General features: G+C 34.2%; 1 protein-coding gene across 5 annotated transcripts; it reads left to right on the top strand.

Annotated features, from left to right (window-relative positions):
• Positions 1 to 17,895: 17,895 nt before the first annotated feature.
• LOC149926502 (uncharacterized) lies at positions 17,896 to 50,507 on the top strand. 5 transcript variants are annotated; one of them, XM_090158984.1, is made up of 6 exons: positions 17,896 to 18,339; positions 19,257 to 19,390; positions 27,984 to 28,409; positions 38,859 to 38,977; positions 46,285 to 46,733; positions 48,787 to 50,507. In XM_090158984.1, exons 2-6 carry the CDS (start codon positions 19,301 to 19,303, stop codon positions 49,740 to 49,742), a joined length of 2,040 nt encoding a protein of 679 aa, XP_090015110.1. In that variant the 5' UTR covers positions 17,896 to 18,339; positions 19,257 to 19,300; the 3' UTR covers positions 49,743 to 50,507. The 5 variants fall into 5 exon arrangements, with proteins under 5 accessions (XP_090015110.1, XP_090015111.1, XP_090015114.1 ...); XM_090158985.1 differs by lacking the exon at positions 17,896 to 18,339 and adding an exon at positions 19,173 to 19,192; XM_090158988.1 differs by lacking the exons at positions 17,896 to 18,339; positions 19,257 to 19,390 and adding an exon at positions 20,597 to 20,604.
• The last annotated feature ends 21,582 nt before the right edge of the window (positions 50,508 to 72,089 follow it).

The following is a 72,089-nucleotide window of genomic DNA, read 5'->3' as shown; positions in this document are numbered from 1 at the left end:
TTATAATACTTTGAATCGGGAATGGTCTGAAATGGATTTTTAATATGGTTGTAATACTTTGAATCGAGAATGGTCTGAAATGGATTTTTAATATGGTTGTAATACTTTGAATCGAGAATGGTATGGAATGGATTTTCAATCTGGTTGTAATACTTTGAATCGGGAATGGTCTGGAATGGATTTTCAATATGGTTGTAATACTTTGAATCGGGAATGGTCTGAAATGGATTTTAGATCTGGTTGTAATACTTTGAATCGAGAATGGTCTGGAATAGATTTTCAATCTGGTTGTAATACTTTGAATCGGGAATGGGTGAGGATCAGATTGCTATCTTATTTTGGGTTAGGGAATGGATGGGAAAGGGAATATTGAGTTCGGAATGGTCTGGAATGGATTTTAGATCTGGTTGTAATACTTTGAATCGGGAATGGTCTGAAATGGATTTTTAATATGGTTGTAATACTTTGAATCGAGAATGGTCTGAAATGGATTTTTAATATGGTTGTAATACTTTGAATCGAGAATGGTCTGAAATGGATTTTCATTCTGGTTGTAATACTTTGAATCGGGAATGGGCGGGGATCACATTGCTATCTTATTTTGGGTTAGGGAATGGATGGGAAAGGGAATATTGAGTTCGGAATGGTCTGGAATGGATTTTAGATCTGGTTGTAATACTTTGAATCGAGGATGGTCTGAAATGGATTTTTAATATGGTTGTAATACTTTGAATCGAGAATGGTCTGAAACGGATTTTCATTCTGGTTGTAATACTTTGAATCGGGAATGGGCGGGGATCACATTGCTATCTTATTTTGGGTTAGGGAATGGATGGGAAAGGAAATATTGAGCTCGGAATGGTCTGGAATGGATTTTAGATCTGGTTGTAATACTTTGAATCGAGAATGGTCTGAAATGGATTTTTAATATGGTTGTAATACTTTGAATCGAGAATGGTCTGAAATGGATTTTTAATACGGTTGTAATACTTTGAATCGAGAATGGTATGGAATGGATTTTCAATCTGGTTGTAATACTTTGAATCGAGAATGGTCTGAAATGGATTTTTAATATGGTTGTAATACTTTGAATCGAGAATGGGCGGGGATCACATTGCTATCTTATTTTGGGTTAGGGAATGGATGGGAAAGGGAATATTGAGTTCGGAATGGTCTGGAATGGATTTTAGATCTGGTTGTAATACTTTGAATCGAGAATGGTCTGAAATGGATTTTTAATATGGTTGTAATACTTTGAATCGAGAATGGTCTGAAATGGATTTTTAATACGGTTGTAATACTTTGAATCGAGAATGGTATGGAATGGATTTTCAATCTGGTTGTAATACTTTGAATCGGGAATGGGCGGGGATCACATTGCTATCTTATTTTGGGTTAGGGAATGGATGGGAAAGGGAATATTGAGTTCGGAATGGTCTGGAATGGAATTTAGATCTGGTTGTAATACTTTGAATCGAGAATGGTCTGAAATGGATTTTTAATATGGTTGTAATACTTTGAATCGGGAATGGGCGGGGATCACATTGCTATCTTATGTTGGGTTAGGGAATGGATGGGAAAGGGAATATTGAGTTCGGAATGGTCTGGAATGGATTTTAGATCTGGTTATAATACTTTGAATCGAGGATGGTCTGAAATGGATTTTTAATATGGTTGTAATACTTTGAATCGAGAATGGTCTGAAACGGATTTTCATTCTGGTTGTAATACTTTGAATCGGGAATGGGCGGGGATCACATTGCTATCTTATTTTGGGTTAGGGAATGGATGGGAAAGGAAATATTGAGTTCGGAATGGTCTGGAATGGATTTTAGATCTGGTTGTAATACTTTGAATCGAGAATGGTCTGAAATGGATTTTTAATATGGTTGTAATACTTTGAATCGAGAATGGTCTGAAATGGATTTTTAATACGGTTGTAATACTTTGAATCGAGAATGGTATGGAATGGATTTTCAATCTGGTTGTAATACTTTGAATCGGGAATGGGCGGGGATCACATTGCTATCTTATTTTGGGTTAGGGAATGGATGGGAAAGGGAATATTGAGTTCGGAATGGTCTGGAATGGAATTTAGATCTGGTTGTAATACTTTGAATCGAGAATGGTCTGAAATGGATTTTTAATATGGTTGTAATACTTTGAATCGAGAATGGTCTGAAATGGATTTTTAATACGGTTGTAATATTTTGAATCGAGAATGGTATGGAATGGATTTTCAATCTGGTTGTAATACTTTGAATCGGGAATGGGCGGGGATCACATTGCTATCTTATTTTGGGTTAGGGAATGGATGGGAAAGGGAATATTGAGTTCGGAATGGTCTGGAATGGATTTTAGATCTGGTTGTAATACTTTGAATCGGGAATGGTCTGAAATGGATTTTTAATATGGTTGTAATACTTTGAATCGAGAATGGTCTGAAATGGATTTTTAATATGGTTGTAATACTTTGAATCGAGAATGGTATGGAATGGATTTTCAATCTGGTTGTAATACTTTGAATCGGGAATGGTCTGGAATGGATTTTCAATATGGTTGTAATACTTTGAATCGGGAATGGTCTGAAATGGATTTTAGATCTGGTTGTAATACTTTGAATCGAGAATGGTCTGGAATAGATTTTCAATCTGGTTGTAATACTTTGAATCGGGAATGGGTGAGGATCAGATTGCTATCTTATTTTGGGTTAGGGAATGGATGGGAAAGGGAATATTGAGTTCGGAATGGTCTGGAATGGATTTTAGATCTGGTTGTAATACTTTGAATCGAGGATGGTCTGAAATGGATTTTTAATTTGGTTGTAATACTTTGAATCGAGAATGGTCTGAAACGGATTTTCATTCTGGTTGTAATACTTTGAATCGGGAATGGGCGGGGATCACATTGCTATCTTATTTTGGGTTAGGGAATGGATGGGAAAGGAAATATTGAGTTCGGAATGGTCTGGAATGGATTTTAGATCTGGTTGTAATACTTTGAATCGAGAATGGTCTGAAATGGATTTTTAATATGGTTGTAATACTTTGAATCGAGAATGGTCTGAAATGGATTTTTAATACGGTTGTAATATTTTGAATCGAGAATGGTATGGAATGGATTTTCAATCTGGTTGTAATACTTTGAATCGGGAATGGGCGGGGATCACATTGCTATCTTATTTTGGGTTAGGGAATGGATGGGAAAGGGAATATTGAGTTCGGAATGGTCTGGAATGGATTTTAGATCTGGTTGTAATACTTTGAATCGAGAATGGTCTGAAATTGATTTTTAATATGGTTGTAATACTTTGAATCGAGAATGGTATGGAATGGATTTTCATCCTGGTTGTAATACTTTGAATCGGGAATGGGCGGGGATCACATTGCTATCTTATTTTGGGTTAGGGAATGGATGGGAAAGGGAATATTGAGTTCGGAATGGTCTGGAATGGATTTTAGATCTGGTTGTAATACTTTGAATCGAGAATGGTCTGAAATGGATTTTTAATATGGTTGTAATACTTTGAATCGAGAATGGTCTGAAATGGATTTTTAATATGGTTGTAATACTTTGAATCGAGAATGGTATGGAATGGATTTTCAATCTGGTTGTAATACTTTGAATCGGGAATGGTCTGGAATGGATTTTCAATATGGTTGTAATACTTTGAATCGGGAATGGTCTGAAATGGATTTTAGATCTGGTTGTAATACTTTGAATCGAGAATGGTCTGGAATAGATTTTCAATCTGGTTGTAATACTTTGAATCGGGAATGGGTGAGGATCAGATTGCTATCTTATTTTGGGTTAGGGAATGGATGGGAAAGGGAATATTGAGTTCGGAATGGTCTGGAATGGATTTTAGATCTGGTTGTAATACTTTGAATCGGGAATGGTCTGAAATGGATTTTTAATATGGTTGTAATACTTTGAATCGAGAATGGTCTGAAATGGATTTTTAATATGGTTGTAATACTTTGAAGCGAGAATGGTATGGAATGGATTTTCAATCTGGTTGTAATACTTTGAATCGGGAATGGGCGGGGATCACATTGCTATCTTATTTTGGGTTAGGGAATGGATGAGAAAGGGAATATTGAGTTCGGAATGGTCTGGAATGGATTTTAGATCTGGTTGTAATACTTTGAATCGGGAATGGTCTGAAATTGATTTTTAATATGGTTGTAATACTTTGAATCGAGAATGGTCTGAAATGGATTTTTAATATGGTTGTAATACTTTGAATCGAGAATGGTATGGAATGGATTTTCAATCTGGTTGTAATACTTTGAATCAAGAATGGTCTGAAATGGATTTTTAATATGGTTGTAATACTTTGAATCGAGAATGGTCTGAAATGGATTTTTAATATGGTTGTAATACTTTGAATCGGGAAAGGGCGGGGATCACATTGCTATCTTATTTTGGGTTAGGGAATGGATGGGAAAGGGAATATTGAGTTCGGAATGGTCTGGAATGGATTTTAGATCTGGTTGTAATACTTTGAATCGAGAATGGTCTGAAATGGATTTTTAATATGGTTGTAATACTTTGAATCGAGAATGGTCTGAAATGGATTTTTAATATGGTTGTAATACTTTGAATCGAGAATGGTATGGAATGGATTTTCATTCTGGTTGTAATACTTTGAATCGGGAATGGGCGGGGATCACATTGCTATCTTATTTTCGGTTAGGGAATGGATTGAAAAGGGAATATCGAGTTCGGGAATGGTTGAGAATGGATTTGCCATATGGTCGCGATACTTTGAATAGGGAATGGATGGAAATGATAAACATTTGTCGAATGGTTTGGGAATTATAAACATTTGTCGAATGGTTTGGGAATGATTGGAAACCAGATAGTTGATCGGAAATGGGATGGGAATAGAGATTGTTTCAACCGGAATGGAATGGTAATATAAATTGTTCAATGGGTTGGTAACGGCAACGTTTTAACTGTTTAGCTTTCTAATGTTTACTAACGTGGTCGAAAAGTAATGTATCGGTTTAATAGAGCGTTCTATAAAATCGGTGTGGTGTGCTTTCCCCCATTTGAGTTCGGAGGAGGTGAAGATTTGGCCGGTTTTTTGTGTGAGAGAAAACTATTTATCTGGCAAACCCATAAGTAATTGAGAGCAGTCGATTTTTATGAGTAGCGTAGTTGCGGGCCTAGGCTTCTCTAATTTCCTGCTTTCCGCGCCGTTTTTCTTATTTTAAATGATTTTTGCAATAAATGTATGATGGCAAATAAGCTAAATACTAGTCCCAAATCCACGGGTTTAAAAAGAATCTTAGATCATGAAAATATTCTTCACCCCAAACATACTTCAACACCTAGGGTCCCTCCTAGAACTCCGAAAAGGTACGTCTCTAAAATATTCATATAAAGACCGGACATAAGCCGAATTCTCTTAAACCAAAGAATAACAAATGTTGTTGGTCCTGCTGAACTAGCTCTATAGTCTGTATGAAACGTTTGGCCGGTTTTGGACCGATTTTATACAATTGGTTGTACTTTATTTCCGTGTTTATGCGTTTAATTTTTTATGATAAGTTAAGTTAGAAGAAACCACCTATATGGACAGTGCGAAGGATGAAAAATACGCGAAAAAGTAGATTAGTCCATAATTAATTATGGACTAATCTAATTTTTTACGATATTTGGAAGAAATTTAGTAATATATTTTGGCAAAGAATGTATTTAAGTTAACAGAGATTACGCAATTATAACCTATGTTTTCATGATCTTCGAGAAGATATTCCACGCCTACACACACAGAGAGAGGCAAGATTACGCTAGGAATGGCAGAGGGGCGTGGTTTATTTCCGGGGATTACGAAGATGGTCACATATTCTGTTACCTTGATTCGATTCATGAATTAGAGTATTATAACGAATTTGGTACCGAACGGAGTGACACATCCTCGTGTTAACCAGCATGAAGCTAGAATACATTTGGTGATCTTGACAAGCGTTTCACTTCCCTTCTTAATCTAACCATCCTCATCTAAAGAAGAAAAAAAAGTCGTGAGGGGGGAATTCTGGGAATTGGGAGAGAGAGAGGGGTACGAGATCAACGAAAGATTTGGAATATAATATTCACGCTGTAGTCGCGGGCCCGCGCGGGGGGACCCTCAAATAACGACTAGGCTAACAAGGGGGTCTCGCGTGACGCCGACCGATTGGCGCCTATTAGCCCAAAGATCTTGCTTTTCTTTTTCACTATTAGGATTTTTGGCCGGCGACAGTTTCAAAACACGACGTTGTCTTTAGACTGGAAAAGATTTGGTCAGCGGTCACTAGATAGTCGCGTCTAAGACGAGGAGAAGGTACAGTTTGTTACGACGTCCGGTGACAATGGCCATAGCGTGTCCCAAATGTAAACACCGTTCTTGGCTTGTCGTCTCGCTTTACTTCCAGCTAGATAAGTCTTTTTCAAAACACGATGGTTATTTTCGTATCGGTTTTATGACTATTCTGAGGAGATACATCTGGTTTTACTTAAATTTGCAGTAAAAAAACGGACGGATACGGGTTCGGTGGAAGGCCAAACCAGGACAAGGGTGTGTTGCGAAGGGAAGTAGCGACTTGACCTACACTGACGGTTGATAACGTTGTTTGATTTTTGAACAATACCTTCCACTTATTCTGGGATCAAGTGTATCATTTTTGAAAAAGTTTCGCGTAAGTGCGACAGTTCTCTATCATTTAAGAATCTTAAATGATAGGCAACTGTGACACTTATGTGAAACTTAATCTTAAATTAAGATTGATCAAATATTTTTGATGAACTTCAGTCCCCTATCGTTTTAGACTGACCACACATTTTTGATGCACTTAAGTCATCAGGCAAAATCATAAAATTTTACACTTAATTAACAAAATTATATACTAAATATGCAATACAATTTTACACTTAATTTACAAAATTATACACCAATTATGCAATACAATTTTACACGTATTCTAGAAAATTATACACTTATGCAGTACAATTTTACACTTATTCTACAAAATTATAAATTTATGCCACAAAATTATAAATTTATGCCAAAAAACTATAAATTTATGCCACAAAATTATAAATTTATGCCAAAAAACTATAAATTTATGCCACAAAATCATAACACTGACGACGGTCGATAACATTTTTTGATTTTTGAATAATACCTTCCACTTATTCTGGGATCAAGTGTATCGTTTTTGCAAAAGTTTCGCGTAAGTGTGACAGTTTAAGAATCTTAAATGATAGGCAACTGTGACACTTATGTGAAACTTAATCTTAAATTAAGATTGAACTAATATTTTTGATCCCCTATCTTTTTAGACTGACCACGCATTTTTGGTGGACTTAGGTCATCAGGCCAAACTTGCTCATTGTCTCTTAGTCAATTACACTTAAGTCACAAAATTAAACACTTACTTATGCTACAAAATTAAACACTTATGCAATACAATTTTACACTTATTCTACAAAACTATACACTAATTATGCAATACAATTTTACACGTATTCTACAAAATTATACACTTATGCTACAAAATTATAAACTTATGCTACAAAATTATAAATTTATGCCACAAAATTATACACTTATGACACAAAATATTACACTTATGACACAAAATTAAACACTTAATTTGGGTTATACACTTATGTCACAAAGTTAATTAAACACTTAATTTGGGTTATACACTTATGTCACAAAGTTAATTAAACACTTAATTTGGGTTATACACCTATGTCACAAAGTTAATTAAACACTTAATTTGGGTTATACACTTATGTCACAAAGTTAATTAAACGCTTAATTTGGGTTATACACTTAGGTCACAAAGTTAATTAAACACTTAATTTGGGTTATACACTTATGTCACAAAGTTAATTAAACACTTAATTTGGGTTATACACCTATGTCACAAAGTTAATTAAACACCTAATTTAGGTTATACACTTATGTCACAAAGTTAATTAAACACTTAATTTGGGTTATACACCTATGTCACAAAGTTAATTAAACACTTAATTTGGGTTATACACTTATGTCACAAAGTTAATTAAACACTTAATTTGGGTTATACACCTATGTCACAAAGTTAATTAAACACCTAATTTGGGTTATACACTTATGTCACAAAGTTAATTAAACACTTAATTTGGGTTATACACTTATGTCACAAAGTTAATTAAACACTTAATTCGGGTATAGACTTATGCAAACCAAATTAAAAATTTATGCAAACTAAAGTAAACCCTTATTTTGGGTTAAAATGGATTGTTTTCTCTATGAAAAAAACAAACGTTTACGCCAAGGAAATCCTAGCTCACTCAATCACATTCCAATTAGACTACAAAATGAAAAAAAACTAGCAGCCTATTGAAAATCAAGACCGTGACAACCAAATTAAGACCATCTTCGTCGCGTACGAGTCCTCAAATTCCCAGAACTAAGTTGAGGAAAGGATACTAGGAAACAGGCCATGGTACAACAATATCGGATGACCTTCGCAATGAGGGGTGTCTCAACTTCCTCCGTAACCTTTTAGTCTTGCCAGCGTCTCTCGGCTTAAATATATATTATCGCGCATTCCAGGTCCAGGAGAATCCCCCCGAGGAAAGCCGAGAGCCCACGGTGTGGGGGTGGACGAAAGAGAGGTCGGGTTGCAGCGCGTGGCGCCGGAGTGCCGCGGTTCGCCATCGCCTCCAAGACGGCCCGATCCAAGCTGGGACGTCTTGCCAACGAGCGCAGAAAGAGCAATCTTTGGGCGAAGACGTCGGAGAGTTCACGAGTCAAATAACTAGCGAGCCATTTTGCACGTGAGAAGCCCGCGGATTACCACGAAAAAAAAGACTTCACTGACGTCTCCCCTCACGCGGCGATAGAGGTCAGTGACGAGGTCACTCAGTACCGGGCTTATGCGAGTAATAGTCCTTGTACAAACAAGGAAATCAATTATGTTGGATGAGATCTCTCTACCGCAACCCAGCCCTGGTTCGTTTGGTGAAGACGTAAGCTGTAAAGACTTGATGGTGAAATGGTCGCGCGGGACAATGTCTACGTAGATATGTCCCGTTTATTAAGTGATAGTAATGGTATCCGTGACGTCTGTCGGATCAAAAATCTACGAATAGAGTAGTTTCAGTTCGTAGCTTTGGCTATGGCCGCCATTTTGTGCGGGATTTTTTCTCTATGGGAAAAAGCATAGGTGACGTCGTGTCACGTGATACTGAAATCACTGTATAGATATTGCGGTATAAACTTAATCGTTGTGGTTTTATCATAACTATCCACACTTACTTTTTATGCAAATGATATTTATCTATAATAAAATAATGAATGAATGAATGAATGAATATTTATTTGCTTCTTTTACAAAAGTCTCTTTTATAACAGGGAGGAATCTAATTTAAAATAGGATTCACAAGCAGTGATAAAGATAAAAATAATAAGTTATACACTAATATACTTCTCGATATAAACGATAAACTAACACAAGCGTAGTTAAAACCGAAGAATGTATAGCTATTTACAAATTACACAATTTTAAATTACATATATTTACAAATACGCGTGTCAAGGTAGAAGATCTTATCACAGGCGTAACGCCATTAGCGGTCGACTATTAAAAACCCGACCTCCTACCAGATGCCGCCAACAGTCTGAAACGTAGAAATTATAAATTAACTAAAAATCGCGATTTTGTTTGTGTTTAAACCGATTTTTTTATTAGAATTTTTGTTAGTTTCTGGTTTCTTATATAAAACGAGAAAGGGAGAAGATCCTTTCACAGGGGTAGCGCCATTAGAGGTCGATTTTTAGGAACCCAACGTCCTACCAGATGGCACCAATAATATAGAAAGTTTAAATTAACGAAAAACCGTGTAAAATATTATTTTTTAGTGTTTATCGAAATTTTCAGGATTCGAATTTCGGCTTAAAGCTTTTTACATATAACACCGTTTGAAGAAGTATTAAATGTGGTTTTTATTCAATAAAAAAATGTAATTGACCGCCATCTATAGTATGAATAAAACCATTAAAGTCGGACCTATAAGGGCTTCACTCCTAAGTGTGTGTTTTCCCTGCGAGCAGTTTATGAATCACGAATTCACATTTAACCCTTGTCATTCGATCTTAACATTATCAGAAAATCGACGACATTACGTAAGCTGAAAGCGGATATAAATATCAAATATTACGAAATCGAGTCACGGCAACGGGCGAGATTCCAGGCACACTTGGGGTCCTACGACATACACAGTCTGGCCCAACGGGTACGAGTCGATTTTTGCTTTTGGGGCCCTGCAGTCACCCCCCGTGGCGGCCAGGACAAGCTCATTTATCATTGTCCTCCACTTCACGATATTAAAAAATATACCTATTTCCTCCTTGTAACTAAAGTCCCCTTTTTACCATTTATTCCAGTTGACCTCGCAACTCTCGTTCCTGTTTCTGGCACCAGGGGGTGACGCGCTGATACCAGCCCAAAATATCTACCCCCCCCCATTAACATTGCTTCTCTCTCAGCTTTCATTTGATTTTTACCTGTTAAAATATAGGCGTATCATTGTTTATAAGGGGACGTATAAAATTGATTTGAAATTGAACATTAAAAGTTTAAGAAACTAGGCTAAACGTCGCTCCCGCTGATTCGTACCAAATCTCATTTTTCGAAGCGGGTGCTGTAGAAATAATATTGAAATCTGGTATAAATATCTTTATATTTTTACCTTATTGGAGGGGGATGTCCGTCTGCTAAAATATTATGGACCCGATTTTTTATTTGTTTCTCGTGACATTTACCTTGAGCTAATTATCAGGAAGTATTTCAATATAGCCATAAGTTAATAAATAAAACGCTTGAGTGTACCATAAGTTTATAAATATAACGCCCATCCACGCATTGTAACCGACCACCTGAATTAATGGCTTTAAAATTCGCTTGATGACTTAGGCCTAAGGTGGTGCCTTGGGTATTAGCCTATCTGATAATTTAACGCATGATTTTGCCAAAAGGTTTTAAATATAACGCATGAGTGTACCATAAGTTTATAAATATAACGCATGCTTTTGCTATAAGTTAATAAATATAAATCATGAGTGTACCATAAGTTTATAAATATAACGCATGAGTTTTCCATAAGTTTATGACTAACGCTTGAGTTTTCCGTAAGTTTATGACTAACGCTTGAGTTTTCCATAAGTTTATAACTATAACGCATGAGTGTACCATAAGTTTATAAACATAACGCATGAGTGTGCCATAAGTTTATAAATATAACGCATGAGTTTACCATAAGTTCATAAATTTAAAGCATGGGTGTGCCATAAGGCACTATGACGACGTTACAAAGAGCACATAGACTTAGTCAGATGTCCATAAAAAATGTGTGGTCATTCTTCAGATACGTTAATAATTTAATATAATACATAAATCATTCTTGAAATGCTCAGATATATTAAAAACTTAATCTAATATTATTTAAATCCTCAGGTTAATTCATTAACATTAAATGCCTCTCAGTAAACATTTAACAATATAGGGAACTGATACACTTATGTGGACCGAAATTATAAACTTATGATACAACTGTGTTTTAAATAGTTCATATTTATGGAAAAATTTAACTTTATTTAGGTAAATAACGCGGTATATTCGTCTCAAATTAAGTAATAACTGTGCTCCTAAAAATTCGTAGAAGTTATATAGGATAAAAAGCATAAAATTATCGGGTAAATTATAAATATTTGTAGGAGTTTTATAGCATTAAAATATTTGTTTTATTAAATATTTATCAGTTGGTTTTGAACCAATTTGCTTAATATATAGGATTATAATGAAAATTTAACAATTTATTGGATGTATCATTTCATAATTTTAGGAAAATCACGTAATAATACATCTAATCCTGTTTCACGTTCGATCACCGACGATCAAAGACTAGGCACCCACTGGCTCTCTGTTTCGTATCCGTCCTGCCTTCCACAAGGCATTGTCTCCGTTACGAAACAAAGGCTTGTGGAAGCTAGGACGGAGACGTTACGAGGAGCAGTGAGCGCTTGGCCTTACACGGCGTGAACTTTTACCTCCAATATTTCGAGTGTCAGATCAAATTTTAAAAATTTTGACTTCACTTAAATCCGTTAGTTTTAGTTACATTCCAAGTTGCATTCGAATTAGTTAATTTTTACTACGTCTAAAGTTTAATATTTATGTTGGATCACCTAATTTCAAATTTCAGCCATCAGATTTATCAAAAGCAGACTATTTTTGCCAATTTTAATATACTTCCAAGTAGGTTATGTTCCAAAAAAAGTATCCCACTTTTGGTTAGGTTCCAGTATAGTTGTAAGTTGAAAGATTTTCCGTATTTTTCGGAAAAAAGAAAAAAATAAGTTTTCATTCCATGATTAGCCTAATATTGTTCGCAAATTTAAATATCGCGGCATTTTCGCCTGATTTTTCGAATCCAAAAGTAAAATTTTACCTCTAGACTAGTATAGAATAAAAACTCTTAAAAAGTAATATATTTATGTAATATGTTTCCGCAATTCGGAAAATTTTCGGGAAAATTAACAACTCTAGGTTCTTGAAAAATACAAATTAAAGTTAATATTTAATTAAAAACCGTTACAAAGTCCTCGTGTACAGGGCATCCAATGAAATTTGGAAACATTTTAATTTTGGGGAGTTTCAAATTAGCAAAGTGACGCCGTAATTCGAAATTAATTTTGAAATATAACGAAATGAGGAGGGTGGGAACTTTCTAAAATTAGGAAACGAGAGGGTGGGGTTCTAATTAGGGCAGATCTAAACGTTAAGATATTTAATTCGCTCCCCGAAATTATACTCGTAATTCGGAGGAGGCTGCTAGCTTAATAATTAAAATTCTCCTAGTCTCAGTTAAAATTCCGGAACAAGTACCGACCCCATATTTTCTCCCAAATGAATATTCCCTGGAACCGACGGGGTACAACAGCGACTTGGAAAATTTTCAAAACGCTAATACTACTGGGAGATATTAAGGCTTACGAAAATATTATCCCAAAACTAATTACGGGCCAGGAAGGGGGGATGCGGGGGGTCGAAACGGAATTGAATTATATTCGTACATCACCGTGATAACTAGGCCTACGTAGTATCCAAATTATAAGCATTTTCGTCGAGAAGGGAAGAGGGGTTACCGGGGGGTGTGGAAGTTCCTCCCGCGTTTAGGGTCCCCACTTTTACAAGCGCCGAGGCCTTAAATCTAACGAAAGCGTTTCACCTGCTGGACAGTGTAACAATTCTTATTATTAGAATTGGGGTATAAAAGGCAGCGCGCGGATTGCCGTCGCTTTTCAAAGGAAAGGATATTGATATCGTATAGGGTGAAAGTGACATCTGGCGGGGAACCCAGTGACATCTCCCCGGTCCCCTTACAATCCTAGTACACGCCCAGCCTCCCACTCAACCCGGGACAGCGAGGGGACATGGCTAGGAAATGGATATATACGGCGGAGGGACACGTCAAAGGCGACCCCTCGCGGCTAACACCGACACTCGAAAGGGGGAAACATTCGCTTTCCATTTGAAATCCCTTGAACCAGAACAGTGGTCACTATTGAGGTGTATTATTTTGGTCAGTGGCCTGGACAGTATTTTTACTGGGGAATAAACTAAGTAGTTTTCGCGCTGTGGGTTTTTGATTCACCTTTAACTAAATAAATCTAATCTAGGTCAACAAATTAACGCGGAAACTACGGTTGTGTACACGGAATCATGTTTCTAATTTATATCTTTTATTATTTCACCTTATCAAAGTTAAAATTACGTTGCTTAAGGATTATTTTACTTATCAACCATATTTTATTTTTGTAATAGTTTGACTTAAAGGGATACATAACTATTTGAAAAATTCAGGTCGAATTTTAGCTAGCTCCTCCCTTTTCGCGCATCATGATAGCAGATACAAACCAGCAAATTTTGGGATTTTGCGGTGAAAGCACCGAGGGGAAGTTCACTTCGATGATTAACTAATAATAATGCACCCTTGATCGATTGAATCCTATTAAATCATGATTAAGATGATTAAAGGGAGTAATCACGATTAAATCAGGATTAAATAGAGTTAGTGATTAAGCCAATTACATCACGATTAAATCGTATTAGTGATTAAGTCGATTAAATCATGATTAAGATGATTAAATGGAGTAATCACGATTAAATCAGGATTAAATAGAGTTAGTGATTAAGCCAATTACATCACGATTAAATCGTATTAGTGATTAAGTCGATTAAATCATGATTAAGATGATTAAATCAGGATTAAATCGAGTTAGTGATTAAGCCAATTACATCTCGATTAAATCGTATTAGTGATTAAGTCGATTAAATCATGATTAAGATGATTAAATCACGATTAAGAAGATGAAACTGATTAACTTGTTATTAAATCGCGCTTAAGAAGATGAAACTGATTAACTTGTTATTAAATCTCGATTAAACTGATTAACTTGTTATTAAACCAAGATTAAAAAGATTAAATCACGATTAAGTTGATTAAATATCGATTAAACTGATTAACTTGTTATTAAAGCAAGATTAAAAAGATTAAATCACGATTACGTTGAATAAATCTCGATTAAACTGATTAACTTGATATTAAATCTCGATTAAACTGATTAACTTGTTATTAAATCGCGATTAAATTGATTAACTTGTTATTAAATAACGTTTAAACTGATTAACTTGTTATTAAACCAAGATTAAAAAGATGAAAGATTTACTTAGAAAAGTAGACTAATTTTGCGACGTTGAAATTTGAGATGTTTTAGAAATATAATTAAAAACCAAAAAAATACTTAAATACATTTTATATATTTTATATATAATTATAACTAGAAATTTTGAAAATATTTTAAACATCGGATATCTGATATTTTTGAAGTATTTGAAATATCGGAAATGTTTGGGAAACACTGGAAATATCTGAAATTTGGAAAATATTTGAAACATCGGAAATGTTTGGGAAACACTGGAAATATCTGAAATTTTGAAAATATTTGAAACATCGGAAATGTTTGGGAAACACTGGAAATATCTGAAATTTTGAAAATATTTGAAATATCGGAAATGTTTGGGAAACACTGGAAATATCTGAAATTTGGAAAATATTTGAAACATCGGAAATGTTTGGGAAACACTGGAAATATCTGAAATTTTGAAAATATTTGAAACATCGGAAATGTTTGGGAAACACTGGAAATATCTGAAATTTTGAAAATATTTGAAATATTGAGAATAGTTCCTTTTATAAAACAACCTTGGCCATCTTGTTGAAATGTTGCCTCCCCGCTTCAGCCGTGGATCCGTTTTCTCTCCCACTAAAGAGTTTATGAACTCATTCTTAGGCATTGGCTGAACTATTCCAGGGTAACATTTCAACAAGTTGGGCAAGCGTAAAGACATTTTATAAAATCAACTATTGTTATGAAATCCAAAAATACTTAAATACGATAAGGATATGAATACTTATCACGTAAGAGCTATTTTATGTACTTCTGATTCAATTTCGTATAGAAGGTGAACGTAGCTTTGACTGGAAAATATTCCATAGTCAAACCCCCCTGACCAATGACTCGTTACACCGCTGTTCCTAGTCAAGTTAGAAATGTCTTACTCTTCATTTTATTATTTTTATAAGCCTAATTATAAAAAGCGAAGGTCTGTGATATTTTTATTACGGTCCCCTAAAATTCTTCAATAGCCATCAAAAAACACCGCTCCACTCTGAACCCATCAGTCCACTTCTCAATTATATATCATCTTATATAAAAAAAGAAGCCTTAAAAGCTTGAGATGCTATAAAAAATTAATAGCGAAGAGAGTATCTTGGAAGATAGCGTGCAAAGAAGGCAGGAAGATGTTCCAAGGCGGGCCCACCAGATAACGAATAGAAATGCATGAAAACGGATAAAAATAAAACACCTATCTTATCAAACACCACGAACGAGTGCCAAGAGGCGGTTACCTATTTCTAATGTTCTTAGAAACTGCTTACATTTACAGGTGCTGTGATAGAAGATAAATATTTTTCACTATTCTTTATAGATGAATCAACGTTTTAAGAATAAATGTTTAGTGATTGAAAATTGTATTGCTGACCTAATCAAATTATTGTTAAGTATATAATATAAAAGTTAATTTAGTGTTAAGAAAATAACAAGTTGGTTACGCTACAATCCCTGTTTCACATTGTAAATTCCGAAAATTACTTTTATAACACGTAAAATAAATTATATATAATATATGAATCATAAGTTTATAAATAACTTTCAGAAGTATGCCAGTTAGTGGATATAATTACTAATAGCTACATGTAAAGTGCAAGTGACCTAGAATTGAAGATATTCGCCTCTAACGACAAAAATACACAACTTAAAAATAAATTATACTATGCCTCGACAGGGTATTGATATAAATATAAAATGCTTTTTTTAATAATAAATTATACACATAATTATAAATACGAACGGATTAATAAATAAACCACTTTGTGTACAATAATAAAATTTAATTAAAAACTTATATACAGTTTATCCGCTAGTTATCTAGCGATTTTTAAAGCTATTAATTCAGGTGGTCGGATTACAATGCGTAAGAGGGTGGTGGCCAGTCATTCATGACACGCGAGCCAACAGCTCCCTCCACTCACTATTGCCGTTAACCTCTACGAAAGGGGAAACCGAAGAACTAGGAGGAAAACTCCTTTAACCAGCAGGGAGATAACAGGCAAACTCAACGCAGAAAGAGTGCTTTCGAGTTTTTACCCAGTGCCACAAGCGAGGATCGAATCCGGCTCCTTAAACTAGGAGGAGAAAAGGCTAACCACTCCGCCACCCCACCATATTTTGTTTGAATTAAACAAAATAAATAACAAATTAATTACTAACAACTGTGTTAAATTTAATAGTTTCATTATTAGGGTAATCCAAAATAAAATATATTTTATTTCTATTTAATCTTGCGAATTCGTAGGCTATCTTAAAAACTTAAGTTAACTCTGAAAAACATTATCACTTCAACTACCAAACTACGTAAACCCCCCAAAAACACCACTAAAGGTATAAGCTAACAGCGTAAACAAGGTATAAAATCCAATTAAGAAGTAGAGGCAGATACGGGCAGGTTAAACTGGTAAATAGCGTTTCTACGTTATCTGTTTTCGTTTAAATAGCGCTGATAGTAAAATAAAAATAAATTTTCTAATGGAAGAAACTGTTATAGACGGCGTGTAGCTTATCCGAACAGATAAAAACAGAAAAGCAAAAATTGAAAAATAAAAACGTTTTAAGTACATTTTATCGCCAAATTGAGAATCTGGCGACATTTCGTCAATTTGACGAAGGATAGAGCCTTGTTGAATTGACAATTTGCCTATCAGCGACGCGCAATGATTAACTTTAATTGCAAACATCAAAAGTCACAAAAGAATCTGAAGAACTTAGATTACGCCGTCAAAAAGCCTTCCGTACATCGAGAACAGAGTGACGTACAATTAGCATTAGGCCTTGGAGCTACTTATTCGGAGCTAACCTAGAAATATTACAGACAATAACCTCTACATACAAGCGACGCGAAAAACCTTACCACGAAAGCTTACATTAGGCCTTGGAGCTACTTATTCGGATCTACCTTACAGACATTACACGCAAAAATCCTTACCACGAAAGCTTACATTGTCATAAGCTAATCGCCAATATATATAAGATTGCCTAGACTATACAATATCTTGTAAACAAAAAAATGAGATAGAAGTCAAATCAGGGGACCCTTAGGCGCCAATTTCTCCAAGGCGTTCTGGCAATATTTACAAGCGCGTCTCAGACAAGAACGGCGTTCGAAAAAACGTAGGTCGCGTGATAACTAGACGACGCCGAACGAGAGAATCGAACAAGACTCTCGGGCAAAAAAGAGGGGAAAGGTTTCTATTTAACACGGTGCTGGAAAACCCCCGAGAGATCCCAGAGCTCAGGGCTAGAAAGAGAGAGAACATTTTGATCCCGGTTCATGGTGATGATTCCTATAGGCGTCCAAGAGTCGCGCGCCTTCTAAAACTCCAGCCTGCTCACTCTCTATATTCTCCTCGTGAAACATTCCCTGATACCCGATCCCAATCGGCACCAGTAGACTGAAAAAACAACCAGGACTTAGATATTACTTGATGCAGATGCCAGACAGCAATGGCTCGACGCGTACGACAGATACTGTTATGATTAAGCGCCAAGAAAGTGGCGATAAAAAACGTTAGAAGCTTCGCAAGTGATTTTGGAGGTATCGCTAATTTAAGGTAAGTTTACGCTTTTCTAAACGCGTGTAAATTGCGTTTAAACTTCTTAGTATTAGGTAAATTGCATTCAAACTTCTTAGTATTAGGTAAATTGCATTTAAACTTCTTAGTATTATTTAAATTGCATTCAAACTTCTTAGTATTAGGTAAATTGCATTTAAACTTCTTAGTATTAGGTAAATTCTATTTAAACTTCTTAGTATTAGATAAATTGTATTTAAACTTCTTAGTATTAGGTAAATTTCATTTAAACTTCTTAGTAATAGGTAAATTGCATTTAAACTTTTAGTATTAGCAGGTGGTATTAGTTAAATTGCATTTAAACTTTTAGTATTAGCAGGTGGTATTTGTTAAATTGCATTTAAACTTTTAATATTAGCAGGTGGTATTAGGTAAATTGCATTTAAACTTTTAGTATTAGCAGGTGGTATTAGGTAAATTGCATTTAAACTTCTTAGTATTTGCTAAATTGCATTTTCAATGTGCCTTTATAACGTTACCGAGATACTAGTGCAATAACGTTCATTGCCCAAAGCTAGAAACATTTTTATGGGGAATAGTTTAGCAAACTTAGGGTTCATAGCACCAATATTGAAAATTGAAATGCCAAATTATAGTGGGGCACATTTTCTAATTTTTTTAAGTGTAGTTTCATTATCTCGCAGTGAAATCGCAGTTTTCAATAATTTTAAAATATTTTTGAGCCCTAAAAGCGGTACACCCATTTTTAAACTAACTTTAAACTCCCTTTCTCGGGCTGATTTTTCGAAAAGGATAAATTTCGCGGATGCAAGTTACAATTCTCCAGTAGTCCGAAATAATTAACGATTTGTGGCAACACGAAAGTTGTCAGGTAGCCCAAAAAATAATTGTGCTTTACTCACCTTTCGTGGTTCGTTGATTGGTTTTTTTTGCAGAGGTTGATTAGCATTTATTGGAGTGTTTCCTCCTTGGAGAATTGATGGTTTGTCTCCCCGTTTTTGAGTCATTGATGAAAGATGAACCTCACAGATACCATCAACAGCAGCGACTAGAAACGAGATGTGACCAGGTTAGAGAATATATTTCATATTATTTCCTCCACGTTTAAAAATAAACGTTAAAGGCGTAACAAAGATTACTCTTAAGTTGTAACGGATGGAAATTGTTTAGGATTTTATAATTTATCATATTGAAAGCGTTATGCCGGGAATTATAACACTTTTCAAATTAACTCAAAAATTATTTATTTTTAAATACTAACCTCTGTAATATCAGTTTAAAAATAAAAAAGGAGTTATTTTAAAATTTTCACCAAATTTCAATTTTTTCGAGATGTAAATCATTGAATAAAAGATAGATGGCGATACCTTTCCGGCGCAAAATTTACCGATTTTCTACTAACATTCCGCGCCATCTAGCTAACGACTTAGACCCGCAATGCTTATAATGATCGTATACAAAAAACTATTTAATTTTGCAAAAATCTCGAGTTGAACTCGATTAAATAATCAAATAAAAACCTAAATATAACAAAATAGCTACTTAAAAAACGTTAAAATTAACGAAAAGCATTTAGAAACACGATCTCCAAAATCGATACTACCCAAGTATTGATTTCCTGCGGCAAGAGCGAGATTTGATATTTTAATCCCCCGTACGGTGCTTCCCTCTACCAACGAGAAACGCAACGTAATAATAGCTCACTCCGCGAAAAGATGGCGCTAGTATCTCCGCAAAGTCATTCGATAAATTTCTAATGAGTTTTTTTCCCGCTCTCCGCGGGGCTATCGATTCCAAATCTTTTTTCACTCCCCTCGGCGGTTTTTGGGGCAATTTATCGTATCCTTCGCTGAGTTTTGGTCGAGCCCCCTCTCCAGATTTGCTGCCCCCCTTTTTGATAAGTGTCGACCCGCCCCGGTAATTGAAAGCACAGATTTCGAAGCGTCACCGGAGGGCGGACCGTTTTACGCCATTATAATAATGATAAGTTGAGGTAAACTGCGTTTTCCATAATTCTTTGTTATTGAGGGCTCACTCGCAGGTAATAGGGGCGAGAAAGAATGGGAGGGGGGAGAGGAAAAGGGGGGACACACAGAGGAAACTTCTTGTAGGGACATGATGAGAATCATTTGCCGAATAACGTTACGGAGGGTTATCACAGAAAACTTTTGCGAGATTCGTTTATAGCCTCGGAGAATTTGACTCGCGTTTACGTTCAATTAATTAACGCGGACGTTTTTTTGTTTGTTTGAGTGCGAATTTGGTTTATATTATCACACTAAGGTAAGTTTTTTGTTTATTCGTCTATGGTTAATTTAAATTAATAGTTAGCGAAGTTTATTTTTGTTTTGTTGATTTAAAATGTGAAAATTAAAAAAATGTATCGAAGTTTAGTAGGCTATAACGCCTGTAAAAGTGTTCTAAACGCAAGGCGCTTGTGTTCAAGGAGAAGTTGATTTACAGGGTTTTTGGAAACTGTTTTTTTTTCTACGAGGCGCCTGTAGAAGGGTTTCATACGGGATACAGCGTTGTTTCGGGGTAAAGATAGCTACAAGGGAAAGTTCGTAGAAGTGTTTTAAAAGTTATATTTATCAATTTTCAAATTCCAATCAAATTATATTTCCGTAAATAAAAAATTCCAATTTTCAAAATTTACTATTATATATTTCACTATATAAAAAATTTGCAATTTTAAAAAAAATGTATGATATTTAACTATATAAAAATAGCAATTTTAAAAATTGAGTACTATATTTAACATTATGAAACTAGCAATATAAAAAATTTCGTGTTATATTTAACTATAAAAAATTTTAATTTAAAAATTTTGTATTATATTTCATTATATAAAAATAGCAATTTTAAAAATTTAGTACTATATTTAACTATATAAAAATAGCAATTTTAAAAATTTAGTATTATTTTTATCTGAAAAAAAGGTATTTTAAATTATAAATATCATAAAATTAGTTTAAAAACCGAAAAATAGGTACCACCCAGGTTTAAAACGAGTCAATATAAACCACAGGATTTTTGTGTGTTAATGTTTGATATCGCATATCCTAAACGCAACATTCCGTCAAATGGTTTATCGCGATTCAGTAAGCAAGTCGCTTGTACAAAAATAGCCGTAGAAAAGACGCAAAATCAATAAAGCCAACTTGAGCAAGCCGACAAATTCTATATATTTGCTATCTCTCCAAAAAACGGGACCACCATCCTTGCCAAAAAACGGATTCCCAGGGACAAAAAAAGGAACCACCGAAAATTGAAGATAGCCATAATTCGTCAGAGAACGGAGTTGGCCATATTCTCCCAGAACCGTTTTCGCGACAAAAGAAACAAACCAAAAAAAAAACGGGTAGATACGAAGAGAAACCAGTAGGTACAGCATGGTGAAACGGGCTTACATGGTTCCATGGCTTTCTGACATATCCCCCCCCCCCCCCTCTAACAGGCCAAATCTCTTTTCCGGTACCCTCCGCTATGGGCCGCAATATATCTAAAAACCGCTGGTCGAGAAAAAGATTAAAAGTGACCCGAGGTAGAAGCCAGAGAGAGAGAGCGCGCTAAAACGTAGGACGCGAAAAAAGTCCGTCCAGTACATATGGTAAGAAGATAGACAAGGGGCGATCGAAGCGCCTCCCAGTGGTTCGCCTTGTCAACATGAATGCTAATTTGTTTTCCCGGTCGTCGGCGATTCGCGCGTGCCCTAGGGGAGGGAGAGTCAAAGGAGGCGTGGTCACGCCGCGATGACGGAGCAAGCGCGAGGCGTCCCGAGACGAAACGGCGCGAGCGGCGGCGGCGGGGGGAGGGCAGCGGACGTAAGCGTTCGACCGATTTCCCGCGCGTCGATAAAACAGCGTAGATCGTATCCCCCTTTCCCGACTACGCTCTCTGTTTCGCGTCGCCCGTACTATACTCCTTTTTTCGCCCGCGTTCACCGCAGCAAACGCTACCGGCGAAGTATTAACACGCCATTGGACGTTCTACGTCCCGTTTTTCGTAACGCGTAACGTCTCTAGTCTGACTCCCCCCCCGCGTTCAATCCTTCTTTTTAAACTTCTTTTATGTAACTCCACTTCGCCCCCCCCGGATCGACTTTTTTTAACGTTTTTTAGTTATATTTCTCCGCTCCATCCCTGTTCGGGGTACAAGCTCGCCCTCCTTACGGCTTGTAAGACTATAAGGAATAGGAGTGTTAGAAAAGAGGGGGGTAGGTAATAGTAGCCAATTTCGGCTCCGTCCCCCTGGCCAAAACACTCTTCCAGCCTCTTACGGTTTTCTGATCCCCCTCTTCGCGTTTTTATCTACGGGGCGCCCCTTTCAAACTCCCTACCCCCCCGCACCCGCCGTAAACACCACCCCAATCTCTCTCTCTCCCTCTCCGGTTCCCGCGCGCGGAAATGCTTCGGCAACCTGGCCCCTCCGACGGCACCCTCAGTCTATCGGCCGAAACACGGCTGGAACGATCGAAAACGAGGGCTTCCCCCGCGCCTCGCTGAACACCTTTCGCTCACCGCGTGCGTACCCCTTTCTAATCAAACCCCATTAATAAACAGATAGCCCTAACGGTCGCGTTCTGTCGACGACGACGACGGACTAGAACGAACGCTAGCCGTAACCGAGTTGCCACGGATTCGATACCCCAATGCGAACGAGCTCTTGACGAATGTTAACTAACGTTACGACGAATAATTCCGTTAAAAGTGCGAAAAATTAACGTAAACAAGACAGAGGGAGAAAAACGGAACCGCGGCCGAAAAAAAAAGGAATCTCGGCGGAACGACGCGGCAGCTGTCGACCCCCTTTCGGTGTCTCAGGCCGTAAGCTCACGCGCGGCGTTGGCTCGACGGCAGCGACTTTTGGCCCTTTCCCCTCCCCACCTCTCGTGTCGCAGCCGATGTCCGACAAGCGAGGGTCGAGTCTCCTCCGTCCCGCCACCGATGCAGCGAGTCGCCGACGATAGTGCCGAGGATACGCAAACACGCGCCGACAGAACCTAGAACAGACTTCGTTCGTCCGACCGCGTCGCGAACGCCGTTGGCGCCGGTTAGGCCGGGAAAACTACGCGGGAAAATTAACACTTTTTTACCGCGTGACGAACGAACGCGCGCCGGAGTTCTATTTTTATAAATTGGTTTGTGTACGTTATAAAAATTCCAAAACATTGGAGGATGTCGGCATGTCCGCCCTACCCACCCGTTAGTGCGCAGGTAAGAAATATATTTTTCTTTTACTACCAAACTGATTTAATTTATTTATTAATGGGCTTATAATTGGGAATAGTTTTAATTCGGATTCAGAAACTTCTGACGGCCTCAACTGAAAAGTTATCTAATTCTTTTAGAAAAATATATTTATCCAAAAATACTATTCAATAAGATTTAAAAACGATGTTAATAATAATAATATTAGAGTTAAAATTAATTTAATCTAAATATAAATGCCAGATTTAGAAACTACTGACGGCCTCAACTGGAAAATTATCTTATCCTTTAGAAAAATATATTTATCCAAAAATACGATTCAATAAGATTTAAAAGACATGTTACTAATAATATTAGAGTTAAAATTAATTTAATCTAAATATAAATACCAGATTCAGAAACTACTGACGGCCTCAACTGGAAAATTATCTTATCCTTTAGAAAAATATATTTATCCAAAAATACGATTCAATAAGATTTAATTTAATATTAGAGTTAAAATTAATTTAATATAAATATAAATACCAGATTTTTTAATGATAAAAGAAAATAAATTAACTCTAAAGAAACCTGGTTTCATTTAGTTTAAATCTAAGATTTTTAAGATACTGTAATAAAATATTAAACATTCATAGATAATAAATAGAAATGTAATGATAATATTTACTTGTTTAACTACAAAGAAACCTGGTTTCATTAAGATTTATATTTTTTTTAAACGTAAAATATTAGTATTTCTTAAGATATCGTCTATATAAATTATAAACAGATTAATAGCAGAAATATAATGATAATACTGAATAAATTAAGGCCCAAAGTAGCGTGGTTTGTGGAGACCTGGGAATTTTGAAGACTTAAGATACAAATTAAGATACTTCAATAAAAAAATAAACATTTCTTTCAACTACTCGAAACAGCAGGTAGCGAAGAATCGCCATCAATTCTAATCGGCTTTGGTTAGCTGGTGCCGCGGGCCAAACGGGAGGGGGACTGCGAACCGATGTTTTATAACCTGAGGTTGAACTTTGACACGCTCTTGTCTTCGGCTCCCCGTCCTCTTGGATTCCCCGCCAGTTTAAAACCGGAGCGGTTACTCTTTGATCTCTCCGCGCGCTCCGTTTAAAATTGGACCATTGGTCACTGCCTGGGGTGGTCATCGTTTAGTTTATAGCTTCGGCGTCTTGGCTAATTTGGCACTACCTGTCGACGGGACGGGACCAACTTTTGAAAAATGACCCTGGATATGACAAAATTCGGAGAAATGACCCGCAATGGGACCCTTTTTTTTTACGATCCATCCAGCCAGTTTTCTGAGAATTTTCGCGTCCAAAAAGTGTGGGAAAAATTTAACCGCGGCGAACATAAAGGGGTAATACCTAGCCAAATAATTGGACACTTTCCTAAAAACCTAAAGGCGTAAAACCATTTAGAACCAAGACGATATGGGAAAATATATTTAAGTATAATATTCCCGAATAATCAGTCATTTATATAATTCCATCCATTCGCGTATTGTTCAAACGCCCTTAAATGGGGAAATATAATGATATAACGGCAACCTGTTGAGGCGAGGGGAAAGAATGCCATTAAACTTTAACAACCATACGCAAAGTCCACGGTACAGTAATAATAATAATAAAATGAAATATAATAACTCGTAAAAATTAATTATATCATATAATATAACATTTAGTACCGCGATTTATACTTAAATATTTTTCTAGTTCTCAAAAATAAACGCGAAATAAATTATTAAATTATTCGAAACAACACGAAGCCGTTTTTGACAAACTTAAAAAAAAAGAATCAATTCGACTGGGACGACGTGGCGAAAGACGCAAAAGTGATAATGAAATCCTCCCGAGTAATTACAGGCATCGAGGGAACGTTCCTACTTAGTAGCCAGGGTCCAGCCACCATCTGTACGCGTGTCGATTATTTTAAATCGCGTGATTTCGGGCTGCGGGATATATACAGGAAGACTTTTCCAGCGCAATTGGTCCGTCCTATTGATTACTAACACATGCTCGCGAGTTCGAGGACGGGTCGTCGAGGAGATGGTAATTGACAATGGTCTTCGTGACTGATTTGCGAGGGAATTGTCACGCTGAGGAATTTAGGAATGTCAGCGAAAAATCGAAGAAATTGCGTGAGAACCACGGTTGGCTAATTTCTCTTAGCGGACTGTGATTGATTCTTTCGTGGCTCTGATGGACTGTAGTCCCTTTCTGTTACGCAATTCTGTCTGTGGATTGCAGACGATATCCGCTAACGATAGTCATAGATGTAGTAATTAATCTGGAGTACGCCAGATTACGCGGATTTAGTCCAAATTTCGTACTCTTTATTGGAATCGTGTACAACGATTAGGCGGAGTTTGCCGATATTAGACGGATTAAGCCCAAATTTCGTACTCTTTATTGGAATCGTGTACAACGATTAGGCGGAGTTTGCCGATATTAGACGGATTAAGCCCAAATTTCGTACTCTTTATTGGAATCGTGTACAACGATTAGGCGGAGTTTGCCGATATTACACGGATTAAGCCAAAATTTCGTACTATTTATTCGAATCGTGTAGAACGATTAGGCGGAGTATGCCGATATTAGACGGATTAAGCCCAAATTTCGTACTCTTTATTGGAATCGTGTACAACGATTAGGCGGAGTATGCCGAAATTACGCGGATTAAGCCAAAATGTCGTACTCTTCATTGGAATCGTGTACAACGATTAGGTGGAGTATGCCGAAATTACGTTGATTAAGCCAAAATTTCGTACTCTTTATTCGAATCGTGTACAACGATTAGGCGGAGTATGCCGAAATTACACGGAATAAGCCCAAATTTCGTACTCTTGGTCGTGTACACAGATTACTCTTATACCAGCATAATATTCAGTACCAGATGATTTGGAATGTAAAAAATACCATTTTGTTTAGTGCTTAGTTTATTAAATTTTATTATGTTACAAAATAATTTATTGATTAGGAAAATGAACCTTGAATTCGCCAGGCTTTAAAATCACCAATAACATTTACATATTATACCGTTTAATGTTTGAAAAAATAATCGTACTAATTTCGCGATAATTCTGTAATCAAACTACAACTTAATGGCACCAGGAAATGCGCCTTGTACTTGGCCAACCACTTTAACAAATTTAATAATTTCTTTATCTTAATACGCGAGTGGAGAAGCGATCATTTTAGCGCCCCAATTATGAGGATTAGGTTTCGATCAACGCGAGAAATTGACACCGCAAACTGGGTTTATAAAATTAATAAATTTAAAAACTACATATTGCATCATCCATTCGTATTATACGACTAAAATTATCTTAGAATTGACACGAGTTTAAAGTCCTTAAAGTTTTAAGCGTGTGACTATTTAGCGTTTGATTTTGCATCGCTGGGTTGTTGAGGGGGGGTCCTAAGTACCCGTGTTTGTCTAATATTGATAGCGCGTTGATTTATCTGACATCACACGCCGCGGACGACAAAAAATACACAGATATTGAAAATGGCTCCTAATATGGTTCTAGTAGCATTTCTGCTATTGCGCATGTGCAGTAATACAATACGGCTACATACACTTTGCGCTGATAAAAATATTCAACGTTTACCTTCCTACATCCCAGCCTAGCCCGCCACAAAACATTCTTTGTCTCAAAGAAATTGAGACGTTTTCTCTACTATAAAGAAATTTCGTTATTTTCAAATAAATATGAACTATAGTATAACTATTAATACTGTTTGCGTAACGTATAGTTTTGTTTAAGTTGAAGAATATGATTATTTTTAATATCTGATATTTAAAATACTACGTATTCTATTTGCATTAAGAAATTGATTTTGTCAAATTACGTTAAATATTGTTGTGCATAATCGAATGAGTTTAGATAATTTTTATTGATCCAATTAATAATAATTAAGTTTTATTTCTGGAATGAATAGTAATTTTTTATTTTAAGTAATATTGGTATATATTTTTATTAGGTAGAATGAAATAATTTTAATTCATAAAATTAATAATAATAAAGTTTTATTGATAGAATGAATAGTAAGGTTTTTATTTAAAGTAATTTAGGTATCTATTTTGATTTGGTACAATAGTATAATTTAAAAATTTCTTTAATTCATAAAATTAATAATAATAAAGTGGTATTGGTAAAATGAATAGTAAAGTTTTTATTTAAAGATATCTATTTTGAAAGTGGAAATTCCGTTTAATGGTAAATTTACAAATGAAAATAATGAAAAAAAAACTGCAAATAGGATAATTTCTAAATTTCCCCATATAATACCCAATTATTTATAAGTAATTACCTTAAGCAATGTATAATCATAATAATCTAAAGATATTCGACACTGAACGTAAATTATTATTATATTATACATTATTATTAATTAAATTTTAAATGTCTAAATGTATTGTATTTTGTTTCGTTCTTAGGTTCTGATGCCGGGTCAGTCCGGTAACCCAACTCCTCCTCAAGCAGCACCGGGGACACCGACTTCCCTGCAACACGGAGGCGCCGGCAGCGGAAGCCCATCGGCGGCAGGAACTCCGGGCATGGTGTCGGCGGCGGGACTGGGTGGGCCGTCGCCCGTGGCGGGTGGTCCCCCTCCGCCCAGCCACCACGTATGCTGCGAGTCGGGCCGACCCATGCTGACCGACCCCTTGACCGGTCAGACCATGTGCTCCTGCCAATATGACGCCCAACTTCTCAACTACCAGCGCCTGGCCGCATCGGGACTCCCGTTGAATATGTACGGCACAGCGGCAGCCGCGGCCGCCGCTGCCGCTGCGGCTTACGGCGGCGACCAAGGGTTCTTGCCTCTCGGGGCCGCCGAACAGTCAGCCTTCTACTCTCCCTCGGTAAGCGCCTTACTCTCTAATTAGTTAATCAATTGAATTAGAACCGCCCTGCTGTTGTTAGCCCTTCCGTTGGCGGGGAACAGGGGGGGACACCTTTTATCCACGTCGCGTCTATATTTTCCACCTGTTAAATGAAAAGACATTATGGCGTTGGAAAATACTTGATTAAATTCGTGTATTATACCTTTTATAACTGTGTCGTTTGAAATTTAATTTAAGGTTAAAATTATAATGAATGATATTATTTATACTAACTTCATCGGCTAATTTTGGGTATTTTTTAGCTAATTGTCTCAACGAAGTTCACATATATGTCACTAGGGATGATTGACGCTAGTTACGTTAAAAACAAGTCCTAGCTCGTGTTAGTAGACGATTTTTTCATTTAGTTCATACTCTCTTTAAGAAAATATATTATGTTGGAAGTTTTAATATTTTCGATTTTTAATTTAGTAATAATAATTATAATACCAATAGTACTAATTAAAAGTTTTTGGTAACGGTAATTTTATATGTTAGATTAAAAAATTTATCCCCTAATTCTTTTAACTAATTGTATTGAAAAAATGAAGTATGTTGTAAGTTTCAATATTGTTGTTTTCCTCAAAAATTGGAAGCTAAATGGGTATTCGCGTTATTGAAAATTATAAAGAAAGTATTAAATATTTTAAATTAAAATTCGTTTACATCTGTACTATATAGAAACTTAAAATTAGCATCAATATAACAATATATATATATATATATATATATATATATATATATATATATATATATATACATAAGTTATCCGGTACATTAGTAATCCCAGTATATTCGAGGCACAAAATTACTTAACCAACATAACTCCTGTACAGCGTATTTTAACATTATTTGATCAGATACTCTAGGAAAAAAATTAATGTATAGAACAACGGATATTAATTCAAAATTAGCACGCTTATTTGAGATAAATTATTTTTCTAGTCGAAGTAACCGCTTAAACAGCTGTTTTTGGGAAATTCTTATCAAAATAAACTATAGCCTCAAAACAATTAGGTAATATCTAGTATATACAGAGATGGCGTTTTAATCAAATAGCTTTGCGAGCAAAATCGGTTTAAACTATTCTGTTCTACAGGAACCCTTTTTTTTGCCACATCGCGTGACAGTTTCGTCGAACTCCTTATTTACTTTATTCGCACCGTTTATTTTTTATATTAATTTAAATACTGGTTTAATTATGTAATAGGATTAGCGGATCGCGTGGCGAGGAAATTTTATTACCGGCATTTAAATATTTCAGAAAAAATTATCTTTGATTGACAATTTTTTTAAATATGGTTTATTTAATATTGGATTATTTTCTGCACGTTGTTTATTACATTGGTGGAGAATTTTACGCGAATGAAACTTATCTGGAGAACAAGATACAACTGAAAGCTCTTATAAGTTGTTAAATAAATAAATACAGTTAATATGTAGAAACGTTTATTTTTGCGTTAATCTCTTAAGATTTATATCTTGGAGAATATAATATTTATTAAGTCGTTTTAATTTAGAAAATATGTTAAAATATCATGCCTTTTAAGTATATCGTATAACGTACCATTTATAATGAAAAATTTACGGTAAAAAAATTCATATTGGATAATACCCGTAAGCTGTTGAAATTATTTTAACACGGTTGATAATATTGAAACTTCAGAGTTTGAAATTATCTTTTAACGCCGTTGATAATATTGAAACGTGTAAATTTGAATTTACCGTTTAACGCAGTCAAAATATTGAAACGTGTAAATTTGAAATTAACCTTTAACGCAGCCAAATATTGAAACGTGTAAATTTGAAATTAACCTTTAACGCAGCCAAATATTGAAAAGTGTAAATTTGAAATTACCGTTTAACGCAGTCAAAATATTGAAACGTGTAAATTTGAAATTACCCTTTAACGCAGTCCAAATATTGAAACGTGTAAATTTGAAATTAACGTTTAACGCAGTCCAAATATTGAAACGTGTAAATTTGAAATTACCGTTTAACGCAGTCAAAATATTGAAAGGTGTAAATTTGAAATTACCCTTTAACGCAGTCCAAATATTGAAAGGTGTAAATTTGAAATTACCGTTTAACGCAGTCAAAGTATTGAAAGGTGTAAATTTGAAATTACCGTTTAACGCAGTCAAAGTATTGAAACGTGTAAATTTGAAATTACCCTTTAACGCAGTCAAAATATTGAAACGTGTAAATTTGAAATTACCCTTTAACGCAGTCCAAATATTGAAAGGTGTAAATTTGAAATTAACCTTTAACGCAGTCAAATATTACTGTTTAACGCAGTCAAAATATTGAAACTTGTAAATTTGAAATTACCGTTTAACGCAGTCAAAATATTGATACGTGTAAATTTGAAATTAACCTTTAACGCAGTCCAAATATTGAAAGGTGTAAATTTGAAATTACCCCGAACCGCAGTGAAAAATATTTAATCATTGGACGCCATTTACACCAAATTTTAACATTACTATGCCTATAACCAAAATATTGATCCATCAATCGGTACTTCGTGTTCTATTAATAGTTTTGAGAATATAATTCTGGAAATTATACCAATGTAAAATTGGTTATTTTAGCCCACTCTTTGAAACCGGACGTCTTAAAAAGTTAAAACCTAAAGATACATGAGCCATAACGACTATAAATAAATTTAAAAAGTTACATACTTAAAGATTTCCATTTTTCACCGAGTTCCCAACGTTACTTCTAACGACAAATTTAGCGCGTTCACAAATCGTTCGAAAAAAAAACTGAAAAAAAAAGTGGCATTTGGAAAAATAAACACGAATTGAGTTGACTTTTAAATCATACAGCTAGAAAGGGAAATGATGGCGTTGCAACGAGAGAAATGGTGAGTTATTCGAATTATGGGGTTTACGGAGTTTTCCTTCACGTGCACCCGCCAAAAATTTCGCTGATTCGCGTTGACTTTGCCTTAAATTTACGTTAATCACCGCCGTAGCTAGTCTTTCTTGTCGAATTCGGAGGTCTCCCCGCGTTAACTGCCAAATATGTTTGTTTCATTTTAGGATCATTATTTTTCTTAAAAACCTTTGGACGTTTCTACCCTATTTTTTCAAAGGTTTAAAACCGTACTTATTATGGAGTAGAAAATAATAAATATTTTAAAATAAAGTAGAAAATGTTAAATACTTCAAAATGAAATAGAAAATATTAAATGCTTTAAAACTAAGTAGAAAATATTAAATGCTTTAAAATAGAGTAGAAAATGTTAAATGCTTTAAAGTTAAGTATAAAATATGAAAGGCTTTATAATTAAGTATAAAATGTGAAATGCTTTAAAATGAATTATAAAATATTAAATGCTTTAAAATTAAGTATAAAATATTAAATGCTTTAAAATTAAGTATAAAATATTGAATGCTTTAAAATTAAAGTAGAAAATATTAAATACTTTAAAACTAAGTAGAAAATATTAAATGCTTTACAATTTTTGAATGCTTTAAAATTAAAGTAGAAAATTTTAAATGCTTTAAAATTAAAGTAGAAAATTTTAAATGCTTTAAAATTAAATAGAAAATATTAAATACTTTAAAATTAAGTAGAAAATATTGAATGCTTTAAAATTAAGTAGAAAATATTGAATGCTTTACAATTAAGTATAAAATATTAAATGCTTTAAAATTATGTTTAAAATATTAAATGCTTCAAAATTAAGTAGTAAATATTAAATGCTTTAAAATTAGGTAGAAAATATTAAATGCTTTAAAATTAGATAGAAAATATTAAATGCTTTAAAATTAGATAGAAAATATTAAATTCTTTAAAATTAAGTATAAAATATTGGATGCTTTACAATTAAGTAGAAAATATTAAATGCTTTAAAATGAAGTATAAAATATTAATCGCTTTAAAATTAAATAGAAAATATAAGAGCGTCTAAAACTAAGTATAAAATGGTTTAAAATTAAATATATTTAAGTCACATGTTATGTTTTGTATATATTCGATTATTTTAAATTAATTTACAATTCGAATAAACAGTCAAAACAGGTCTAATAAATATGTCTAATATCAAGTTATTTCAAATTAAATGTTTGTATAGATTCAGTTATTTTGAATTAATTTATCATTTGGAAAAATAGAGCAATTTTTATAAATAAATCTAGTATGAAATCATTGAAAATTAAATATAAAATAAATATATAAATTAAGATAACGTGACATTATAGAATCGATTATTTTCAACTAATTTAATATTCGAATAAAAAGTGTAAATATTTTATCCTAATAATTTAAAATTTTCATCTAAGAAATATTATCTATCAGAAAACACGACCTTAAACTATCAGACCCATATTCCTGAATATGAAGATGGCAGGCATGAGATAATGGCGTCCATGTGAGGTCTTGAGTGGAACAAACACGCCAAGCATCGCAAATATTTCGATATAAAACAGCGGGGATCTTAACACTAATCACGTGGTCGTTAAATTAGTTATAAAATGCAGCATTGCGATTGGTGTTAGCCATCTCCAAAATCAACCACCAGGATTTGACATTCAACTTTTGTATAATAAAAACCGGGGGCTTGTCCCTCTGTTTTATTACATTAAGAATAAATTGGAAGATAAGAACTTTAGCATTCCTTTACCTCATAGCGCCAAAAAAACCTTAAAAAAACTCTATAGATGTGGTAAACGTACACCGTTGAATTTATTAGTATAGTCTACACAGACGAATATACAGATTAAAAAAATCGCGAGTCCGGTTCACCGCGGTAAACTCCGATGTCAAATCAGATAGCAATTGGAGAAATTTTTCCAAAACATTGGAATTCTAAGTTTTTCCCATAAGGAAAAAAATCGTATCTCTCTGTATACAAGGTTTTTATTTCCAGTTCTTTGAAGAGATTATTTCTTATCGTGACCCCTGTAGACCGTACAGAAATCAGGAGGATAATTCGTGAATTTGTATTAGCGGTTAATTTGATTAAATGATTAATACTTTTAAAACTAGAAAATACCAGCTCTTTATAAGGATGTTAAGACTGATTTAACCGATAGCGTTCAGAGTCGCCTTTTCAAGATTACGCAAAAACTTGTTTCTCCAGTTTTTCAAGTTATTTTCCTCCGCAAATGTTCAACATTATTGAGACATTATTTACCAATAATGATTTTGCCAGATTCCAAATAACATATATTTACAGAGTAGTTTTTTTTTAAATAGCATCGAAGACCAAAATAAGGTTGTGATGTTTGTCTAAATAAGTCGGTGGTTTAAATTATTATTTTGCGAATTTCAAAAGCGTTATTTTATGTATACTAAAAGGAAACTACATACACGCGATGAATTAAATTCAGAATTTATTTTTGGCATTATCTTTTATAGTTGTAACTAAAAATATCCAGTATTTTAATTCTAAATGAAAAAGCATGGCATCTTTAATTTTAACTTAAGGGTGATTTACGGTAAACTCAAGTTTCAATTAAACTCCCAAATATTTCAATAATTAATAAAAATTAAAGGTAGCTTTTAGAATTTAATTACTAGGTTATTAGAACCACCCGATGTCGAATCGAAGACAAGAATCTGAGCAATATTGATTTTAGACAATTTTTTTTATCTCTTTTTACATGCATAATCTTCACAACGAATATTCCAAATGAATTAACATTCTAAACTTTGACCTTAAAATAAACGATTAACAGATAAAATTTGAGGTTCGTTTCCCAAGCTATCAAGGTGTTCGCTGAATTATGTTTGTTTAAATTCTCAGTCTTGATAGGTATCTGCTTTTGAAGATTCAGAATTCGTTTTACGCGATACACATTTGCTTTCAGAAAATGCGCGTTAGCTTTTTCGTCAATTCACTTTTTACAAAATGTTCTTATAGTGTTTCGACCTTAACAAATTTAATATTTTCTTTTACTATTTGCACATTCTCTTACACCGATGCATATTCGTGTTTCGAATTAGATGTATAACCAGACTATATCAGAAACTTAAGTGTTACAGTGCCATCTAGAACAGGAATATTTAAAAAAGGCATAGAATGGTTGAAGGAAAATTTAAATTTTGTCTCAATATCATTGGATACAGTTTCCCCAACGGCCATCTTTGCTTACGCATTGCAAACAAAGTTGGCCCCGGTAGAAATTTTCCTTCCGGCACCACTGTTGAGAATTAGAACAATCCGTCAACAAATATCTCCCCGAGAACACGAATTTGAACAAAAGGAAGATAAAATTTGAGATAAGGGAAAAGTTAAAGTTCTATCAGCTTGTCTTTGCAGGCTAGTACAATAAATAATATACGTAACAAATGATAGAAAAGCAGGGCCTCCGCTCGCGTTATCCGAGACCGAACTATTAACGTTAAATCAACAGCAATTGAAATGCGAATAAAACCCATTAAGAGGAGGCCGTCGAGAAATGAGTAGGTGGTGGAAGGAGGGATTACTCCGTGGAACCGTTATTTCCCCTTTCGAGTATAAATAGGGGGCAGATCTCGTAAAACCCCTCTTTTCAACGCTATCACGCAAGCGCCATCTCGGATAACATCGAGATCGGCGGCGGCGGCGACTCCGGGGTCACCTTCCGTCGCCTGGTCGTCTTGTCTCCGTCAACCGCCCTTGACAATGTCCGAAAGCGCCTAAGTGATTCTGACGCTCCCTTACCGCGCACTGCCACTCGCGATTGACTCGAACGATGGTATTTTTCGGCAGGATGGGTGCCCCCGTATAAGCTACTGATCCGCCGACGACGACAGAGACTCAGCGGGTCTCTCTCAACTTGACGACATATCGGGGTTTCTGTTTTATCCAGGCCATGGAGACTACGATTTTTTATTGCTTATACGCGCTAGGGCGAGTGTTGGTTGGGGCTATATTCCCTAACTATTGGATCGGATAATTTCTCGCTTTTTATTGCGGTATCATTACGCGCTAAAATATAGGCCTTCTCCCAAAAAACGCCTTGAGCTCCCAGAATCCCACTCCCTTCTGTACGACCAAGATTCGCTGGTGCTAAGTTTAAATATAAAGGCTGGTTTTTATTAAGCCAAAAAAGACGTAATGGCGAGCTTTAGCTTTTGAAATATACGTTAGGCCTAAAGGTTGGTTTTAACTACGACCAAAAACCTAAGATGGCGAGCGTAGACGCAAAAAACGTTTATTAGGCCTAACGCAGATTTTTTGCGTCCTCACTCGTCGTTTCGTTTTGTCTTAGTGAAAACCATTTTTAATGACAGTATACTCAAAAATCGTCTGCAAACATACCCCACGATTAATTTTTAACGTAACTAGCGCCAGGTACGTTAACGTTTGTTAATCCACGGCCAACTTTGACACTCGCGCAATAGCGGCCAACCCATTGGCCGAAATTCCACGAACAAGGATTTTCCCGCTATAAGCTATCGGCGTTTTTACATTGGCTTCAATGCAAAAACTATTCTGAAAATAATTTTCCGCTAGGGGCGCTCAGAGCCGAGAGTTTTTTTGTTCGTAGGTTAATATAGAAATTTCAACGAAGTTGGCCTTGGTTAAACCAAGTGGCAGAAATGCGAAATTAGGTGATCCACTAGAAATATAGTACTTGTAAAGTACCGCAGAATCATTTAAATTTCCGAAATATTGCTTGAAAAATGCCCAATTATCATTCGTTGTTTCTGATATCACAAGATATACGGAAGAGCAATACTTGTCATTCAGACTTCATTTTTCAAATGATTCTGTGACCGTTTAAGACATTGTAATAGTACTAACACCGACTAAACAGTAACGCGTTCTGGTAATATCTGTTTATTCAGTTCGGCAAGGCGACAAACGGTTTTAAAAGGGTACTAAATAAAGGTAATTTACTTCTGGTTGAAGGATAGATCAGAAGCAAATGGATTTATTCGGAATAAAAAACCTCTATGATACTCTGGCACGGAGTATAACCTCTCTAAACGGCCTATTATGGTTTTTCTGTTGTTGATAATGGGCTTAACCAGACCAAAATTCGATAGCGTACGCAGAAACAAAGCTTGTACACGGCGCCATTTTGTATTTATTAATATATATGCCTGACCGAAATCAGCACGGAATGGGGTCTAGCTCGCGCGTGGATAAATCATTAAGAGAGAGAAAGAGCTAAAATAAATAAGCGGACCACGAAATCGACTGTTCTCCTACAGTGGTGGAACAGAGTATACAACAGCTAACGAGCCGCGCACGCCAAATATGACGTGATCGCGTCTATTAAGATCATTTTTTGGGGGGCAACATTCTTTGCCGTAGTACCTGCTGGTGAAGTATACGGAGCAATGTAGCACCAGCATTTAGGGTGCTGGACACGTTTGGCGAAGAATAACAAAACGAATAAAATAAAGAAACAAATACAACCACACTGGTTATTATATTTGGCGTCTCGGGCCTAACGAACTTTGGCGTCGTCGATTCGATGCTTATGTAAAAGGGTTTATAACATCCTGTATCAATTATTTACATTGCTATATAATGCTTGTTGGAAAATATGAAAATTTCGATTTCTATTGACGAAAAGTTATATGTTGTCGATGTAAACTTATAACTTTTCATTGTTAGAATTTGTTCTAGCATATTTGGCTGGTTTTCACTAGGGTAAAAGTGTCTGGACGATGAGCTTAGTCTTATTTTGATCAGCGCGAAAATGCCATGACACTGAGCGTCGTCGCAAAGACGTAACGGATATTTTTTGCTTCGATGCAAAGAAAAATATTAGGCCTAACGGAGATTTTTTGCGTCGACGCAAAAATTTCAAAATTTATATTAGGCCTAACGGAGATTTTTTCGCGTCGACGCAAAAATTTCAAAATTTATATTAGGCTTAACGGAGATTTTTCGCATCAACGCAAAAAGTTAGATTAGGCCTAACGGAATTTTTTGCGTCGTCGTTATGGCGATTTTGTCTTAGTGAAAACCAGCGTTAAGTATATATTTTTTGTCCATAAGCTTGTCAGTTAGTCGAAATAATTATTGATAGCTATGTATGGAGTGATGTAGAATTGATGTCATACCCAAAAATTTAAGGCCTCTAGCAAGAAAAATACGGAACTTAAAATCAATTTATCACTCTGCACGTTCTCACTATGACGACCAGACAATGAGCTGATATTAGGCCTAATGACTTGGTCTGAAGCTCACCAGAAATTTCTGTCAATACATAATTATTTCCGTAACCAATATCAAACAATTAGCAAATTTGGATGTCATCCAACATATAGTTTTAGCAGTTATTATACCTACCTCGAGGCTTTCAGAATGCAAGACTCGTACAATCTGAGACAGGATCTTTATGGGCGCCCCCTGGTAGCCATTAAAGTGCTCGATGAAAGGCCGACTTATAGGAAGAAGGGGTCTCCGGTTAATCAAACTCGTCTCGTAAGAGAATAGCCTATGTATACCGAACGGGGGAGATTCCAAGCGCAGCTGGGGTGTTCCCATAGATGGCTCTTTTTTACGGTCATCTAAATGACGCCATCGACGGACCATTCCGATGGGTCATTCGTCCTTTCATTAGATCAGCGCGCGTTCTACGTCTATATACGTGGTCGTGTCTCTCTCTCTCTTCTGCCCCTGGATGCGTAGCTTCTTTTTAAGGCCTAGAAATGGCCGCCAAATTGGTCGTAAAGAGAATTTTAGCCCACCGATACTATCCCTTCTCCAACAAGTGCCCGCACTAAAAAACCGATGCCGTATTTAACGTCTAGCTTCCCTCAGGTACACTTTTGGTCGCGGACATTTTAGCCGCACGATCTGAGATGTTCCTCGTGGACAGTGATAAAAAGAACTTGCAAACGAGGCGTTAAATAGTTAAGTTTATATAGAAATAAAGTTTCTTTTCGGTCTCATGATTAAATTTAAGATTTAAAATTAACCCGTGTTCAATAAGGATTTGATCTAATTCTGACTTACTCGCGAATGATTACCGTTTATAGAAACTTGATAGAATAAAATTTTCTTTTCGGTCTAAAAGATTTGGTCGATGTTTAATTTTGAGGTTTAAAATTAACTCATGTTAAGCGGGTATTTGGTCTGTGTTTAAATTTGAGTTTCAAAATTAACTGGTGTCAAGCAGAGTTTTAATCTATGATTAATTATAGGATTTAGAATTAATTGGTGTTAAGCGGGGATTTAATCTATGATTAAATTTAAGATTTAAAATTAACTGGTGTTAAACGGGAATTTTATCTGTGATTAAATATAGGATTTAGAATTAACTGGTGTTAAATGGGAATTTAATCTATGATGAAATATAGGATTTAGAATTAACTGGTTTTAAGCGGGAATTCAATCTAAGTTTTAAATCTTAAATTTAATCAAACTGGTGTCCAACTGGGATTGGGTCTAATTCTGATTTACTTACGATTGTACAACGTAAACAAATGATCAACTATGTTTCTAACGTAATTTATTTTGAATCCCAACAGGCGAACGGTTTCGATTTGAAGGAGAACTTGGAAGCGTGGAGATCGTTGCAACCCTACGCGGCGTCCATGTATTACCCGTACGAGTCGGCGGCGCTGGCGGGATACCCCTTCGCTAATGGGTAAGTGCGACAAACATTTAGAAATTACCGACAACGAAAATTAATATCCGCGACAGGCATTCAACCCCGCCGCGTTGGCATTTGTATAAAATAAACGCAACAACGCGAATGGGACCCGAAACTGAAACAACTAATTTATAGGGACTCCCCTCCTGAGCCGGCCTTTTAATACAATCAGTTCCGACACTGGCGAGGTTCAAATAATCAGGATATTACTATTCCAATATTGTCCGCCCGTAACGTTACCATTACCAGCTAATGATCGTACAATTGTGCCGGCCAAAACGAGTATTACCAAAAAAATATTCACTTGGATAAAAAAAATCGGCCATTATAATATGGCGCCCCTGTTTTGGTAAGAAGGACCTAGTTGGCTTTTAAATATTATTTATATATACAGGGTATTTCAAACGGTTATGCAAAAATGTTCATTAGTTAATTGTAGGGGGTGAGTTAAGAGCTCACATGATTAATTTTAAATATTTAAAAATACGCATTAAAACTAAAGAACAATATTTACAAAAAATTTAATTGAGATATTAAAAAGTTCGTGAGATAGGTAAAAAAGGACTTTGTAAGCAAATCGAGGTAACCAGCGTAAAAAAGTAAGCTTAAACAGTATTTAAAGTCCCTGCTGCTTGGTTTGGCGCTTGTTGCAACCTACTTCCATTGGCTAGTAAGCCACACTTAGAAGCTCTCTGGCGTTCTTTTAACTCATCGTAGGAAAATGGGGAAAAACAGGCATACTTCTCAACTCACCCCCTACAACTCCTTAAAATATTTGCATCACCTTTTGAAACACCCTGTATATATATATATAGACTATCTCGGCAGCTCTTGACTGCTCTCGAAATTGATTCAACGGACTAAATCTGTATCTTTCACTGAGCTGGCAGTCCATTTAGAGAGGTTCCAGTACAAACGGTACCCGATCACTAAGGGTAAGGCGTAGTATCGGTCGCGTATCGTCTTTCCCGGGCTTGGGCTCTTGGGCTTCCCCCGCGGCATCGTTCAGCGCACCTCTCGATCTTCTGTCCATCCCCCGCCATCTTCATTGAGCAGTTTTACAGGCGGTGATAGCGAGGGGAGCGGGTGCGGGTTTAAATAGTCTATTATAATAGGCGAGAAGCTTTCGCGCCGGATCGCCTTCTTCGCTGCACGACCGTCCCCGGGGAGAAGCCCACCCTCCAGGAGAGGAAGATATCAGACATTCGAAGAGTGAAAGTATAGGCCCTCTCGCGTGTCTAAGAAATACGGTTTCGCGTTACCGATGGGGGATCTTCCATAAAAGGAGTCTTGCTTTTAATTTCAAATTCTTTTGACGTTACGCAATTGCGTTTTGGTGTAAAACGTTTCTGATGGAATAAATCTCTTTAAAGGCCTAGGTTTTCTTCTGCCTGTCTCGCTTTAAATTAGGCCAACATGTTCAGCGGTTGGCCTACCACCAGGGTATTTGTGCTCCACTAAGTTAATTTAAAGGGGACATGCAGAAAAAAACCTAGGCCTTTAATGCTATAAATGTTTGTCCTACAGATAGGCTTGGTTTCGAAAGTTATTACAATAATTCAGTTATTTATAATATAAGAAAATAATAGTACTACGTCACAGTTTTTTTCAATAGTTTTTATCGTGGGGAGAAAAATGTTACCACAATAGCGGCCATGGCCAAAGCTACGGAGTGCCAAGTCTCTATTAATCTATGTATCTTGCTAATGTTATTCGATTGAAACAATCGTAATATTTTTATCATCATTTAACCAATCGTAGTGTAAAAAAATTAATAATAAACAGCTAGGCTAATACCCTTGGCACCACCATAGGCCTAAGTCATCAAGCGACGTTTAGAGCCAGTAATTCAGGTGGCCGGGTTACAACTTGTAGACGGGTGGTGGCAAGCCCAGCATACCACGCGAGCCAACAGCTCTATACACTAACTATTACCGTTAACCTCTACAGGTTTTTATGGACTATTAACAGAAGTTGATAAGATATCTCTTACGAAAGAAGTATTCCCCTAAATATCTTGCTAATGTTATTCGAACGAAACATGTATCTAAGCAACCTCCCGTTGTTTTTACATAAAACGTTTGGGTAGGAAAAATAGTGCGCGGCCAAGTCCGTCATATATTGATTTTCTAATTCTTTTTCATTGATAAAATACGCAGTATAAATTTTGGTGTTGTTAATGTTCCGGAAACATTTTTCGCAAATCGGGAAAATAAAAAAATTTAAACAGAAATTACTTTTTAAGGGTTTTTAATTTTTTTTTACTTTATCGATATAAAACGTCTAATTACAGTAAACATACTACAAAGCATTAATAGTGTTACATTGTTAATAAGTTTACAGCTAGTCTAGAGGTTTAGTTTTACTTTCAGAAACGAAAAACTGAGGCGAAAATACCGCTTTATTTAAATTTGCAAACAATATTAAACTAATCATGGAATGAAAACTTTTTTTAAATTATTTGAAAAAATACGGAACATTTTATATTTTACATCAATAAGCGGTTAATATTTCGGAAAATGATTAAAAAACATGTATTATTCGTAAAATTTGAGCTTTTTATCGAAAAAAACGTCGTTTTTCCGATTAATTTTACAAATTTATCAAAAAATTAATCGGATAATACAGAAATATAAGTTACTTGATCAAAACGTTTTACGAATAATTTTGAGAGCTTTATCTATTGAATAAAAGTTAACCATATCCGACCTCTAGGTGGAAAACTAGACCATAATGCCCGCGGAATCGCGAAGTATAAATTATTGCGCAAAATAATGTTTACAATGCCCAAAAGATGACTTTAAATACCCAATTACAAAATAAATAAATGGCGTCAAATGAGTAGAATCCATTAGTTACGGTTGTCCACGAACACTCGTCCATTATTGTCACAAGTCACTATTCGTCATTCAAAAGTAATTGAAGCATGTAGATAACTCGGAATTGACTTTTATACATATTTTAAAGGGTCAGATTTTCGTGTACGGACACCGCAATGTCGCGTGCCATGATAACATCAACTAACTTTCCAAAAGTCTCTAAAATTTGTAATCGCCGAAAATTCCCCGGAGATCCTAAATACCGGTCCTGACACCGAAACAATTATACATCGCTCTTAGTTGTTATTACAACTTTCACGGATAGATATATTATTTTATACTTTTTGACTTTTGCGTTATTACCGGAGATATATTTTCCAGACCAAAATATTTCCATATAATTTGCATAACAATGTACCAGCTATAATGTCGTTGCTACGTTAAAACGTTATATTTTTGAGAACAGATGGATGAACTATCATTATAAGTTTTAATACGAATATAGAACCGCGAAACAATTCGGAAACTCGTACGTCTGCGTCGAGCATTTGATTGCAACTCTATTGTTACTGAGCGAGATATAGAAATACTTATTTTTGGAAATCTGGAAATTAACGAGGAATATAGGAAATTTGAGAAATACGGATAAATGTAGAAGTATTTGAGAAATACGGAGAAATTTAGAAATACTTGAGAAATAACATAAATATAGAAATATTTGAGAAATAACATAAATATAGAAATATTTGAGAAATAACATAAATATAGGAATATTTGAGAAATAACATAAATATAGGAATATTTGAGAAATAACATAAATATAGAAATATTTGAGAAATAACATAAATATAGAAAAAATTTGAGAAACGGAGAAATATTTGGGAAATATTTGAGAAACTGAGAAATATTTGGGAAATATTTGAGAAACGGAGAAATATTTGGGAAATACGGAGAAATGTAGAAATATTTGGGATTTAACATAAATACAGAAATATTTGAGAAAAATCATAATTATCGGAAGAAGTCTAAAATATCGGAAATACAATGGAAATATTAAAAAAATTATTAAGTGTCGCACCTTGAATCTAACGTTATCATCTCAAAATTGTACTAGAACCGAAAGCTGTAGTCGAAATTTTTCTCTTTCTTTTTTTTTCCAAAATTTGATAAAGGGACTAAATTTAGGTTTATGATTTTTTCTATATATTTTTTTCTATTGACTTTCTCCACTCAAAAGGGATTTTGAGGAAAGCTGTGCCCAAACCTTTGATACGAAACCCTGTTATTGATTTCTCTCCCCTCTCCGTTCTCTCCCCATCCCCACCCTGGCGGCGGTGGCCAAAGTTATTAATTTTCCCCTGAGAAAGCTCCCGAGTGGATAGACCTTCTCAACCGTGTTTATTTCGAGGAAGGTGACGGTACCTTGTTAAACGTTGAGATAGCTCTGAAAAATTATCCACCACCCAAGATTTATTTAAAGATCTTACTTTGACTAGTACGCGTAATAAATTAAATTTACTTCAAAACTTAACGAAGATGATTACTAATGTTTTTACGATCGCCTCGTCAGAATATTCGTAGGCCAAAAAGTGTTACTATTCATATATAGTTAAAATTGAATAAAAACAACGTATAAAAACTTTAATTTTTAAAGACAAAAATTAAAAATCGACTCAACCAGTTTCGGCGTTGCGTCTAACGCTGCCATCATCAGGAGTTGTTTTTATTCAATTTTAACTATACTAAAGCACTAGTGAGTGGTATTTCTATAATTGGTACTATTCAATTATGAAAATGGTTCATTTAATTCTAAAATTATATCAAAAATTCGAGATATCCAAATTTTATTTAGTTCGAAAATTGAAATATAAAATGTGTTGTTACAATTACCATGTTTCAAATTTATTTTTATTCCGATTTGAACCAAATTATTTAATCATAATAGAACTGGATGTGTCTTGATTTCAATGGGTGTTTCTATAAAATAAATAAATAAATAAATTAAATGTATAAAATGTTTTTCCCCGCGTCACGAGCTTAAGCTTTTTAGTGCTTTATTGGCACGCGCGTGTCGCACGTGGACTTCAAATACCAAAATTTTTATCGACTCCAGCGCACGGTCTCTATCTTCAATAAATTTAGCTAGTGACGGTGAAAAAACATTTACACGTGACCTCCCGTATTTTATAGAAACACCTATTGATACAATGTCCAAACCATCCCACTAATTTCCGTAAGGGTTGTGGGTCCTTATTTAGACCGTTGCTAAGAATATTGAACTGCACATAGTTTAAATACCACCCTCGCATACTTTGTTGCCAAATTTTATCAGTTTATAATTTTTAATGATACTGTTTCACGCAACTATGTTTATGTAAAACTTCTGGCGCTGTAAATAATTCTACAAAACTATTTTTAATATTGTTATTATAATTTTTAATTTTCCATAGCTATATTTTTTAACAAAGTTTAATTCAAATTGTATACAAACATATTTTTTTCCTGAAATCGATAATTTTTAGGATTGACTATTGTAATTTGATTTTAACGATCTGGCAACGCTGTTGCGTATGGAAATCTCAGATAACGTTTCTAAAAGTTAGTATTTACGGGAAGGGACTGATTATCCTTTCGATATATAAGGAAACATCTTAATCCTTAGGGTGTTAAATCTTCATAACATTGAAATATACCAGTTGTCAAAACCTTTCGTATATAGTTAAACCGATATAAAAGAAGCTAATCGAAGCAAAACAGACTCTTTTCAACCAGTTTTTACGATTCAATTCTTACTCGGTTTGAAATATCCCCCGAAAAATCGAATACAACCCTGGAGAAAACTGGCGTAAAATATAAAAAATATAGTGGAAAACATAAAAAATAACCCGAATATTACAAGCAGTCGTGGCTCCTTTCGTTGGGTAAACATAACAGGCGAATTTTGCCGAGGTCCCCCCAATGGTGCTCATTTCGCAAGATGCGACAATGCCGTAGAATAAAAGTGGGATTCGGAATATGGAAAGAAAAAAAATCTAGAAAAAGAGAGAGGGGGGGGGGGGGACGCCATTTTTCATAACTTCAGACTTGTCAAGATTCGGAAAAATATGGCCGTCGTAAAAAAATAAAAGGGAATTTTTTTTTTACGAAACGTATAAGTCGCCGGGTTTTCCAGCGACTTCGAAAAGGGGCTAAAAAGGAGAGGTCTCAATATGTTCCACAGTTTGTATTTTGACTTTAGATTATTCATAAAAATAAAATATATATATATAAGGCCTTTAGGAAAAAATGAATGGTTTTTGACGGACTTACACACTGACGCCATCTAGATTTTTCGCACGCGCTAGAGCGAACCGCGCGCCTCGCAACGGGAGAAAGGGAGACCACCCCATTTTCTTTATTTGATTCACTTCGATAATATTGTGTTTAAAATCAAATTTCTTATACCTGGGTGGGTTATACGTGGACGAGGGTTGATTATAAAGACATTTTCGCGATCTACGATTCGAACTATTGATGTAAATGTTGAATGAAAACATGTTTTTCTATCAATGACTTAGAGGAAGTACGCTTCTGAAGTTGCTGGGCCCCCAGAAGTATTCAAATATAAACTTCGATTGAATGATTAATACAGTTGGACGTACTTGTTTGATTTACGGGGTATTGGACTCGGACCCATCTTTTTACCAAAAATAGTAAACGAAAGAGTAAAATTGGAATTGTTATTAGCAGAAGTATATAACATCTTTTAGACGGTAGTATCTAGCTTCCCTTACTGCTATAGTACCTTCGCGGGTTCCCGTTGCAGAGAAATTCGTTATTATAGTGATTTTTTTAAATACTATTTAATTTGAAAAATATTTTACATCGTCAGGTAAATTTTGAGACGTGCTTTGCCGATAAATGAACTCATATTGAAAAGTACATAGATTTAAACCTTTCTCTTAAGAGTTATTATACCGTACTTCGGTTATTATGAATTTTAATATACTTCTGTTATTAGGAATTTTAACATACTTCGGTTATCAGGGATTTAAATATACTTCTGAAATTAGGAATTTTAATTTACTTCTGTTATTAGGAATTTTAATATACTTCTGATATTCGCTATTAAAACATCTGATATTCGTTATTATAACATACTTCTGCTTTTCTTTATTATGACATACTTCTGCTTTTCTTTATTATGACATACTTCTGCTATTCGTATATTATAACATATTTCTGCTATTCGTTATTATAACATATTTTTTATTGGTTATGGTAACATATTTCGTTTATTCGTTATTCGTTATTCGTGATTATAACTTAATTCCGTTATTCGTTATTCGTGATTATAACTTAATTCCGTTATTCGTTATTATAACTTAATTCCGTTATTCCTTATTATAACATATTTCGTTTATTCGTTATTAACATAATTCCGTTATTCGTAGATATTTCGTTTATTCGTTATTATAAAAAGTACTTTTCTAATTGTACCAGATACGGGGTGGACTTAAACGGCGCCAGAAGGAAAAACGCCACCCGGGAGACCACGGCGACGCTGAAGGCCTGGTTAAGCGAACACAGGAAGAACCCTTACCCAACCAAAGGCGAGAAGATCATGTTAGCCATCATCACAAAGATGACCTTGACGCAAGTGTCCACCTGGTTCGCCAACGCCAGGAGGAGGTTAAAGAAAGAGAACAAGATGACCTGGTCACCGAGAAACCGATGCGACGACGACGACGATGACGAGGACGCCAGGCCTTCGAGGGACGCCAAAGACAGCGGTAGCGTGGCGTCATCCGGTGGCAAAAGTACTGACGGCATGGACTCCGTGTACAGGAAGCAAGCGGGCTCGCACGACCCGTCCGACATGTCGGCCATTCACCGGCAATACAATCCGCATTCTCTTCACCGAAAGGAAGAAGACGACAGATTAAAAGACGGTAAGTACTTGTCTAGAAAATGCGTCAAACACTCTGCGCGTGTGTAAAGGTACCACGAGGAGCGGCCATCTTTAAAAAAACAACAAAACGTCCACTGTTTTTGAAATATGGCAAATCCTCAGTGGCGGCACCAGGAATTTTCGCGAGGGTAGGCCAACCAAATAAATGGGCCCCCGACCTGGGACCCCCCTTTTCTCAACGAAATGCTTCAATAAAATAAAGTAGTGATGTACATGACGAACAAAAAAGTTCTAACAACAGTAAAACGAGTCCAAATATAACAGAACTGGTTTTATTTACTAGGAGATACCTCAAAAATTTCTAAATACATTATCGACAATTGTTTCATTGTTATTTATAAATAATTTTATCTCTTGGGACAATTTTGAGACCCTTTCTAGATCAATTTGGGGCCCCTTATAGGATGATTTTGGGGCCCCTCAAAATTTTAAGGTAGGCTGTGGCCTACCTGGCCTACCCCCTAGCGCCGCCACTGCAAATCCTTGTGATACCTTCGCACTTCTGCAGTCGCTATTACACATATATTTCCAAGGACTAATTAATACATGGAGGTATCCATCCCTCTACCGGCGAAAAAAACAAGTAATTCACTCTGCACGTGCATTAGGGTCGAGGGGTAAGACAGTCTCAGATAATCTGTACATCGAGTTCGTGCATTTAGAACTGTTAAAGGTACATATTTTCAAGAGTTCGCGAGTTCCATTTAGCACTGTCAAAGGTACGGCAGTGTACACCGAGTTCGCAGAGTGTCTTACCCCTCGATTAGGGTATCTCATGGAACATTTGCAATTCCTTGTGACACCTTCGCACTTGCGCAGTCGCTGTTACACCTTTATTTCCAAGGAGTAATTAATACATGGAGGTTTCCATCCCTCTATCGGCGAAAAAACGCGTAATTCACTCTGCACGTGCACTAGAGTATCTGATGGAGCATTATAAAGCAACACTCTACTTTTTTGCGTCTCTTTTTCGAAATTGAAATTGTAATATCTTTAAGAGCCGTTAGACTTCGTAGCTGACGTCATTTTAAACGAAACCGCTTCTTGTCATACCTTCGCACACGCGCAGTCGCCGTTACGCCTATTAATTAGTCCAAGGTGAATGTGACGTTGCCAAATCGGGATTATATTGAAAGGGACACTAACCCCGACTTAAGCCTCGGTATAAAATAAATCGTTTAAGACGCGGACTAGAGAGCTCGTCAAAGGGATTTCTAGATCTCTCCAAAAATGAGACGCGGCGCGCCCGGGATAATTAGCTGTCCCAGTGATGCATACGCTTGAAGGGAAACGACTTAAGCGGTGGACATTTTGGGGGTCCGTCCGGCTTATTTAGGTTTCTTCCGTTTATATTAGGCGCTATGGGGAAAAGGCGGCCTAATCGGGACGTAGCGCCGGCCGGGGAAACTCGGCCTTTTTCCGCGGAAGTCGCTCGGAAGACGGAAGGAAAACGGGATGGGACAAATTCGGGAATCGCCGATTGAGGATTCATCCGAGCAAAACAAAAGCTAGCTAGATTATTGAGTTCCTCCTAACCACCTCCTTTTCAAAAAAGGCTCGCTTTATACAGAGATTTGATATATATGTATATATCAAGTAAGCAGGGTGAACCGTGAGGAGAAAAGAGAGGGGTTTAGCGAGGGTAGCCGCCCGTGAAATGATCATTTTGCGGTTCTTTGCTTTTATTTATACGATGATATTATTTCGGGAAGGAAGAAGAGAGGGGACCCCTGGCGGCGGCGGCCCATTTATAGCCTCGCCAGCCACTAACGTGTCATTATGTACGCCATCTATTTATATAGAGGTTATCTCATTCGATTCAATCTGACTGATTTTGACAAGCATCCTTAGTTTTTTCCACTGAATAAAATATGACTGAGATGGCCATGGGAGGGGGGAGTTGAATTTTTTATTATTATTTAAATAATTTTATAATCTGTTAACGTAGGGATAGAACAAATAAAACTGATTTTTCCCTATTATTATTATTATTATCATCTTATTTATATACGGTGAAACATTTGCATTTTCAGATCTGGACGATTTAAGAAACGGCCTGGTGGACATTGACGACGATTCGAAATCGTCTGATCCGGGTTTGCTTCGAGGACTTCACCATCACGGTCACCACGGTCACCACCATCGACTGCAAGGGTCGTCGGCCCAACAGAGATCGCTACGAGTGTCGTCCAACGACAAGAACCCGGGGAGTCCGGGCGCCGCGTCGGACGGCGGCTCACCCGTGGCCTCCGACTCCGAGTCTTCCCAAACGTCGCTACTGTCGCCTTCGACGCCCGTCCACCACGACGGTCGCGGCTCGGGTGGCGGCTCATCATCCGTCACGGACATTCAGTCGCCCTCCAACCCCAAACCCAGAATCTGGTCCATCGTCGACACGGCCACTTCGGGGACGCCCGGAGGACCGAACGGGATTCCGATCCCGGCGTCGAGAGCCGCCGTTGAAGGACTCAGTTCTCTGCAACGCGCCCGTCTCGACTACCTGTCGTCGTACCAGAAACAAGGGGTCGGCGCCCCTTCCTGGTACGGCGCCGCGACGGGGCCGGGCGGGCCGGGACCCCCGGGCGGTTCCTTCCCCCTGTACGCCTGTTCCCCCATGGTGCCCAGCGCCGGCTCTCCGGCGTCCGCGGGACATCCGTCAGTCGCCCCTCAACTGGGCAGTTCGGGACCTTTAAGTGGCGGACACGGCATCGACGCGACGGCGGCGGCCGTGGCGGCGTCTCTGAACAGGTTAAGGACGGTACATGGCTTCGGCGCGCCAAACGACCTAAGTGTACCGGGCAGCCAAGGCGGACCTGGAAAGTCGAACGTCAGTAGTTTCAGTTTCGTCACCTCTTCGTCGAGGCTTCACCCCGCGATGACCACCGCCACGTCAGCGTCCGGAGGTTCGAGTTCCTCGGCCATCGCGGCGGTCGCCGGCTCCTTAGGCATCAACCCAATGGCCTCGATCGCCAGTAGGGTCGTCTCTTGAAAGACAACGGACCGTCAAGTTTGATTTTATTTAAGCGAAGCCCCACCATAATTTTTAATAACGTACTATATAATATATAGAGAAAAATAAAATAATTGATTTCTTGTCACGAGAAAAAGCGAAATTCGACCCAATAATTATTGTTTTAAAAGAGAAAAATGAACTTTAGAGATAAATTATAAATACCAAACGGCAGTTGTTTCGCAAAAATTGACGGCGAAAACCCCAACCTTCGTGTTTCGTTCAATACCAAAGCTTGTAAATAAAACTACTAAAAAGGTAATTAATATACATAGTTGAATTTAACCTATAAAACCCAAGTGTCCGATCATATAGTTTCCCGTATCAAATACTTGGGACTACGCTTAAAATACTACGACGAAACCTTCAGAAGGAATTCGTGGTTCATTTAATAAACTGAGAAAAATAAGGTTAAATAATAAGTAACCTAAGCTTACGTATTCATAATTTTTCGTTAACTTTCTCGCCTTTGTTTATTAATTAGTAATTAATAATACTAAAGCAAATGTTACCCGCCCTAAAAAATATTTCGTACTCGAGAAATAGTACGAAATAGGTTTCATGTCAGCCCCCGATCTCATAACTAAAAATCCCTGAACCAAAAAGATAAAAACCCTAACGCGAAATAATGAAAATACCAATGTTAAATATGTGTAAAAAAAATAAAAAAAAATGCGTGGAGACGCTATAGGACGTATTCATTTTCGATGAAAAGAAAAAAAAGCTTGTAAAAATTTTAATATTCGATCGAAAAATAAAAGCTAAAATGTCATAACTGAATTTATTTGTTTTTATTTCATTTGTGGTAACAAAGGTAGGAAATTTTCTTTTTACGTAGACGTTACGGCAAAATGGTATAGAAGACCGTTTACGGGCCTTTATTGGATTTTATATGCCTTTACGGCGTTACAGTACTTTATTGCGTTACATGATTTTTTATATGCCTTTACGGCGTACAGGATTTTATATGCCTTTATGGCATTACAGGATTTTATATGCCTTTATGGCATTACAGGATTTTATATGCCTTTATGGCGTTACAGGATTTTATATGCCTTTATGGCGTTACAGGATTTTATATGCCTTTACGGCGTTACAGGATTTTATATGCCTTTATGGCGTTACAGGATTTCATATGCATTTACGCCGTTTACGGTGTTACCGGATAAATTTTGAACTAAGCTCAAAATTTTAGTGTTGTTAAATTGATTTTGGGTAAAGTTAGATAAGCTAGGCCTATATTAAAATAATATTCTGTTCATAAGGTAATAGTTTCACCGATCGGTTACTTACCTTTCTGATAAAAATATAAGGTTATTTGAAGTTAACAAGGCCATACTTTGTTTATTCAAAAACATTGACCGTTTGGTTGCTAAGCCTTGTCACCAAATAAACACTAGATAATCACCAAAAACAATAAGAATATTTGCCGCTCTGTATATTTATAGCGAGAAATTTAAACATATCGGCCTTATTTTGCTAAAAGAGCGTACAGATAGCTTAATAGTGGAATGTCACGGAATTCGAGATATGGATTCCGTGGAACATTTCGACATTACATTGGTCAAAATACACGTTTGTTTTTCTCGTATAGTTATACAATACTATTGTCATAATCTTTTCGATACGCGACTGGCTAGTCCACATCCATTAGTTGAAATATCTGTTAACCGCACTTTGGCGGTGGAACGCTTAGCGCTTGATGAAAGTTAGGCACGAAATTAATTTTATTATTAAGCGGACAGCAACGCTGAGAACGGGTACCAAAATTTAATTATATTCTCTACTCGTCTGACGCGGTACCTGCCTTAAATGGTTTGCCGTATTGGTTTTAATATCAAATAATGGAAATGTATATGCTCCGCGGTTTTCCGAGATAAATTAAGCCAATGTTTATACGTCCAATTTCGGCTATTAAAGAAACGTTTTAATATATAAAATGGAATTTAGGTGGAGTTTGACTTCGCTTAAAATTTATGAGACGCGCGGGAAAATGTCTCCCGTTCGTTCAATCGAACCCAATATGGTTATAGGTGTTCCAAGCAGTTTCGTAACGTACAAACAATTCGTTAAGCCTTTAGTACTTAAAGGGAAACGCTCAAGTTACGGAGTTGTTACGAAAAGGGTATCGCATTGAGTAAATAAATTAATTATTAAAATGTACGGGATAAATATTGTTTGTTATTTGGTGCGATGTTAATTGAAATCAATGGTTAAAATGATTGAATTTAATTACTATATTTTCACGTATTTGAAAGCCTACAACTTTATCGCTAAAATATTTTTTTAGTTTTCTTTGCAATAAGTATTTTAACACTTTTTGATAAGAGTTTTTTTAGTTTTCTTTGCGATAATTATTTTAAAACTTTATCCCAAAAATATTTTTAGTTTTTTAATTAATTTTTATGGTGATAAGTATTTTAAAACTGCTAAAATATTTTTAGTTTTTTAATTAATTTTTTATGGTGATAAGCATTTCAAAACTGCTAAAATATTTTTAGTTTTTTATTGGGATAAGCATTTTAAAACTTTATTGCTAAAATAATATTCAGGTTTCTTTGCCATAAGCATTTTGAAAAGTTATTGCTAAAATAACTTTAATTGTTTTAAAAGTTTATTGCTAAAATATATTTAACTTTATTTGTTTTCCTTTGCCAAAATTTAAAGTGATTGAACTTAATTACTATATTTTTACGTATTTGAAATACTACAATTTTTTTGTTTTCTTTACGATAAGCATTTTAAAACTTTATCGCTAAAGTATTTTTTTATTTTTTTTGGGGATAAACATATTAAATCTTTATTAGTAAAATATTTTTAGTTTATTTTTGGGATAAGCATTTTAAAACTTTGCTAAAATATTTTTTAGTTTTATTTTTGGGATAAGCATTTTAAAACTATTGCTAAAATATGTTTTTTAGGTTTCTATGCCATAAGAAATTAAAAAAGTTATTGGTAAAATAGCTTTAATTATTTCAAAACTAAAAATATATTTAACTTAATTTGTTTAAGTTTGCCACAAACAATTAATATTTAAACCACCACTTCAATAACTACAATTTAGAACAGAAAATTAAAGTGAAATCAATATTAATATCGAAATATCTTTCATCCATAAGGTGCGAAATTTAGCCGATGGTGGTCGGTTCTGCAGGAAGCAGGTTTTGGGTCTCTGGTATCGAAAGATTAGTCTGGAAAGTCGACAAAACTAGGCATTAGCCGCCATCTATTATAGTTGCGGAATGATGTCGCTTTGCGAGCTCCTAAAACAGCATTATGCAAATGAGAGCGGAGCCGGAGAAGGAAAAAGCTTCGGATTGTATCCAAGAACGCCCTTTTCTCTTTTCTGCAATTGATTCGCCAGAAATAAAGACTCCATCCAAGGGACCATCCACAAATATTCATTATTCAAAGAGTATCCACCAATTATTTGGATACGTTCGTTAAAAATAGGATGATAAAATTAGCGAATAAGTAGATTAGTCCATTATGAAAAGGGATAATAAAGCTAAACCGTAAACAAATTTGAAGAAATTTAAAAACTTACTAATAGCTCGTACCGATAGGTCTTCGAGCAAACAAAAAGACGCGAAACTCGGGCCAAATAGATCTTCGAGTGAAAAATTAAATAAAATAAAATAGCCAGAAATTTCAACGGTAGACCGGTTTTGTCCTATTTGGGGCTCGTCAGTACCGTGCGGGAAATCTGGCTCGCGACTATAACACCGAATAGAGAAACTAAGCCTAAATATTAAAAATTTCAAAACGAGTTGCGTAGCAACGGAGAACCGAATAGGGGGAGAGGGTGGTGGAGATTAGTATATACGCAATGTTATGTTAAAGGGAACCACCTATGGACTGCATTGTAAAGGATGATAAAATTAGCGAATAAGTAGATTAGTTCAAAATAACCTATTCAGTGAGGGCACCAGGGACTAGGCTTCTATTAATTAATTCTAGTGTTGTGAGTCGGAAAATTTTCCGCGGAAAATGACCGAGGCCTTTTTCCGGAAACTTTTCTGTATTTTTCCGAAAAAGATAAAAAAATGTTTTAATTCCATGATTAGTCTAATATTGTTTGCAAATTTTAATAAAGCGGCAATTTCGCCTCATTTTTTTAATCTAAAAGTAAAACTAAACTTCTAGACTAGCTTTAAACTGATTAACAATATAGTAGTATGTTTATTGTTTACTGTTATTTGACATTTTATATCGATAAAAAAATTAAAAAATTAAAATCCTTTAAAAAGTAATTTATGTTAATTTTTAAATTTTCTGAAAATTAACAACCCTAATTAATTCAGTGATGTTTCGGTTACCCTAAAACGCGAAATACACGCTTCCAATCCCTCTTGCGGTTAAAAAATGCGTTACTCACTCTGCGCATGTGTGAAGTTGTTTTTAAAAATTATAATGATGATACCATGGGGGCCCATATAATTAAAAAAATAATAACCCCCATTGCAAGTTAAATTTTAAATTAAATTAAATTTCTACCAAAGTTTATTCAAAGTAATTGAAATTGAAATTATAAATTACCATATTTTGCTAGTTTTGGGAAATAATAAAGTGGGCTTTCATTAAATATTTATCATATGAAGAATATGAAGTTAATTTCATTGTTATTAATTACCCTACTAAAGATAAACGGATTTTTTTTTCAAATAGAATAATAATACATTTTATTATAATCAGCTAGGCTAATACCCAAGGCACCACCTTAGGCCCAAGTCATCAAGCGACTTTTAGAGCCATTAATTCAGGTGGCCGGGTTACAATGCGTAGGAGGGTCGTGCCAAGCCCTTCATGCCACGCGAGCCAACAGCTCCCTACACTCACTATTACCGTTAACCTCAACCAGTTTTTATGGAAGGGGAAACCGAACAGCTCGGAGGAAAACCCCTTAAACCAGTCATACTTATAGAATAATAATACATTTTATTATAATCAGCTAGGCTAATACTCAAGGCATGATTAGTCTAATATTGTTTGCAAATTTAAATAAAGCGGAATTTTCGCCTCATTTTTTCGAATCTAAAAGTAAAACTAAACATCTAGACTAGCTTCAAACTAATTAACAATGTAACACTATTAATGGTAGTATGTTTACTGTTATTAGACATTTTATATCGATAAAAAGTTTAAAAAAATTAAAAATCCCTAAAAAGTAATTTATGTTTAAATTTTTTATTTTTCAGATTTGCGGAAAATTTTCCGCATTTTATTTTTCCGGAAAATTAACAACACTAAACTTTGCAGTAATAGAATATTTAATTATGAGCTTGTAACTATATAAAGTTCAGTCTATAATAATTACGTAGCTTCTAAGAGTACCTTTTGACCTTTTTCACTCTATTTAATAGAAGCATCTTTCAAAGTTACTTTTACCTTGGAGCAACAAACACAACACCCCACACAAGGAGAACGCAACCCGTCAAAAGTCGTGGATTTTCTTGGGTAAGTTTTTCATTGGTTAGACGCTTTAGCGCCTGCTGCCGTCGGAAGGGGAAATTTCGGAAATTGACTTCCCCCCCCCGCCCGTAAAACGTTCAGCGAAAAGGCTCGTGGCGCTCGTCCAATGAAATTCGTACACAACCCTTCGTTAGCGTGTTTAAAGGCGAGCTGCGTTCTCCTTGTGTTTGTTGCTCCTAGCTTTTACGAACGACCCCTGTCGAGGAGTTTTTATAAATATTTTTATCCCTGTAATGTTTAGCTGCAAAAAAAGAGAGGGGGTAGAGAATGGGGGTTGACAGAATATATAAGATGGCAGAGAGGATATGGAAGACATTTGGGCGAAGACGTTGCAGGAAATGTCCGAGGATCAAGGAAAGAATCCAGCAAATGGCCGATGGAGAAGGAGGATCAACTGCATCCAGAACATCGTGGCCATTAGAATCAAGTCTAGCGGGATTCCTTCCTTTAAAAAGAAGAAACAGCAACTTAGTCGGGGTTTTTTGGCCAATCGATTTTTAAAGGATTTTAAAACCGAGATAATAAAATGCTGTTGTTCAAAATGGAATATATTCAAATCCAAACTGACAAAAAAAATCGTCGCGCTGTATTTTAGGTTTTAAGTCAACCGTTGCTTTTACCAATATTCTGAAAATGATAAATAATTTTTCAATAAAATTCTACCACGAAAAAACGTAGATATCTTAAATTGAGAAAATGACTTCGCAAAACTACGTTTTTATTTATAAAATATCAGTATTTATTCAGTCTAAATTTTAGATTTTAAGTCAACCGTTGCTTTTACCAATATTCTGAAAATGTGAAATAGTTTTTAAATAAGATTCTACCATGGAAAAACGTAGATATCTTAAATTGAGAAAATGACTTCGCAAAACTACGTTTTTATTTATAAAATATCAGTATTTATTCAGTCTAAATTTTAGATTTCAAGTCAACCGTTATACCAATATTTTTATGATACAAAATATTTTTTCTTGATAAAATTCCACCACGGAAAAACGTAACTTCGTAAGTGCACCAAACTTCATGCAATAACAGTTATTTTATCCAGGCTATTTAGATTTTAAGTCAACCGTCGAATTAACCAATATTATTATGACACAAAATATTTTTTTTTGACAAAATTCCACCATGGAAAAACGTGGTTATCTTAAATTGAAAAAATTACTTCTTAAAAAATTCTTACATGGAAACAAAATTTAGGGCGATGCCTTTAAAGGTTCGATTTTAACGTATAGTTAAAAATTAATATTATTCACTATTTTAAACGGTGTTTTATGTAAAAACTAAAAACGAAAGATCAAAGATATAAAAAGAAACACCAAAATATTAATATTTCACGGATTTCAGCAAATTTTAAATTTATTAGTTTCATATAGTTGGCGCCATCTGGTAATACATTTGATATTTAAAAATTGTTCTTTAATGGCGTTACCCCTGTGAAAAGATATACCTTGTCAAATGAGTAACGTTCTATATAAGTATTACTATCCTGTCAAAAATTTAGATTTAATAATTAAAATTTAATAATAATTCTAGCAAGAAATAAATTGGGAAAATGACTTCGTAAGACCACGAAGCTTAATACAAAACATTATTTTTATCCAGTCTAAATTAAAACTATTATTATAAACTACATGGCTGAAACGAAATCCATTGAACGAACAACAACGCAGGTGGGTGCCGATCCCGTCACATTGAGATGAGGTGGAAAAAATGTATGAAAAACCATCCCAATTAAAATTTCATCACTTACGACGTTACGAAGCTTATATAATATAATTTTCAACGGTCATAGCGGGGCAATTATTTATAGTCAAATTATTCGCGCTGCGCAACCATTAATTTGAATAGCCTAGGAGGGTAAACAAGCAGTGGCTTGCGGGTCAAATAATAGCCCTTTCTTTAGCCACCGCCACGCTATGGTCATTTGATAACAATAAATATCAAAGGAGAGGGTGCCTTTCTTTGATGACCCCCCTCGTTTTATCCCCTCTGTCCCCCCCCCCTCTTTCCGATTACGCTGGAAGCAGCGAAACCAGGAGGGCTGCTTAGTCAATAATAGCATTATAAAAGGAAGGGCAGATTTCGTCGTGGGAGAGTCGGCATGAGCGCGTCAGAGCCATATAATCGACTTTGGGGCTTTTGTATGCAGATTAGGAAAGAATTGAATAAAGGGGAAGCGCTTGCCAACGACGGAGGGGTGTTTTATTTAGTTCAAGATGATATCGACTTTGAAATTGAATTTTTATTCATTTTGAATGATTTTTTTCTAAATTAAATATAAATATCAATTAAATGGACAGTAGTTTGGTACAACGTTTTTTTTACATTTTGAGGGATTTTTAAATTAATTGTAAACTAAATATGATTATAATTTAAATTAAATTACATTAAAATGTAAATTTATTAATTTTGAAGATTTTTATTTTATTAATTTTAAACTACATATAAATATAAATTAACGACGATAAGTCATTCGATTTTTTAATTATTGTTAAACTTAATATAAATTATATTAAATTAAAATAAAATATTATTGTTTGGAGGAGAACCTTTAATTAATTCTAAGCAAAATTTTAATATAAATTAAATTAAAAATAATTTTGTAATTTTATTTTATTAATTTTTAATTGAATACGAATATAAATTAACGATGAGAAGTTAGTTAAAACTTTTATTATAAATATTTTTGGGGAATTGTTTAATTAATAATGTTAAACTGAATATTAATTAAAATGTAATTTTATTGATTTTGGAGATTAGCCAATTATTGCTAAACTTAATTTTAATTTTAATTAAATTATAATTTTAAACAACATATAAATATAAATTAGCGACGAGAAGTCATTAAAAACGTTTCTATTTTAAATTATTGTTAAACTTAATAATATGAATTAAATTATATTAAAATGTAATATTATTGTTTTGTGGAGATCTTTTAATTATTTCTAAACTAATTTTTAATATAAATTAAATTAAAACTAATTTTGTAATATTATTTTATTAAATTTTAACTGAATACGAATATAAATTAACGATGAGAAATCAGTTAAAACTTTTACAATAATTTTTGGGGAATTGTTTATTTAATAATGTTAAACTGAATATTAATTAAAATGTAATTTTATTGATTTTGGAGATTATCCAATTATTGCTAAACTTAATTTTAATTTTAATTAAATTAGAATTTTAAACAACATATAAATATAAATTAACGACGAGAAGTCATTTAAAAAGTTTCTATTTTTAAATTACTGTTTAACTTAATAATATAAATTAAATTAAATTAAAGTGTAATGTTATAGTTTTGTGGAGATCTTTTATTATTGCTAAACTAAAATTTTATATAAATTAAACCGTAACTAACACATAATTTTATAATTTTTATAATTTTTGTTTTACTAATTTTCATAATTATTTTTGTGGAATTTTTTATTTAATGTTAAACTGAATATTAATTAAATTAATTTCGATTAAAATGTAATTTTATTGATTTTGGAGATTTTTAAATTATTGCTAAACTAAATTTTAATATAAATTAAATTATAATTTTTAACTACATATAAATGTTAATTAATGTCAACTAGAAGGCAGTTAAATGTTTTATATTTATTTTGTATAATTTTTATTTAATTAATTTTTAACTAAATATTAATATAAAACGAACGATGAGTTTAATCAAAACTTAGTAAATTTTTCATAATTTTATTAATTTTAAACCAATATATAAATATAAATTAAAACATAATAAGTTAATTAAAAAGTAAACAAACTTATATTCATAACTCTCAAAGTACACTTAAACATTTAAAATTTAGTTAAAAAGACTTCCGCATTCTATTTGGTTTTAATTTAAATTTATTTAAATTTTTTAATGTAAATTTTTTTAATATATGTTAAAATACTTCTACATTCAATTACAAGTAACATAATAGACATAAGTATGACACGCTCTATTAATGTAATGTAATATTTGATTTTATAAAATGAAAAGCAGTCTTGCGCAACTTATTAAATTGTTGCTCTTACGTCACAGAATTATTAGAATTTTCTTCGCACGAGTGATTTGCACGCGCGCTAGAAAACCTATATTCCTCTGGCGACTGTAGCGCGCGCTCGTAGACTTGTCAAAGTAAGAGACTGTGACGTCAGAGCCACATTTAAACAAGAGGACCACGTTACATTAGAACTACAAAAGAACTATTCATTTAATTGTAATTTTATCATCTCCGCAATATCGTTAGTGTGGAATAAATATTGTTTCTGTATCAAATTATACTTTAAATTAACAAAACTTTTGCCCATTTCAGAGTAAATTGTCAGCATGAAAATTTCGTAAATATAAAATTAAAATCTGTGTCATTTTTGAAAAAAATGATCCAAGGTGGCTTCGGCATGACTGACCTTGCCCACCCCCCCCCCCCCCAGCGTCTAAATCGACCCTAAGCTCCTAAATAATATCTATCTATTGAAAAGCGAGATTTTAAGTACTTAAAAATTGACACGTTGCAGAGTCCTGGGCGAAAAACACACTGTAAACTGGAGAATTTACATTAGGAAAATCTCGAGTCGAAGAACTTTTTATTGGAACGAACATAAAAGTGATAGAAACAAACGTTGGCTAACAAGGCCCGCTGAGTATCCTACTTCGACAGAGGGGGGTCACCGAGAAGGGAGGAAACAAGGTCACCCCATCTTTCGGAGGAAATATATTTTTTACAGTTATAAACAATAAGGAATGAGAGAGGGGAACATTTAGCTCTGCGCTTTCTCTGTGTTTATAAGGCGACGTCTGCCAGTCCAGAAAAGAAGTGGAAGGGAAATTGTTAAAGAAAACATTTCCAATTCTCGCGCGTGCCACGCGAAAACAGGGTGAGAACATTGAGACGAACTCTTTCATTTTGGCACCCCTTTAAAGAGATGCCCTGACATTTACGACGACAAGAAATGCAATGCAGGATCCGTCCGTGGACGCGAGAGCCGCGATGGGCATTTTTGTTGAGAATCGCTCAACTCGCGCTTGATCGTGAAATATCAGCTCGCCAAATTTTGAGAGGCAAAATTTTCGGTACTCTCTTGTCGCTGTTTATTGAGAGGAAAAATTTCGCTCCTCTATTTTTGCTCTTTATTGAGCAGTGAAAATTTCACTTCTCTCTTTTCGCTTTAATTTAGCGGCGAAATTTTCGCCTCCCTATTTTCGCTCTTTATTGGGCGGCGAAATTTTCGCTCCTCTCTTTTCGCTCTTTATTGAGTGGCGAAATTTATGCTCCTCTATTTTCGCTCTTTATTGAGCTACGAAATTTTCGGTCCTCTATTTTTGCTCTTTATTGAGCGGCTAAATTTTCGCTCCTCTTTTCGCTCTTTATTGAGCAGCGAAATTTATGCTCCTCTCTTTCCGCTCTTTATTGAGTGGTGAAATTTAGGCTCCTCTCTTTTCCCTCTTTATTGAGCGGCAAAATTTTCATTCCTCTATTTTCGCTTTAATTGAGCTACTAAATTTTCGCTCCACTATTTACGCTTTAATTGAGCGGCTAAATTTTCACTCCACTATTTTCGATTTATTTGAGCGGTGAAATTTTCACTCATCTCCTTTCGCTATAATTTAGCGGTGAAAATTACACTCTTCCCTTTTCGCCGTTTATTGAGTGGCGAAATTTATGCTCCTCTATTTTCGCTATTTATTGAGCGGCAAAATTTGGCTCCTCTCTTTTCCCTCTTTATTGAGTGGCAAAATTTTCACTCATCTCTTTTCTTTTACGACCTTTTAAAAATATATTTTACCGCTCAAATTCTCTCAAAATTCCAAAAACGAGAGGAGAGCGCCCATCTCTGCGCGCGAGTTGACTTCGTGGGAGTACGTCAGCGTCGTGAAGACTGCCGTGGTAAGGCCCGCAAAGGAAAGAATTTCCGGTCTTTCATACTCCACCAAATCCTTAAACGCTGCAACAACAATGTTTAGATTCCAAATCGTTTCGTTTTTAGAAACTTCGCCAGCGTAAACCGACGCTACAAAGCTGTTATTTATAGTAAAATTCTACAGTTTAGCGGAAATGGTAAAAAATAAATGTATTAAAATTAACCACGAAAGAATGTGGCAAAAATAATAACACGATTTTGTCGGGCAATAAATAAATGGTACGATATGGACCCTACTTAACCATTAAAGAAAAGATATTTATAGGATTGTTAAGAGCGAGTGGTTAAGCCCCTTTGCACTTTAATTCTTGACACTTCCAACACGTGTCAATTGGAGGCCTCTTAGGCTCGTGCTTTGCGTCACCAAATGTAAACAGAACTCTCGCGTCGCGCGACGAAAATTCCATCGGAAAAAAAATATATCCTTGGCTCTTAAATAAGTTTGGCCTTACTATTTAATTTAAGCAATTCCATATGTCTCCTTAGAAAATATAACCAATAAAGATTAATACATAATGGATTAATATTAAAAGATAGTCATGGTTACTAAAATGTAGTGTTCGGAATTGTTTATTCATTATCCACAAATTTTCCGATTTATTTAAAAAACGTTGGTAAAAAGAATATCATTTTAACTTATTTAATTATGTTTTTTACGCAACCAAGCATTTATTTGAATAAAAGTGGTATTTATTTAAATAATTTCTTATGTTTATTAAACTTATAAATAAATGTTTTATGTGAAAATTACAAAAAAAGAAAAAAAAACAACACAAAAAAAAACTAAAGGTGGACCAATTAGTCTTCCAGGGAAGCACCCGGCGGGAAGGTGTGCAACACCGAAGCGGCATTACCGCGTTGAACGGCGACCGCGATGCGCTGGATAATAGTTTGTTTTATTTAAATAATAGGCTTATTCACTTTCGATTATTTAAACATTTTCCAATTTTTATTCAACTATAACCAATATATTGGTTATTAAAATAAATATTATTTAAATATAGCCGAGCTTATTTTATTCATGGATAAAAATTAATTGACTGCCGAGCACTACTAAAATGTCAAACTTAAAAAAATCCGAAATTAATATAAATTGAACTACTATTGAAAATTAAAATTAATATAAATTAAACTATTTTTGAAATATAGTTTGAAATTAAACTATTATTGATATATAAATTAATATAAATTAAACTGTTATTGAAAATTAAAATTAATATAAATTAAACTATTATTGAAAATTGAAATGAATATAAATTAAACTATTATTGAAAATTGAAATTAATATAAATTAAACTATTATTGAAAATTGAAATTAATATAAATTAAACTATTATTGCTAATTAAAATGATTGTAGACCATTGGTTTTCATTCATTATACCGTTAGTTATACACATTTATATATCGTAGGTTACGTGACGATAGTATATCTAATTTGGACTAAACTATGTCTTCAATATTTATTATTTCGTACCGACGTGTAATTTTAGACCTTTTTCCCTTGAAATTTGATATTTTCCGGGTTTAATTTTGGAAAATAACCTTGATAAGACCCGACGTTAATTAGTTGCCTACCATATCTAACCTAACCCAACCTAACTTAACCTAACCTAACCTAACCTAACCTAACCCAACCCAACCCAACCTGAACTAACCTAACTTAACCTAGCCCAACCTGAACTAACCTAACCCAACCCAACCTAACCTAACCTAGCCTAACCTAACCCAACCCAACCCAACATGAACTAACCTAACCTAACCTAACCCAACCTGAACTAACCTACCCGAAGTGAAAACGAACCAGATTTAAATTTCCCATTCAACTGAATCCCGCCATGTTGGGCTATAACCGAAAATACTTTTCAGTTCAATGGGATTCGGTCAAACGGTCCAATAGTATACAACCATTAAAATTAACATAAATTAAACTATTAATGAAAATTACTGAAAATAACTTTATTATTTATTACTGGGGGGGGGGGAGGCAAAGGCTTGTGTAAGGCTCATATTATAATAAAAGTTAAAAAAACTTGTTAAGTTTAACGGTCATAGTTAGTGTAGGGCGCTGTTGGCTCGCGTGGCATGAAGGGCTTGCCACCACCCTCCTACGCATTGTAACCCGGCCACCTGAATTAATGGCATTTAATGTCGCTAGCTAACTTGGATCTAAGGTGGTGTCTTGGGTATTAGCCTAGCTGATTATTACTGTTATTAAAATTTAAAAAAATAATATATAATTTTAAGAACTTTTAACGTTAGTTCGTAAGCAAAAATCACCGCATTAATTTAAATAGGAAATTCTTCTGATTTCGGTATTTATAATGCATAAACTCGCAAAACTGTTACTCTGAGTAACTTACTCAGTAATATTTTAAAAAACAGCAAATTTTTATGTAAAATTCATGTGAAATTATTTTGTCACGAGCTTGAGTCAAGTCCGTAAATTCCGTGTTGCTTGTTAAACAAATTTCAAATTTTAGTAGAAACAATTGCAGAAATTTCTGAAAAAAGAATGTTTTAAGGTTTATAGAGAATATATTGGTAGCACCCTGTTCGCCTTGTGATTCCCAGAAGATAAACCACGACCCTTCGCCTTTAGTAGCGTAACCTTTACCCTTTTCTCTCTGCGTTATAGTTACACCCACATTTTCACAATTTACCCCAATACATTCTTCGTATGATTTGTTTATTTAATATTAAATTATTAAAAATCCTAAATTAGTCTGAATTAAATTTAAATAAGTCAAATTAAAATAATCGCCACAAAGTCATATTTAAAATTAAATAAACCTCCCAATAAAATAGTAAAAATGTTTGTACTCTATTTAGGAAAGTCAGAATCGAGTAATTTTTGCATCAGAGTTTATTTCCACCCCCTCCAAAGTTGGTTTCCCCCTAAAGTGCCCCGAATTGTAATTAAACTGAAACTGTCGGTGTTGGAAAATTGCGAGTAACGCGTGCAGAGCCATCTGTCTCTAGGGACCTAGAAACTTCATTAAGAGTCGGAGCATGGCAGGCAAAACCGACTTCGAGCAGGCCGCGAGTACACGTGTAAATCCCAGAGGATAAGAGAGTACTCTATTGCCAATGTTTACGTATTTATGGTGAAAACTCCGGTTCAGTTGTAGTCCATTTTTTGGGTATAAAAGTGGAACACCACCACTTGGAAGCCCCCGGGCTTATTTACGGGTAATTACGGCAGCCTGCAACGACTCACGCTTAGAGATTAGCCAAAAGCGGCTACACGCTACGACTAAATACAAAGATAATAAAGGAGAAGGCACCCGCTGCTACCTTGTTGTTAAATTGGGACTATATAGAAATTTTGGGGAGCTGAAAAATGAATTTTTACGAGTTTATAGCGCTGTGATTGTTTTGAGGTGGATTTTGCGGCGAAATTCCTCATGGGGAAATCGTTGACTTTTATAGTGGTGTATTAATTGGAAGGGGGGATTGGAAGCAAAATGTTCTAATGGAAATAACGTGTTTTCTAATAGACTTAAAACTCATTCGAGACTGAGAGATATATTTGTTCAAACAAAATGTCATTATTATAAACGATTCTGTGGATTAAAATTATTTATTTATAATTTTGATACTTTAAAAATATTTAATTATAATTTTGATCCTTTAAAAATATTTAATTATAATTTTGATCCTTTTAAATTAGTTAATTATAATTTTGATCCTTTTAAATTAGTTAATTATAATTTTGATACTTTAATATTTATTAATTCTAGTTTTGATACTTTGATATTTATTAATTCTAGTTTTGATACTTTGATATTTATTAATTATAAATTTGATACTTTGATATTTTTTAATTATAAATTTGATAGTTTGATATTTTTTATTTATAAATTTGATACTTTGATATTTTTTAATTATAAATTTTATACTTTGATATTTTTTAATTATAAATTTTATACTTTGATATTTTTTAATTGTAAATTTGATACTTTGATATTTTTTAATTATAAATTTGAAACTTTGATATTTTTTAATTATAAATTTGATACTTTGATATTTTTAATTCTTGTTTTGTTATTTTAATATTATTTAATTATAGTTTTTTTACATTAAAATTAGTTAATTATAATTTAGATACTTTAATATTTATTAGTTCCAGTCTTAATATTTGTTAATTCTAATTTTGTTATTTTAAAATTATTTAATTATAATTTCGATACTTTAATATTTATTAGTTCAAGTTTTAATATTTGTAAATTCTAATTTCGTTATTTTAAAATTAGTTAATTATAATTTTGATACTTAAAATTAATTTTATTTATTTTTAATTTATTCTACTTTTTGAAATTTTATACATATTATAGTCGATTTAATTAAAAAATATAGATTTTAAATTATAATTATGCCAAATAATAGACCATTCATTACAATATTTCATACGTTTCACTCGATTGTGTGAAAAAAATATAATATTGTTGATAAATCGTCAAAATCTAAAATATTAGAATAATAATATAATATATTTAAAGTTATATATTTAAAACTCGGTTTAGATTTAAAATATGTAGTTTTGGAAATAATTGATTTTAGTAAATGAACTAAATTCATAATATTAGCCCATTCAAATTACAATATCTTAAAAGTCTTACATTTAAATTCGATTTATTTAAAATAAATATATTTTTAAATTATAATCTTGCGTAAATAGTCTAATTTCAAAATAACAGATGATTGAAATTAAAATATTTTAAAGTTTATACCATTAAAATTCGATTTATTTAAAATAAATATATTTTAAATTATAATTTGTATAAATAGTCTAAATTCAAAAAAAACAGACTATTAAAATAAAAATATTTTAAAGTTTATACCATTAAAATTCGATTTATTTAAAATAAATATATTTTTAATTATATAAATAGTCTAAATCAAAAAATATTACACCATTCAACGTAAAATGTATATAATTTTTGTTCAAAAAGTTATATACACTTAACTTAGATGATGATTGAAGTACTATTGGACCTCAAACAAAACACACTTACATACAGGCCAAAAAGGGGGTATGGGGTCTAGACAGAAAAAGGCATTACGGAGAAGATGACTTTGTTTTTCCTCGTCTCCGGCGGAGATCTGGCTTCACTCCACAAATCATTTATGAAACTTAGCCTCGAGGACCCTAGTCCAGACGCGGCTTTGGATAAATGGCGAAGGGGGCGGCCAACTAGATGAGAGTTAAAGTAGGCCGTAGGAGAGGATTAGGAGCGGGAATGGTACTTGGAGGTCCCGCTAGCGGGGGGTATATATGGACCATCGCGCGCAGACAGTCGCGAATGGCCTAGTTGACAGAAACGCGAGTACTATTGCTAATCGCGACCACAAGGAGAAGAAAAACAAAGTACCAGGGTGATATCCACATTTCTTTTTAGGGGCCCCGGACAGGAGAGGTATCATTCCCTAATTTCCCCCTTTTGGGATGGGATCTGGCTAAAAATACATCTGGTAACAAACGTCCACTCGTAAGTCTCCCCGTTTCATCCAAGTCCTTCGCGCGAACAAAAAAATATGATTTGGCACACGCGGCTATAGAGCAGACATCAGCACTCCAGTTAGCATACCAGAATATAACAGAAGGATGGGTGAATAATACCACGTGTAATCGGATCCAGTCGACAATACCGCGGCCCATGAGAAATTGAGAAGAACAAGGTTGAATGGGTGTGTGGACGGGATGACCTCTAAAAATATATGCCCTGGCTTCGCGTGGAAAGGATGATCTATGGTCGGACGAGAAACGGGTTTAGGTTTTCCTGTGCTATCATTATTTTAGACTGAGATGCGTTCGGAATGAACTTTGAGGAACCACTCAGTCATCAACAACTTTTTAAATGGGTGATTTCATTGTTTCATTACTTTGAATATATTTGTCAACTTAATTTGTTTATTTTTTAAGGTTTTTTTCTGGGTGGTTTTATATTTTAAATAGTTAATTATACTAACGTATTCCCGTAATAATACTTAAAATAAGTGTTTTTTAACTTTGCAATGTCTTAATAATTTTAAAAATCAATAATCAAATTACATAATAATATGGAAAATCAATAATCATAATCCCTTAATATTATTCTAAATCAATAATCAAAATCCCTTAATATTATTCTAAATCAATAATCAAAATCCCTTAATATTATTCTAAATCAATAATCAAAATCCCTAATAATATTAAAAATCACTAATAAAAACCCCTAATAATATTAAAATTCCATAATCAAAATCTCTATTAAAAATCTCTAATAATATTAAAAATCAATAATAAATACCCCTAATAATATTAAAAATCAATAATAAAAACCCATAATAATACTTAAAATCAATAATCAAAATCTCTTTTAAAAACAGTAATCAAAATCCCTAATAAAATTTAAAATAAATAATCAAATTCCCTAATAAAATTTAAAATAAATAATCAAATTCCCTAATAATATTTAAAATCAACAATTAAAGTTCCTAATAATATTTAAAATCAATAATTGAAGTTCCTAATAATATTAAAAATCAATAATCAAAATTCATAATAATATTAAAAATCAACAATCAAAATTCATAATAATATTAAAAATCAATAATCAAAATTCATAATAATATTAAAAACCAATAACCAAAATCATTAATAATATTAAAAATCAATAATCAAAATTCATAATAATATTAAAAATCAATAATCAAAATTCATAATAATATTAAAAATCAATAATCAAAATTCATAATAATATTAAAAATCAACAATCAAAATTCATAATAATATTAAAAATCAAAATTCATAATAATATTAAAAATCAATAACCAAAATCATTAATAATATTAAAAATCAATAATCAAAATTCATAATAATATTAAAAATCAATAATCAAAATTCATAATAATATTAAAAATCAATAATCAAAATTCATAATAATATTAAAAATCAACAATCAAAATTCATAATAATATTAAAAGTCAACAATCAAAATTCATAATAATATTAAAAATCAATAACCAAAATCATTAATAATATTAAAAATCAATAATCAAAATTCATAATAATATTAAAAATCAATAATCAAAATTCATAATAATATTAAAAATCAATAATCAAAATTCATAATAATATTAAAAATCAACAATCAAAATTCATAATAATATTAAAAATCAACAATCAAAATTCATAATAATATTAAAAATCAATAACCAAAATCATTAATAATATTAAAAATCAATAATCAAAATTCATAATAATATTAAAAATCAATAATCAAAATTCATAATAATATTAAAAATCAATAATCAAAATTCATAATAATATTAAAAATCAACAATCAAAATTCATAATAATATTAAAAGTCAACAATCAAAATTCATAATAATATTAAAAATCAATAACCAAAATCATTAATAATATTAAAAATCAATAATCAAAATTCATAATAATATTAAAAATCAATAATCAAAATTCATAATAATATTAAAAATCAATAATCAAAATTCATAATAATATTAAAAATCAATAATCAAAATTCATAATAATATTAAAAATCAACAATCAAAATTCATAATAATATTAAAAATCAATAACCAAAATCATTAATAATATTAAAAATCAATAATCAAAATTCATAATAATATTAAAAATCAATAATCAAAATTCATAATAATATTAAAAATCAATAATCAAAATTCATAATAATATTAAAAATCAACAATCAAAATTCATAATATAATAATATTAAAAATCAACAATCAAAATTCATAATAATATTAAAAATCAATAACCAAAATTCATAATAATATTAAAAATCAATAATCAAAATTCATAATAATATTAAAAATCAATAATCAAAATTCATAATAATATTAAAAATCAACAATCAAAATTCCTAATAATATTAAAAATCAATAACCAAAATCATTAATAATATTAAAAATCAATAATCAAAATTCCTAATAATATTAAAAATCAATAACCAAAATCATTAATAATATTAAAAATCAATAATCAAAATCCCTAATAATATTAAAAGTCAAAATTATTAAAAATCTGGGGCTCACTAGTCAATTGGACTAGTGAAAAATTAACCTAAATATTCATAAATAATGGCGAATATGTCATATCATAAATTCATCATTCATCAATTCCATTTTAATTAAAAAAAATTGTGATCGGCCAAAGTCATATAACTCAAATGATAATAAACTCCTATTTTAGTTATGACGGGTAAAGCAAAATGTTGGCTGTCCTTATTGTTTTTATACCCCCCTTTTTACCCCCACTAGTCAGTGACCACTAAAATAAATTAAGGTAGGAGGCTCACTAGTCAGGCTGACTACTAAAAAAAAATATCCTTATGTCCAACCCTGGTTTAGGTATTCGATAAATTTGATATCCTACTGATATAAATGAATAAGTTCAATTGAATTGAATTGAATTTAAAACGTTTATTTCTGGAAACAACATCCGAGGTATCAGCAAATCTCAACCATGACTGAATGAGAACAGGACTTGACTATGAGTGGTCTACGTAATAATACGGTTTGATATGTAGATGGGGAGAGGCAAAGGGGTTTTGGTAACCCTTTCCCCCTTCGTTCCTCCGGCGCGCGGTTCGGGAAACCTCCACCGTCACGTGGAAATGACCGGCGGGGCTGAAGGATGGATGGTCCTCTACCAAATGAGCTGTAACCAATTTGGCGAAACGCCTACCTCGCTTTCCGGTCGGCGGCCAAGACAGCCAGAGCGCGCGTTCTGTAGTGTCGTGCGGTGAAAACACTCCCCCCTTTGACTCCCAAAGTGAGAAAACCATCAAGAACTTGGAGCGGACGATAGAGCGAGAAACGTGAAAAAAAAACGAACACCAGAGGGAGCTGATTTTCGCGGTAAAAAATGATTTCCCGCCATTGACGTCTGCTAGTTACGGAATAGATCATAGCGCACAGCCCATGTGTTCGGACCGGAAGATATCGCTTTCCCAGCCCCGTCCCGATCCTTCATTCGCGCACTCTCACTACAATAGTCATTATCGCACTGGCGTTTCTAGTTAGGGACATAATTGGAAGGCGCCTACAGCGTGTAGCGCGTCTTTTATTCTCCGTCGCTCTGTTTCGGAAATCCTGCAAATTTTACACGAGAAAACATTAGAATCTCGTTACGTGCAATTTAATCTTTTTCTCGGTATATTCTCCAGCCGGATTAGTACATTCATTTCATAAAGGGTACTTATGGCTTTGTGCGTTGAGATTTTACGGGAAAGGTTTAACAGAGTGCGGGTGGTATCGGTGTGTTTTTTCAGAAAATTTTAAGAGTTTATTCGAAATTCGTAGACGATAAAAGGGGAATTTTTTTGAGGAGATTGCTTGTTAGATAATCGTTTCTGGACCATCTTCTTGCCGATAGTTTTTAGGGATTGGTCGGACATTCCTCGCAATATCGTACATACTTTCAAAATTATTTTGAAAATCGTAAAATCAACTGGAAAATTCGAAAATCTAGGTTGAAAACTTGAAATGGGATAAAATCTTTAAATCTAGGATAAAATCTTAAAATCTAAGATAAAATAATAACATCTAGGAATAAATTATAAAATCTACAATAAAATAATAAAATCTAGGATAAAATATTAAAGTCTAGGATAAATTAATAAAATCTATGAAAAACTAAAAAAATCATGATAAAATAAAAAAATCCATGATAAAATAAAAAATCCATGATATAATAATAAAATCCATGATAAAATAATAAAATCCATGATAAAATAAAAAAATCCATGATAAAATAATAAAATCTATGATAAAATAATAAAATCTATGATAAAATAATAAAATCCAGGTTAAATTAATAAAATCTAGGAAAAAATAATAAAATCTAGGATAAATTAATAAAATCTAGGTGAAATAATAAAATCTAAGAGAAAATAATAATATCTAGGAACAAATAATAAAATCTAGGAGAAAATAATAAAAACTAGGACAAAATAATAAAAACTAGGGCAAAATAATAAAAACTAGGGCAAAATAATAAAAACTAGGGCAAAATAATAAAAACTAGGACAAAATAATAAAAACTAGGACAAAATAATAAAACTTAGGATAAATAATAAAATCTAGGATGATATCTTAAAATCTAGGTTAAAATTCTAAAATCTAGGAAATCTCCAATAACCCATAAACACCGGAAATCAGCTGGAAAATCATAATGTAATCTCAAAATCAACTTCGGATTTGTGAAACAATAGCGCCCTCAAGTGGCGTAACTAACACCTCCTTAGAAGTTAGTTTGTAGAGGTTAAAGTTTAAAAGGTCAAATGCATATAGTTTGTAGAAAGGTCAAATGCAAAGTCACCAATTATCGCTATTTCAAGTATACTTGTAATGACGTCATTCTCATCATTAGAAAAACTAACGCTTTGCAAACAATTCGGTTTCGAAAATCGCTTGTAAAACTACGAGCAGTGAAGGCTCGTATGCAAAATATGCGTAAATAACAATAGAGCGTATTCATGGCGCCTACGGTTGGTTGGAAATGAGCGTACCGGTACAAACCGTGACCGACAAAAAAAATCCACACTTCGAACACCCATTCACAAAACCATCCTAGTTATTTCGACTGTAATCGCTTCAACACGCATCCGTCCATACGCACACTCTCAAATCGTGAACTATCAACCTCCAGGTCGGGACCTTTCGAAGCTAACTTAAAGGGCTAAGTAGGGTCGGCGCGCGCCAACAGGGGGAGTTCGTGTTTCCGGTTTCACACTTCTCCTTCGATTCGTCGGTTAACTGGCGAAGTAGTGGCCGGGTCTAACGGCAAGGCTAAAATTACGCGCTGAGAAACCGACCAAGTCGTCGGAAACTCCACTCTCGGGGATAGCTAGCTATTTTCCCCCCGCGTCGCGCAAATAACCCCAAATTTCTAAAATTACATCTTGGGAGAC

Source organism: Leiobunum rupestre, chromosome 9, assembly GCF_980474605.1.
Source record: "Leiobunum rupestre chromosome 9, qqLeiRupe1.1.hap1, whole genome shotgun sequence".
Taxonomy (NCBI): Eukaryota; Metazoa; Arthropoda; class Arachnida; order Opiliones; family Sclerosomatidae; genus Leiobunum; species Leiobunum rupestre.
The sequence above is the reverse complement of the archived record's forward strand: the minus strand, read 5'-3'. Positions and strand labels throughout refer to the sequence as shown.

What these genes read in the sequence shown, in the direction of transcription:
- LOC149926502 (XM_090158984.1), top strand. Translation starts at nt 19,301, where the DNA reads ATGGTTTGTCTCCCCGTTTTTGAGTCATTGATGAAAGATGAACCTCAC. An exon ending in CAGCCTTCTACTCTCCCTCG is followed by an intron (nt 28,410 to 38,858) that starts GTAAGCGCCTTA and finishes GAATCCCAACAG; the next exon opens with GCGAACGGTTTCGATTTGAA. An exon ending in AGACGACAGATTAAAAGACG is followed by an intron (nt 46,734 to 48,786) that starts GTAAGTACTTGT and finishes TTGCATTTTCAG; the next exon opens with ATCTGGACGATTTAAGAAAC.